Raw genomic sequence first — 72,089 nt, 5'->3', positions numbered from 1 at the left:
CCAAAAGGAACTACTGTGTTACCAATAATTTTTCATTATGTCATTTGTGGAGGAAAAAAAGAGACACAGCTTTTTCCTGGCCTTTCCCAAAAAGTCTGTTGATGAAATACTTGAGATACACTGTTATCATTCCTGTGGAAAATGGAATACCCTGAAATTGTGCTTTCGAATTTGCTTCCAATTAGTAGTGATTGATTGTATGCATATTTGATAAATCGTTTTTGGGTTAGAGACAAAATAAACATTGATGTTTCTAAACCAAAGCACAGATGGGAAATAAAGCCAGAAAAGACAGCTTCCAAAGCTTTCGTATAGCACTTGAATTATGTTTTAAAAGATTTTTATCATCCTGCTTTCAAAGTTTTGTAGGGATGGGATGCATTTTCCTTTTCTTAGTTTACACAAGGGGTTACCTGTCTTTTCAGTTATAGAGTCTAAGAAAATCTCAGAAAATTCTTGTGCAAAGATGTTCCATTTTGGTCTACTGCATTTTTCTTTGGCAAACTTTTGCAGCTCGTCAGCATTACAAAATATGACAGTCTCCACAGCACTGGCTGCCTGCAGGACAACAGGAAATACCCACCACAATAAAAAAGTTTATAGTGTTTAAAAACTTATTTCCTGGGAGCAGAAAAACTGATCTTCTCAACAGGCAAATTTAAAACACTTCACGGTTAGAAAAAACTATGCTTCACTTTTTCTCATAATTATTTCAAACAGCTCTAACTGAAAGATATTCCATACATTGAAAGAAAATCAGCAAACAGTCATGGTAAGCCACATGACTTTGTTTCTTCGAAGCATGAAAGCACTTCAGAATGAAAAACCAGAAAAGCAGATGACTAAAAATAAATTTACATACATATTTCTTTGATAAAATAGAGCTTTTGTAGTTATAAATTACTCCTGTGTGCGGTCTCACCATTAAAATATCATCATTATTTTTTTTTTCTTATTCTCTCCAGGGTATATTTAAGATAACTCAATTGCAGGTGTACATTGAAAAACTCTATTTTTTATTTCCTCTAATTTCCAAATTTATAGACATCTACAAGATGAATTTGAACAGCCAGATAAATAAAAGTATTCTTTTAAGTAAGTTTAATAGTTACATCCAATAGAAAGCAGGAACTGCCAGGAAGAGAGGCCCTTAATCTGTTTCCCAGCCAAAGGAAAACATCACCAGTGAAAAGTATTCCCAGACCACCGAGAACAAAGTTCTTCATTCACAAAGCGAAAGACGCCAAGGACAACCAGAATGTTTATTGAAATCCAAGGAATAGCTTTGATTACAAAATGTTCAATCTCTCTAAGTGGAACTAAAATGTACTTTGTGGATAGTTGCAATTTATTGAAATCAGGAAGAGACGCATATACTCATTATCCTTTCATGAAGTTTCTTTGTATACCTCCATATTTGTTTTAATTTTAAAGTAGACTATGTTCTATATAACAAGCTCCTGTTTTTGTGTTGTTTTTATTCATAAAATCACACCCTTTGGCAAACCACTTCAGAAATATGTTACATTAAAACTCTGTTCTAATCCAACACTTGTTTCTTTTTGTTAAAACTTTCTTGTTTCTAAAGCCTACTTAATGGATATTAAAGTATATATTTTCTCACCAAAAATCTAAGTATGCTCAAATGAACAAGCGAAGTGTAACTCTATCAGTTAAGTATGATGCACAGATGAAAAGATGATCAGAATCTGTTGAGAGCTTTAAATTCCTTTTCAAGAAGCTTGGGTTTGTCCCACAGGTGATACAATAGCATTTTGGAGCTTTTATGTTTTTTTATTGTGGGTGGAGTGTTGGGAAAGTGTTGGGTAGGAGATAGCATGATCAGGTCTAACTTTAGCAAGATCATATATATGATAACAAAGTGATGAAAGTGCAGGAGGGCAAAAAGTCTAGAATCGTGGATAATGGTTTAAAAAATTACTTTTACTACAATACCCAAGTTAAAAACTGCTGAAATCAAGAGGATGGAAATTGATAAGGTATTGTGATTTCTTGGAGGTAGGGTTTAAGGCAAAAGAGATGAGAAGGATTTTAACTCAGGAATTTGGAGGAGATGTTAAACTAATAATTGATACAGGAAACATGGGAAGACAAACTGGTGTAGAGAAAATTTACAAATTCTGAGAAGTACATTTCAGTCAATATGATCAGTAGTAAGTATCTGTTGAAAGAAAAACATAGAGCAACTTATAAGTTGTTATCACCTTCTTGTTACTTCTGCCACAATGAGAGACTAACCTACCACAACGGGCACAAAAGGCAAAGCAATGAAATCTCAGAGATTTTCAGTCACAGGAACTTGAAGACAGACTTACACAGGAAGCCTAATGCACCCTTGTGAATAGACCCAGTTTGGAAATAATTTTTAAGATTAAATATGTGTCTTCGAAGGAGCCAGTTATAAACTATATATTTCAGTTTAGCATAAAGAAAATAAAAGTTTTATGACAAAATACTAAGAGGTAGAAAACATTCAAAATGAGACAGAAACTGTTAAAACAATAAATCATTACTATTAACAGGTGACACTGATAGACCAGGGTATGTTATTTGTATTTTGATGCATAGAATGACTGACTAAATTAATGCATATTATATTCTCATTTCATTGTGTTGCAAAACGTCTTCTTAGCCAGTCCTAAAAACGTCCAGATATGTATTGCAACTGAAGTAGAACAAAACTAATCCATGCTACTTCATGTTGGTTCGAATGGGGGCAAGTAAGAGTCAACCTCCGGATGAACATTAAAGTGCTTGGTATAGCATCACCTACTGGTGATTTATTAGCTATGACAAGCATAACTGAGATGAAAAACTCTGAATCCATTATGGCCACAGATTTCCCATTCCAGACACTCAAGAAAGATACAGGCAAATCAGACGAGACCAGTAGCTGCATTACAGTTCTTCAGTTAGTCCTCTCTGATCACCTGAGATAGTCCATGTGTGAACTGCAACAGCTCCTTTTTATAAACTATGAGCCTAGGTCTCTGGCATCTTTTCCTGCTGGCTCCCCTCCACCTCTTGTTTGGCCTCTCAAGTTTGAAGCCAGTCTGCTTAAAGAAAATTTGATTTAAGAGGAGTACAAAGAACTGACTTCAAAAAAAATGAATTTCTTGAAGAAATCCCAAGACTTTGGCAAATGGATGCGAAAATCTTTAGCTTCTCCTACATGGCTGAAAACGAACTCTCAACTAACTCTTCACCCTGCCAGGTTGTTCCTTAACACATCCCACCATCATGACATAATAATATCCTTAGCTTTGACTTTGAATATCTGTACTTCTCTTTATTATTTTTACGAATTGGGATAGGGTTGAAAAGGCAAGCTTCCTATTGTAAGGTAATATGCCTTTGTTGACTGACACTCATTAAATTTATTTTAATTTGCAACTTTTTAACAAATTGATGAGCAACCTGGGAAAGTCATTTTACTATGAATTTTAACATCATTGCTAGAACTCAGAAGATTATCTTAAACATACAAACCATTGGAAAAGGCCCCGATGATTCAAGATACCTGGTCTGTGTTTCTACCTTTTTTAAAGCAATATGATATTTTCTGAAGCTCTACTATATCATATGTATACAATCCATATCTCTTTTGGAATTTTATCTCTACCTTACAATTGCTGGACCTCAAACTCCTGCAAAGTTCTCATTTCGAAGATGCTTCTAAAGAATTCTCATATGACTTCATGAAAAAGTCTGATGATGTTTTTTCCCCCACCTGTCGGTCCCCTGTGCTACCATTTATACTCTCTCATCACACACTGAGAAGTACAATGTCTTGCGGTCACTGCCACCATACTTCTGCAGGTTGCTTCTGTCTTCTGCCTTTAACTATCATCTCTCATAATTTTCTACTGAAAACTATTTTTATCCAATTATCTTTGCTTTCTAGCAGGTATCACCATCTCCTGTTGAACACCACTGCTAATCCTACTCTGATCTTGAGGAGCCGTTATGATAGAATGTCCTGGGGCGAAGCGATCAGTTACTCTCTCCATTTGTTCTTGAGATGCTCTTTCAAAGTGGCTCTAAGGCTGCATATCTTGTTCTTTAATAACATCAGGTGTGTCGATGAAACCACCATTTTAACCCTGTGCAAAAATTTTATGATTTCCTCTCTTCCTTTCTCATCATTCTCTTAAGATAAGAGTACCTGGGATATTGGGCCAAGAAACAAGTCTGAGTGAAGCCCCCCCTAGCCCAGCAGCATCTGTCCATTACAATAATAAATGCTTTATGACAAGGTCAAGCTTATCTACCCAACATTGTAACTTGTTTCTTCTTAGCTTCTTACGCCAACAGACTTCTGATGAAACATATGTTTCTCTGAATGACAATATTAAGCAAGTTTCAGATGAAGGTTCATGACACGCAAAGCAGGGCAATTGGACATGATGAGCCTAAGGGTTTATGGAAACATGGCTCTCTACACTCATCTGCTCCTACACTCGTTTGTATTGAGTGATGCCTTTATATCACTCACATTTAGCTTAGTCTTATTTCCTTAAAAAAATAACAATACATTTGAAATTTATGACATTTTTATTTGGGACTATTTCATATTTTGAAGGTCACAGAAGGACCTCTGCAGCAAGATTATATTCTGCACTTATTGTGTATGTATATGTTGAAAGAAGTACTCTTTTCAAATATGAGGTAGCATTAGTTACATTATTTCAAGTAGTGAGTTCATCTAAAAGTATAATCATCTCCGGAAATATATCATTTACCGTAAAAGAATACGTGCTTATCCACAGAATTTCCTCCAATTAATATGCTTCTCTTTCATTTCAGAAATGTAATTTTTAAATTTTTAATTAAGGAAATATTAAGCAAATCATTATTTCACCAAAACCAAAATATGTAATTTCATTCAACTGACTCAAGTTAAAATTGGTAAAAGCATAAGCTTATTTTCAGCAATTATGGTGATATTCTTTATCAGGTACATGTAATAAACTAAATTCTTCAAACTTTTGTTCTGTTTGCTCTTGATAACATAACATCAAAAAAGGAGAAAGTTTGCAGCCACTGTGGAAAACAGTACGGAGGTTCCTCAAAAAATTAAAAATAGAATTATCATATGATTCAGTAATTCTTCTACTAAGAATTTACACAAAGAATATGAAAACACTAATTCAAAAAGATTTATGTACCCCCTATATTTATGGCAGCATTATTTACAATAGCCAAATTATGGAAGCAGCCCAAGTGTCCATCAATCGATGAATGGAAAAAGAAGATGGTATATATACAATGGAATATTATTTAGTCATAAAAAAGAATGAAATCTTACCTTTTGCAACAACATGGATGGATCTAAAGAGTATAATTTCAACTGAAATAAGTCATTCAGAGAAAGACAAATGCCATGATTTCACAAATATGTGAAATTTAAGAAACAACAAAGGAGCAAAGAAAAAAAGACAGAGAGACAACTGTAACTCTTAACTATAGAGAACAAACTGATGTTACCAAAGGGAAGGTGGGTGGGAATGGATGAAATAGGTGAAAGGGATTAAGAGTACACTTATCATAATGAGCACTGAGTAATGTATACTGGATCATATCATAATTGTTGAATCACTTTATTGTACACCTGAAATTAATTTTACACTGTATATTGACTATATTGGAATTATTTTTTCAAAAATGAGAGAGGCATGTAGAAGAGTTAACATTATTGAATATGCTGTGACAAGCAAGTAGTTGATTATTCAATTTTTATTCTGTAATTTTTTTATATAAATGTTGTATTTCACATTTTCTGATAGTGTATTTGACTTCCACTAATGTCTGTGCATACACTAACATATCTCAGAATAGTGTTGTTATGATACACTTAAAATAAATAAGATGGAGTCAACTTGGGAGTATAAGGTGGGCAGGAATCAGAAATGAGACCTATTTAATGCATTCAGTTAGGGTCTCTAGATCAATGGTCCTAAAACTTTTGGATTAATGAAAATCTAATTAAAGTTATGTTCTCTGTAGAAACACACACACACACACACACACACATTGAATATGTATTTTTAAAGTTGTCACCAACTTTCTATCCATGAAACAAAAAATTCAGTTTGATTTAAGAAAAACTTAGAGCATGCCAACTTTGATGGAACAACCAAGCTCCAAATACTCTGAGATGACCAGGTTGGCAAACTAGCATTTTGAATGAATAAAACAGTCAGAATGACTAGGGATTTTTCTACCCAAATAGGATCTGGGAAACTACTCAAGGAATTAGTAGTAGTAGTAGTAGTAATAGTAGTAGTAGCAGCAGTAATTATTAACTATGTGTCAGTTGCCATCCAAAGTACTTTATACGTGATAAAAAATTAATCTTCACAACTCTATTGGGAAGATACCATTTTAGATGGTACAGATGAGGAAAGTAAGACTAAAAAAAGTTAACTCCCCAAATAATCCAACGTTTAACTGATAGATCCTGGATTTAAATCCAGTCAGTCCTGTTGCTGACTGAAAGCTTTAACTATCATGATATATCACCCTAGTATCTGCTGCCCTGTACAAAAAGTCCCAGCAAGAGCAGGTAAAATTGGAAAATGCAGAAGAATAATTGAATAACAGTAGGTTACTCTGTCCTCACGAGAAAGACCCATAGCTCTGAGAACAGATAGGAGGCTTTATGTCAGTCACAAATGAGAGAAAATTGTCACTTAGGAGACAGGATTGATAGCCACGTGGTTTTGGATATTAGACAGGGAAGAAGAGAGACTTAATTAGTGGTGTAGATGGAAGATATTAGATCTCAGAACAGAAGAGTAGTTTTGTTAAAAAAAATGACAGAGCAATTAAAAATATACATATTATTACTTCCCTAAAGCACGTAATTTCCTTCTTCCTATAATTTGCCTTGGATTAGTCAATAATTCCAATTTTTTAATTCAGAGAGATGTACAAGATGAAAACCACAGTTTTGTACTTCTATGTGGAAATATTTGTCAATAAAATGTCATATGGTCACTATTAACTGAAGTCTATCTCCTGACTATATAATTGTTCATAAGGGAGAGTCTGTTTCATTCAAATAATTGCTTAAGAGAAACAATTGAAAGAATGGCTGATAAATCTGAGTAGTGAACTAGGAGATGTTGAATCTCATTTGCCAACTTTGAGAGAAAAAGCTAAGTTACTGTTACCTACATATATTCACTTCTTAGATAACAAATCTTCATGTCTAGAATCTGTTAAATATCACAGCTCTTTTTTTAATAACCATTACAAATGTAGAAGGGACATAGATGTGTAGACACTGTTATTATTTTAGAAGGTGAAGCTCATATTCAAAATACTCCTGCCCCTAAGTAATACATGGCATGTACAAGACAGTAAAGTGGCCAGAGACTATATCATAAGGGGCAGATAAAATCAATCTTTTTAAAAATTTTATTTTATACCTGGAAAGATGAATATATTTTCATGGGTATTCAATGGAAAGAAACAAGAAGAGCAGAAGTTCTGGTGCTGGCAACCAACACAATTTAGAAATTTGTTCCAATTATTTGTAACTTGAAAATCAGATTTAATTAAAACACTATTCTGAGGGGAAATATAAATATGTCTGTTGGAACGAATAAGTGAAAAAAAGACTGTAGTCATGTGCAATAAAATGTCATACTCCACAGTGAACAAAATCAGGGAGTATTAAATGTCGATGTTAAAGCTGAAGACAAGGACAGAAATAAATTTTCTTTAATCAAAAAAAAGGCATAAGTTATTTTCTTATAACTAAGTTAATTCAAATGATAGGCTAAAATTAATTAAATTTAAAACTGAAATAATACAGAAGGAATAATAGCCTTAATCTGAAATAAAGAATTTCTAAATATCCTTCCATATTGACATATCATTTGTCTTTTGTTATAGTTGGAGCTGAAAATTATCTGGCTATCAATGCATTTATTTATTCATTATGTAAAGAAATACATAATGAGATATGTTAAAGGGACTCTACCAGGCACTAGAGATAAAATATTGGAAAAGTCTACACCCCATTTGCAATAAGATTATGGTTTAATAGCAGATTCAAAATCTGTGTTGTATATAGAACTAATTCTGAGAAAAATTAATGACAAATATTTTGAGAATATAGTGTTCAAATAAATTTGGGAATTATTGCTTTTACTCCCTCTTGAGGTATATTTTCTGATATTTCAGTTAGCATCTTCTTTAGGAGTTAGGTTTTAAAAAGCAAAAATAAGTATACTCAAAATGATCCTTAAAAGTCCCCTAAATCTTCTACAGGATACAACATACATGGCTAAATTTATAGCTCATGTTGGAGGGAAATATATAGTCTAACTCTATTTCATTGTTTTCTTGGTAAAGGATCACATGAAATGTTTGGCTTGAATTTAGAAGCCAAATTGTGTTGAAAATGTGTATCTTTAAACATTAGTTTCATATGCAACATGGCCAGATGCTCTCATGAAAAATGAGTAGCTATTTAAACCAGTTCAGCCAAAAGCAAATCCTATCTCCTACCTCAATTTTATTCTGGATAAATGGAGAGGCTCAGTAGGCAGAATCACTTACAATATTTATGTCTTTTATTTCTTATATTTGTTTTTATGGTTATTGTTTTACTTTCTTGTTTATCTACTTTAAATGGTTGAAATCTTGCAAGTTGCGTGTTTAATGAGACTTCCCTTTAATGGGAATCTATTTCTGCTTGCTTAACGTGATGTTTTAAATTTTACTTGACCATGGAATTCGTGTATGTGTGTGTAGCACTTACTATTCTTAAAAATGGTGGCCCACAGAACTCAGTTACCTGAATGAACAAAGTCAATGTATTTAATGAGCAACATGAATTTGCTGAAAAATAGTGGGAGAGAAAAAGAAAAGCTGGCAATACTAGGTTTTGTATTTATTCCTAATTATAAATAATTTTAATACTCTTTGTGTTAAAGTCCACAATTGACTGATACAAATATAGCCAACTGATTTCGACAAAGGTGTAAAAGCAATTCAATGTAGAAAAAATTATCTTTACCATAAATGGTGCTAGAAAAATTGGACAATCACTTGAGAGGGTTGAACTGCAACATATACCTTATATAAAAAATTAACTCATCAAGGATCATAAACCTAAATATAAAATGTAGAACTCCTTAAGTTTTAGAATAAAACATGGGAGAAAAATCTCTATGAACTTAGATTTGGCAATGAGTTTTAGATATAACACCAAACGTGTGATCCATAAAAGACAAAAAATGATAAAACATTACATTATAAAAATGTAAGATTTTTGGTCTTTAAAAGCTACTGTTAAGAAAATGAAAAGATAATGCACAGACTGGGAGAAAATATTTACAACTCATATAAACTCATATAAAAAAATATTTACAACTCATAAAGAGTTTTTTATCCAGAATAAGTATAAAAGAGTTTTTTATCCAGAATAAGTATAAAAAATAACACTTAAAACTCAAGAACACAAATAATATATTTTATTTTTTATTTTTTTATTCATTTGGTTTTTTCTGTTTTTTTAAATTATAATAATATTTTTTTATTATATTATGTTAGTCTCCATACAGTACATCCCTGGTTTTTTATGTAAAGTTCGATGATTCATTAGTTGCGTATAACACCCAGTGCACCATGCAATACGTGCCCTCCTTACTACCCATCACCAGCGTATCCCATTCCCCCATCCCCCTCCCCTCTGAGGCCCTCAGTTTGTTTCTCAGAGTCCATAGTCTCTCATGCTTCATTCCCCCTTCTGATTACCCCCCTTTCTTTATCCCTTTCTTCTCCTACCAATCTTCCTAGTTCTTATGTTCCATAGATGAGAGAAACCATATGATAAAAGGAAAATACCAAAATCTAAAAGATCTTTTACCAAAAAATATGGAGATAGTAAAAAAATGTATTAAAATATACCCAATATTAGGTAAATGTCAGTAGCTAAATCCTAATTAAGACCATGAAGACGGAATACTACATACTTATTAAAATCATTAAAATTAAAATCATTAAAAATTTTTTAGAAGTTACAATATGTCCTATAGATACAGAGGAGTAAAAAGGTCTCATTCATCAATGGCAGAAATGCAAAATGCTAAAGCTATTTTGGAAACAGTAAGGCAGTTTATTATAAATTAAACATACAGTGATTGTATGACCTAGCCATTCAAATTCCTTGTATTTACTCAAATGAACTGAAATTTTATGTTCACACAAAACCCTGTATGCAAATGGTCCTAACTGCTTTATTTATGATTGTCAAAAACTGGAAACAACCAAGAAATTCTTAAACAAGTTAATAGAAAAACAAACTGTGGTACATCCATACCCAGAAAAATACTCAGCAATAAAAAGGAATAGTTATTTACTCATGCAAGAACATGAGTGAATCTCGAACGCATTTTGGTAAAAGAAAGATGCCAGGCCGTTAGCTAATGACTGGACTGACTGGTATAGAAAAATGAAAGCTGGGCTTCCATGCTATCATTTGGGACAACTGTGGAAGCAAAATTTTCACTCTGGAGTTCTCCTGAGGGATTAATCTGTGGCTAGGACTTTGCCCAAAATCTTGTTCTTGCTTGGATTTTCCCCCTTCCTTTTCCTGCCTCCTTTTGTTCATTTCTAGATTTGCTCCTAAGAAAACGTCTTTAATAAATCATATGCATGCAAATCCTTGTCTCAGTATCTGCTTCTAAGATAATGTAAATGTAAAAGTAAAATGAACTGAATTTAGAAGCTTTCTGTAGAAGTTCCTTACTGTTATACTTACTGAAATTTAAGTCCACAGGACATTCGTTGTTTGTAGCTCGTACCTATAGTGTAACAATTAAGAGACTTTATCTAATGTACTTAGCATATTTCTTGAAAAAATGTAACTTAAAGATTGTTAGTAAATAGAGACTAAAAGTAATTTTTAAGTTTTAAAAGAACTAAATCTGTCCCATAATTCCAAGTATGTAATTAATGACCCTTCAAACTTGAAAATGGGAAAAAAATTATAAAGAAGTTTTTGCAATATAAACTTCAATATAAACTCCTAGATTCCAAAGCAGTAGATATCCTTTCTGATTTTCATATAGGATAATGAGGTTATAAACAACGATGGAAAATACATGAAACTTAGGCAAGAAGCAGTGAAAATAAGAGTAAATATGCCCAACCTGTCCACTTATTTTCCTTAAGACTGCTTTAAATGACCATGCATAATTTATATTAACTTATTTTAATACTTACTGGTTTGTATTTATTTAAATTACAAAATAACTTGTATATGTAAATTGGTTTGACAAATATTCAGGTAGTTTTAATACAGAATGGAGTGGAATAAGATATAAAAAATCTTATTTTATTTTATTTTTATTTACTTGAGAAAGAGGGAGCTCACACAAGCAGGGGGAGGAACAGAGGCAGAGGGAGAAGCAGATTCCCCACTGAGCAGGGAGCCCCATATGGGGCTCGATCCCAGGACCCTGAGATCATGACCTCAGCCAAAGGCAGACGCTTCACCAACAGAGCCACCCGGGTGCCCCTAAAATAGCAAAACTAGCAATAACTGCTGTTTGACAAACCTTAGCAAATAATTATTGGTGTGCAATCTAGGCCCATTGTTTCTCAACATGTCATCATGGGAAAAAAGTATGAATCTGGTGTTTGAACAGAGATTCTGATTCTGTTTATCTCGTGTGGAGCTGTGGTGTCCGAATTCATATCAAGTACCATGGCTGATTTTTGTGCATTCTACTGGTGAAAATCCAAATACATCTGTGCTGACAATTTAATTCTTCTTCAGTTAAGACCATTGTCATACCAAGCAAAAGAATCCTTATGGTTATCTGCATGAGTTAAGAAAAACTTGTTCCTTATTATATGTGGAAGAGATGAAATCATGACATTATTTTCTACCTAAAAATACAGAACCCTAAGTTATTGCAAATTTGGAGTGACTAATATGCTCCACTTTCTGTTTTATAAAAACTATCCAGTTGTACTGCAATTGGTTTAAATTATAGTATCTTATGTCCTTGAACCATGATTACTACTTTTAGAACATAATTTAGCAATATTATTATACTAAAATTCAATATCTTTACAGGTACAATTAATTTAGTATGTGTGATTTAATAATTTATACAATTAGAATAACTTCATTTATGTTGTTAAAAGTGCTATACAGACACTTCGTTATAGTATATTGTGTTCAAAGTACTGATTTATGACCTCTGAGTGGTTTGTCCAAATTAATGTGAAATTTGCACTGGGTCATTAATGTTTTTCTCTGTTACTTGGTAACCAAAAAAAAAAAAAAAAGTTTTAATATTGCACATCATAAATCATTCACTTTCTAATAAAAAAAAAAAAAACAAAAAAACCCTAAACTCTTTGTGGCTCCAAATACAGCAGTTGTGATCTTCATAAGGTTTGAGTGTCAGTGGAGAGAGCTGAACGCAAAACAAAGCCAGGGCTAGCCAGAAAAACAAGCGTGAGATTTCCAGACAGATTTTTAAGAGGTATTTTGTTTCCCAGAGGAAGAAAAGTGTGTCAGCCGGAAATGGGACGCTTTCAGGGATTAAGAATTAAAAGAAGCTAGGCAGAGCACTCCTACAAGAGTAAAAAAAGGATAGAAAATAAATGATTATTAGTAACACAACGTGAAGTTCTTTGCTTTTCTGTTTTGCTTGGCTCCTCACTCTTCCTATCCAGGAATGTCTCCAGCTGGGCTGCCTTTGCTCTATTTGCTACAATAAAACAGTTGTTCAATGAAATTATTCCAATACCCTGGGAGGGTTTCATTATAACTGTATCTGACCAGTACAAGGTACTATGAGGACTGAAACTTATGATTTAATCTTTAGAAGTCTCCGTACCCTAATGTGAGATAGAATTTTGACAGCTCAAACCCTCTTTCTCAAAATAATCCAAACAATCCGTGAACCGAAGTTTTCCCTGTTGTAGTCCCCTTGAGGTACAATTATCACAAAGTCCAGTTTTAGTCCTTGATTAAATAGTGGAACAGAAGGGGAAAAAAGTGAAATTGGATCACAACCTAATAATCAGGAAATAGAGCTGAAGAGAAACTCCTGTCCCACTGACAATGTGATGATTAGTTGTATGTGTCAGTTTGAAAGGGCAATAGTACTGGTTATTTAATTAAACAGTAATCTAAGTGTGGCTGTGAAAGTAGTTTGTGGATGTGTTAATTAACATCTGCAATCGGTGAATTTTAAGTCACGATTACCCTCAATAAACCAGGTGGGCCTCAAACAATCAGTTGAAAGGCCTTAAAAGCAAAAAGCTGATATTTTCCAGAGAAGAAGTTCTGCCATGATGCTGTATCAAATACTGGGGGTGTTTCCAATCTCCTGATGTGCCCTATAAATTTCAGACTTGCCAACCGCCACAATCATGTGAACCAATTTTTTAAAATCTCTCTTTTCTTCTCTCTCTGTATACATACATATAAATGTATGTGTATACATATGTGTGCAATCGGCTATTGGTTATGTTTCTCTGGAAAACCAGGACTCATATAAGTAGTTACTTAAAATGTCAAATAATTATATATAGTAACCAGAAAAAAGTAGATGTGTAAAAATAAAATCACTAAACATCCTCCTTCTTACTTCCGTAAGTAAACTAAGCACTATAGATACAAGTAACAGGTAAACAGATATAACGTGGGCAGAAGCCTGGTGGACTGGTCTCCACACACAAGCACATATGTGTGTGTGGTGAGTATGCACATTTACTCGGCCAAGTTGCTTTGTGTAACTAGACTTACTTAATGTTAGTGGTCATCGTGAGCTCTCCGAACACATCTTAATGTCACTGAGTATTTTGGTCAATATAAGGAATAGCGTTGAAAAGGATCAACAACTGACACGTTTGAAAGGACCGGCAAGAAGGATAATATTAAAGAGACGATAAGGGAGCTGTGGCTAAGATGTGCAAATAGGTTTTCCATGTATCTTTGACAGTAATGAATGGTACATAATATCAGTTCTAGGTAAGGAATGCTCAGTACATTCAAAAGAAAAGAGAAGTCAGAGAAGCATGGCAACATTTGGAATTACTAAATGTCATAAAAGCAAGACGATAGAATAAACACACAGAGTATATCATCATTGAACTGTTTTATTTTCATTTTCAAAAAGCTGTTAGCTTTTATCTTTACATTTAAACAACAATCTCAGTCTTGAAAGCACCTAGTAAAGTCATGTTTTCTATTACAGGCCCTTCAGATAAGTTTTCACCTAGATATTATCTCTTTATTTTATTCTGTATATAAAGAGCAAAAGACATTCACGTTTCTTTGGTTCCTTCTGTTTGTGTTTAATATTCTCATCTTGTCTAGATTATATTTCAGTAGTTTTCATAGTGTAGTTAGTAAATTCCTGTGTGTCTCTGAGATGTATTCAGGGTTCCATAAGGTCAAAACTATTTTCATCACAATACTAGGATGTTATTGCCTTTTTTCACTGGTTGTACTGATGGTGGAAAAGGAATCGGTGAGAGAAAAGCATGAATTGAAATTATGTTACTAAAGTATAGTAGTCCTTTTATGTTTCACTTCCACACACTCACATGAAAAAAACATTTTACTTAGGAATGTCCTGATGAAGCAGTAAAACATTAATTATACTAAATCTCTATTCCTGCCTATGTGCTTTTTAAAAATTTTTGTGATGAAATGAAAAGTACACATAAAGTGTTTCTGTCATGTACTGAAATATAAGAGTTGTCTTGAGGAAAAAGCACCTGTGCACTTGAGTTGCTAGCTGAACTAGCTGCTTCTTTTGTAAGGGTAAATCATTCTTACATGAAAGAATGACCAGCAATCAATGGTTATTCAGACGGGGGTACAGGACAGCCTTTTCTCGCAAAAGAACAAAGTATGCCTATCATTTTAAGGAAAGCAACTGACAGAATTTATGGCTAATGATAGAATTTGATCTGTTAAGTGAAAGTTAGAGTTTTGACAAAGATATCTGCCACTCTGAGACTTGCCAATGCTTAAAGAATTTTCTGGTAAAATTGGTAGCGATATCAGCAAAAATAATTTTCCACATTCTATAGTAAAATGTGACGTTTGGAAGATATGCATAACAATGAACCTTTGCTTTTCAAATGATCAGTGATGATGTAACAAAATCAACCAAGGGTAAATAACACAATGAGAGTGCAAGAAAGACCAAAGGTTTTATTATAATACTCCCTTGGTACAATGCGAGATTCTACTATAACTTGTTGATATGATATCAAATAAGAAATATTCACACTTATCTGAAAAAGCTTTCATGTATTTCTCACTTTTTCAATGACATTCAAGTTCCCTGTCGATCTTTTTTCAACAATATAAGTCTTTTTCAACTATATAGTTCTTCATTAACTTCAACAACACAACATATAGTCACATATTGAATGTAGACACAGATATTACCAGCCAGATATCTTCTAAAAGCTAAACATTAAAGAAATTTAAAAAATACAAAACAATTCCAGTGTTTTTACTATTTGTTTTTATTTTTCAAAATAGTTATATTATAAAAATATTATTTATGTTACCATAGCATAGGTTTATTGTGTCACTTTAAATGAATTTAGAAATATATTTAAAATTACTGTTTTAATATTTAATATGGTTAATATAAGTAGTGAGTACCAAAAAAAAAGAGCTCTTCTAAGCAGTAAAAATTAATTGTATTAAAGCTCCAGCGCTCTGTATATGTCTTTTTAAAATGCTGTGTGATGAAATGGAAAGCACCTATAAAACACTTCTGTTATGTGCTAAGCAATGATTTTTAGGTTCTAATTGGATCCTGAGACCTCGAAGTTTGAAAATATTTTTTTCCAAATTTTTTTTTGAATTTTTTTTTCAAAATATATAGATTTGTGCTGGTTTCCATATTGGTGTCAGTATTTATATATAGGAATCCCTTGCCTCTCCACTGTTACCTGGTTAAATTTGAGTAAATTCCAAAATCCCTTGCTATCTAGATTTTTCCTCTTTCTCACCAAAAACTCAAACATCAGATTTATTTGGATGACAAAGTCGTCTTTACTGTCTATACTCAGTCTTCAAATCCTTGCTATCTGAAATAAAGAACAAAATAGATTTGGTGATTAAAGTAGTTGGGTCTTAACAACATTTCATTGCCGATTATCCTTTCACTACTTTACGATCATGGTCATCTGCAGGTTTGTCTGCCCAGGCACTCAAGTTTTCCAGGAATATTGCTTTGCCCTTCCCTTCTATCGGGAGGCCTGTTTGGAAGGAGTATCTGTGTTCATACACAACGATGACCTCCCTCTGGCATTTTTGATGAGGCTACAGCAGGCCCTTGCTGTCAGGTGAATTTGTGAGCCCATCTGTTGTTATATTTCGACGAAATTTTCTCAATCACTTTGATGCCCTTAAACAAAGGAAGCTATTAACTCTAGAGCTGCAGTTGATCACTAAGGGAATTGGAAGTCAAACAAATCAGAGTCAGAAGAGTAAAGTAGATGCTCAGGAAGCAAGACAAGCAGGAATGAGAAATGGAAAAAAAAATTTGTTTCTCCTACTTTTTTATTTGTTTCTGGTCTTATTTTTAAGAGAGTCTTTTTCTTAAGAGGTTGCCTATGTCTTTTTAAGATCTCCAGTAGAAATCACATTGTCATAACAAATTAGCTGCCAAAATTATCCATTGTACCTTCTGGTCTGATTGTTACTTCAAAGTACATCTTCTGCTCACAGATCCTTGCGTAGAGAGTGTATGTGAACATGTGATGTAAGAATAAGTTTGTTAGAACTTCAAGTTTCTTTCTCTTCTGGTTTTCTTGTTTTCTGCTTCCATCCCTGACAATTACTTCTAACAGGTTCCTCTTTGTTCACGTTCTTGTTCTTCAAGTTCTGTCCTTGGCTTTATTTATGTTTAGCATATATAATTTTCCCTATCAGCCTTCTGCTGCACCCATGATTTTAATTTCTGTTGTGCACTGGTAATTCCCAAATGGGCATGTCTTACTCGGACTGCTCTTCTGAGACAGAGATTCATTTAATTAACTGCTTACTGAACGTCTCCTATTGTTGCCATATAAAAAGTCACAAACCTTGCAAACTCAACATTAATTTTGACAGCTTCTCCCCAAGACCAGCTCTTTCCCTTCTACCCAGTTGAGTGGCTTCTCCACCTGCCTATTTACTGAAGAGGAAAACAATTGAATCCCTCTTTGAAATTAACAATCCCTCTCTGTAAAACTTCACCTACCCCATACTTTTATTTCTTAACAACTGTTAAATCTGTCTCATAAATATATTCTGGATAACCGTCTCTCCAACTCCACAGATTTTCATTATTTCTCACCTGGACAATCAAATGGAGACTAAGTGATCCCCCTGAGTTTAGTTTCCTACTTCTCTACTCCAGTTTTTTGTATTGCCGCCAAACTGATTCTCAAACCAATCTGATCATGTCACCTCCTTGATCATATTTCTCCAGTGGCCTTGCATCCCCACTATAGACAGATATTTCAATCTAATGTTGTAGGGTCTTTGTTTTTTTTTTTAATTATTCAAGTATAATTTTCAAGTATAATTCATAATAGCTTTCTTCATTATTCAAGTAAAATTTATTATTCAAGTATAATTCAAAATCTTTTAAAAAAAATTTGAAAATAACACAGGGCCCAAAAAACCATGGTATGAGGTAGTCCACATGTAGCTTACATGCACATCACCCTATCTCATCCTTCCCAGAGGTAAGGTCAGGTTATCATGGCCAAAGAGTCCAAGGTGGAACAGCAACCTAAACCAAAACCAAACCAGATTGTTCTATCCAAAGGAAGCCCAAACATCTTCTGCAATGGAATTTCTGTGTAAGTCAGCTCCAGACCCCAGGATGGTATAGAATATATAGTATATTCAAGTATTATATTAGTTTCAACAATTCTATAAATTTCTCAGTGCTCCTCAACAAGTGTACTCTTATTTCCCTTTATCTAGTTCATCCATTCCCCCCACTGACCTCCCCTCCGCAACCACCAGTTTGTTCTTTGTATTTGAGTCCTGGTTTTTGTTTGTTTGTCTCTTTTTTTCTTCTTTTGCTCATTTGTTTCTTAAATTCCACATATGAGTGAAATCATACAGTATTTGTCTCTCTCCGGCTGACTTATTTAACTTAGTATTAAACCCTGTAAGTCCATCCATGTTTTTGCAAATGGCAAGATTTTATTCTTTATTAATCCCAAGTAATATTACATTGTAGATATACCATATCTTGTAGTCTTGATGTTGCAGTCTTTCATCAGAGCAAATTTCCGAAGCTAATGTATCAGATGCAGTCCACTGAATTCATCATGAGAAAAGTAAAACAAACAAAAGAACAGCCAGGTACAAAAGAAGAAAAAGCAAACCATATACCGAAGAGCTTTTATACCTACTGCACACTCTATAGTATGTATATGCTTACACTGGAAGCCGTATAATGTCATAACCTAGAAAATGCTGGCTAAAGAGGTAACACCGTATCCTTCATGAATGAAGTTGTGAGAGTTGTCTTCTTGCTCTGGAATCTGAATTTTGTTAATTGTGACACAGAACAGCAAATATTGGTGTGATCTGCTTTTGCGGTCAGCCAAATCACAGAACTTATAACTTATATACGTTATAGATACTGCTGGCTACATATTGCTCCTTCAGTAAGCCTCCAGTTTAGGAAAACAAAAAGCAAAAAAAAAACCCAACACCATGACATGCTTATGATTTGTAAAGAAATCTTAACATATCTCCGCACAAAATATACTCCCACCACTGGGCAATATTAAAAACTCTGCATGAGAAGGGAGTGTCAATTACCCTATTCCCAATACATGCCACAGCGCCTGTCATAATTCCGAGGATCAATATATCTTGTATAATAAATAAATGAATAAATTAATTCAAACAATGCATTCCTGAAGGACTTGAAATGTTTCTAAACCACTTTCTATGGCAACTACACTCTTCATCCTTTGTCACAAATACAAGATACATTGAAACAAAGTATCTCTAACACCAAATTATCCTTTAGTTTCCTTTCTGTTTTTTTGTTTTGTTTTGTTTTCTGGGAGGCTCTTTTTTGGCTTGGGTAGCAGCAGTGTACTTTCTGAGATGATATTAAGTTTCTAGTATTGTGAAAGCATATTTATCAGATGCAGAACAAGACATTTCAAGAAACTATGGTAATCTAACTATGTACAGACATTAAACTTAAGAGAACACAGAGAATGAACTACAGAAGAAATGAGGCTTAAGAACAGTGGTCCTTAGAGAGTTCTTTTATTGTTTATTTATTTGTTTGCTGGTTGTTTGGTTTTAAATCACAGACCTTTAAAGTCAGACTTCTACCCAGGGAAACTCTGAATCATTAGGCCAGTGGTGGAAATCTGAATAGGTATTTTTTAAAAATGATAGATCTGAAGTGCAATGAAGTTTGGGCAGTGTTACTTTCTAAGAATATTTTTAACTAAAACAAATAAACAAAAAAATTATAAATTTATTTCACTTATAAATATTTCCATCTCTATAATTGATCAATTTTCCTACAATACTGTATCACCTCTAACGTGCCACTAGAGAAGGAATGGTTATTGCTTTAATCATGCAAGTCCTTATTAGGCTTATGATGGTAACATCAAATACCATTTTTGCCAGGTTTTTCTACTAGTTTGCTCTTCTGTTGCTGACATATTTCTTCTGTGTGACAACAATTCATTCCAAGGGGCTATGATTTCTTCATTCTAACTTGCATGGCCACTCTGCATCTTGCTAAGAAACTTCTGTGTGATTTCTTTTTTCCGTTTGAATGATCTGGTCTTAGCATCCCCTGCTATATAATTTTATAACCAACTTAGATCTTACTGAATTAGTATTCTGCATCCTTACTTTACTTACTTTTTTTTTAGAACAAAAACAAACAAAAAAGACTGGCAAAAGATTTTTTAGACATGACTAGAATATTCCAAAGTACCTCAAAGATGAAAACATATTTTCTTTATTAACGATATCTGTCCCTTATTTTTCCTGGTGAAGTATCAAGGCATTTTCTTCAGGATGAACCATTAAAGGTTAAATCTAGAAAACAAAATTTTAAATATTTTTGGAGAAATGTTAATGTAAATTATAATTAGGTATTTTAAAAATAATTTGCAACCTTCTTACTTCAATGGCACTGTCTACTTACCTTCAAATTAATTGATTTCCCTAAATAAGATAAAATATTTCAGAATACTACGAATTTGCTTGGGATTCACTTTTACATTTTGATCTGAATTTAATTAGTGCAACTGGCCATGAGGAGTCTGACATCTTGCGTGCTATTCCTTTTCCCTCAGCAAGGTGAACTTTTCCTCAGCACTTAGAACAATGTAGGAAAACTGTCAGGAGCGTCATGACTTAGCATTATTTCAACCTTGTGATTTGGAGGTATTCTCATCAAATGTCATATACAAAGTTCTTTCTTTTTTGTTTGTTTCCTTAAGCTGTGAGAATATTAGATCTTTTTCAGGCATTTACTGCCCCGTTGCTTAATAAGAAAAATGCAGAGAGATGATGCTACGCACCATTCCTCAATATATTTGTAAGTCTTCAGCCCATCTCCAATGCAAAAACCATAGACATGTTAAGCTAATTCATTTACTCCCATATCAGCTTGAAAATATCTTTTCATCATCTTGTTGTGGAAAAATAATCAGACCGGCAAGGAAACAAGTGACACTCGGAGAAGTAGGAGAACTAGGGTTTATTTTACGCTGGCGGACCCAGGCGAGCTCGTACTTGAAATTCTGGGCCCCAGGCAGAGGGGTTATAGAGCTTTTTATAGGGGAGTGCAGGGGTCAAGTTCCAAGGGCTATGCTGACTGCTGGTAGGTGGGTTTAAAGTGGGGAAGCAGGGGGAGGGCTGCTTTAGGCAGAAACAGTAGTGCAGGGAGCCTGTGGCGGGAAGCCTGTTTACAGGAGCAGAAAGGGCTGGTTATTTCTTGCTCCCATTGGGGCTTCTGGTTACCTCTTGCTCTACTGACTGAGCTAGTAACTTTCTATCTTTCTATCTACTGGGCCCTACCGGCCTGGGCCTGCTCTGGGTAATTTTCCTCTTCGATCTGACATAGGCCTATATTCAACATAGGCCTTCTCTTCATGGCCACACCTCATTCTTGCTAATCAAAAGAGGTAAGCAAAGATCCATTCAAATAGTTTCTTCTTCAAGTTTGGGAAGACAAACTAACATTTCATTTACTATGCCTTTTTGTAAGCACTGCATATGTATTTAAATATTTTCTCCACAAATAAATCTAATTCCATTGCCCCCTAGAATATTATCTACTAACTCAACCCCATAGTCCTAGATTCACCCCCAAATCCTCAGTTCTCCAGAAAGTGACCAAGTAGAAGAGGCATTAAAATGAAATCTTAAACCTTAAATTAATGTATGTATCTTAAGCCTTAAATTAATTAATGTATGAATTTTATACTTGCTATTCCATAGGTTGTAGGAAAAGGCAATTAGCCAAAACCTAGCCTCTAACCTAGGAATGAAGACACCCGAGTGACCGCCATATCTGTCATGTCACATCCATTTTTGAATGAATCCTATTTCCTAAGACAGCCTTTAATAAAATAATACACCAAAGTGAAAATAATTTCAACATGTGACCCACCATGACTGCAAAATATAACAATTCTGGAACTTGTACAGTGATATTTGAGTTGTCCAGATGAGATTGGTGTGTGTTCAATAATTTGTATATTTGAGTCCTGGAACCAAGACTGACTATAAGAGAGTTTGTTTGGTTCCTTAAATATTTCCTTCTAATACTTCTACCATTTGCCATTTTCATCAGTTTGTGAAATTGCCCCCGGTGAAAAGTATTCTTCCTGTATAATCAGTTTTTCCTCTGATTTAAGGAACTCATTCTTTATATAAATCATTCCTGGCCCCTAATTACATGATCCAAACATGTGAAGCACTTCTATTCTCCCAGTAATGACGAATATTTTATCCAGTATTACCTGCATTTAAATGCCGTTATAGTATAATTTTCTCTAATGGTCTGTCAGAGTGACTCAAAACAAGGGCTCCATTCATTTTAAAAAGAAATTACAATCTATATAATAATAAAAACTTCATATATTCATGTAATTTATTATCACTCTTCCTAGTAACATTTTGTATACAGAGTAATTTATTTTGGACCAATAACTTGGCATTCAAGACCCTGAACTCCTTATGCTATGTTTGTGGAGTTTTGCTCCAAGCAAATAGTCCCTCCATGTAAATGGCTGGAAGGCATGACTTCCTAAGTGGTGTAATAGTTACGCCAGGATCTACATCTTCAAGCATTTGCTTATTCCCCATAAACACCATTTGAGATTTTCTTTTAATTTTCCTCCTTTTTTTCTACTAATACAGATACTCTTATTTGGAAAACAACAATTAGAAAATGGCCCAAGGTTGTGTTGTCCAGTTCACAGCAGTGGTGTTGGAAAGGAAATAGAGGGAAGACAGGAAAATCTTCCCAGTCACTCATGGTCATTCCTCCCCCAAATACTGCTCCCTCAATGTACATTTCTTTCTTTTTTTCCTTTTCTTTTTTCTTTTTTTTTTTTCTCTTTTCTTTTCTTTCTCTCTTTCTTTCTTTTTCTTTCTTTCGAGAGAGAGTGCACATGAGGGGGGGAGGGGCAGAAGGAGAGAGAGAATCTTAAGCAAGCTCCATGCCCCGCACAGAGGCCTACTGGGGGCTTGATCTCAGGATGCTGAGATCATGACCTGAGCCAAAATCAAGAGTTGGATGCTTAACTGACTGAGCCACCCAGACTCCCCTCAATGTAAATGTCTAAGTTTCCTTGACTGTGTTTACTATTTTACTTCTGTCTACACACCTGACTCAAGAAAACATCCCTGCTCAAACATCATAAGGAAAATAAAATAGGAACAGGTTGATTAATTCTTTGTGTTCTCAAGATGGAGAATTTAAAAAGAAAGATGTTAAACAGTGAAGTATGGCCAAAGATTGTCCTGGACTACATTCTGTATTCAGATACTTTATTAAGTAATAACAATTTCCCCCCACTTGAAATAAGTTTTTCTATGTTGCTAGAAATTTTGCCATAATTTAAAATACTCCTTTATCCTAAACTAACAATTTAGAGAACTTTTAAAGCAAAGACTTTGCAAATAAGGAATTGACTGCTTTCTTTTATGTTTGCAGTCCAAACCATTTTAATCTATATCTAACAGTAAGGGAGAAATGTACAATTTTCCTAAGATTATTATCATGAAAAAAGCTATTCCATTGTTCAGTTTATTACCCTCCTCACTCTCCTTCCCTATCCCTTCACATCCATACTAATCTATAAGACATTATTCACCATTACCTGATTGGAGAAAATTTCCCAGTTTGGCAAACATAAGTTCATGAAGTCTCTAGAGATACGTAGAAAAGACCTCTCACAAAGAATGAATTGTCAGTTGCTCTTATAAATTCAAAATTGAAGAAAGAAACACTTGTAATCATCCAACAATTATGTATCAGGGAAGAAACTATTTCCTAAAAATCACATACCACTCAACCCTCTTGAGATACTATTCTTCATCTTGAAATACATTCAAGGAGATCAAACTACAATGTGATCATTACCAGAATGCCCACATTTTAAAATGCTCTATCCATTCCTGATTCCCTTCCTGCAGATCAGTCTTTTCTGGCAGCTGCTAGATTGCAGCAGTCTCTTTGTTTGACATCATTTTTCCATGTGGTAATTTACTATCTCAGACTTTATACTTATATTTGACTAAATCCTAAGTGTATCAGATGCTAAACAGTTCCTAGGGGATATTATGCATGTCACCTATAAACCATTCTTTAGAATGCAGTGATTACACAGTATCACCAAAGATTAGGCACATTGCCAAACTACTATCATTTAAAAAAAAATTGAGAGTTCTTGCATTAAGTGCAGTGATTATAAGCAAGATGTATATATAAAATACTAGAAAATTTATAATAATAATCAAGAACCACTTGGGATTAAAGCAAGTCTTTCCCAAAAGAAAGTCTCAGGGAAACATTTTTTTTTTCAAGATTTTATTTGTTTTTATTTTGAGAGAGAGAGAGCACGAGCGGGGGTGGGGAGCAGAGGGAGAGGGAGAGAATCTGCAGCAGACTCCATGCTGAGCCCATAGCCCGATGTGGGGCTCGCTTTCACGACCCAACTGAACCACCCAGGCACCCCTCAGGGAAACTTTTAAGAATTAACCCTTAGGTCCCTGCTTTACAGAGAGGTAGATTATATTAATCTTATTTTCACAGTAGGTTTTGGACTCTCAGTATGGAAATGCAGGAGAGCTGTTTTTTACTTATACCACACTTAGGTGGTGGCCCAGATCCACCTAGACCATCACTTTTTCACTTTTTATCTGTATGTGGAATACCCACACCACATCCTGCATAATCTCTAGAATGACATAGCAATGAGGTTACTTGCCAAATGACTGATTTCCAAGGACAATGAATCAGATGCTCTCCTTGCCTCTGTAAAATGTGGGATGCTGTTTGGACTATATATCAGTGGAAATGCTGTCCAGAAATATGTATCTGAGAATGTAAAGGAGATAATCAAAATACTTCATGAGCAAAGCTTACTTTGCTACTTCCACCTGTATTAAATCTCTTTCATAACATAGCAGAGATTTGGAGCATGTCTATGTCCATTTTGTATCTTATCAAGTGAAATAGTCAAACTTTCTGTTTAAGATTTAGAATAACCAGATTATTTTGTGTTTAATTTTCATTTCCATCCTTACTTTTGATTCCTGCTTCCCTTTTACCCTAGTGTTATGCTTTCTTCCCTGTCTCAGTGTGACTTGGTATTAGAGAGAAAAGTTTGTGGGAGTGAAATGAACTTGAAAGCCTTTCTTCATACATTTTCAACACAGACTAAAAAATTTTTTTAAGGGAAAACTCATTTTTTTCTCAAGAGACTAAAAAGAGCAAAATCAAAATATATCCCTATGTCAAACTGTATTTGAGTTTCATAATATCAGCAGTAATATAAAAATGAAATCTGGGGGCACCTGGGTGGCGCAGTCATTAAGTGTCTGCCTTCAGCTCAGGGCATGATCCCAGTGTTCTGGGATCGAGCCCCACATTAGGCTCTTCTGATGGGAGCCTGCTTCTTCCTCTCCCACTCCCCCTGCTTGTGTTCCCTCTCTCGCTGGCTGTCTCTCTCTGTCAAAAATAAATAAAATCTTTTTAAAAAATGAAATCTGTTCATTGTTCTAGTTTTTCTTATTTTCCCCATATTTGCAGTCTCCTGCAACAACTTTGGAACTTCTCAGTAAATGTACAAGTTGTAAAGGTTTTACTATTTCCCACGCCTCTGGAATGTAAAAGTTAGATTTTAAATATTCAATGCTTGAAATGCCAAAATGTGTTACTGGAAGAGGATACACAATCTTTTTCGCTGGAGATCTTTAAGACAGGACGGACACCTCTCCTCGTGTGTTAGTTTAAATGTAGCTGGGCCTAGAGGCAAGGGAAGACAGTAACTGACCTCTGGGGATACTTTTAAGCTCTATGATTTATGAAATGGGTGTGCAGGATTTCAGAGTAGTGTGGACCTTCATGCAGTTAGAAATTTATGAATATTGCCTAATTTATATAGTACATTTAAGGAATGTATTCTAATGAATTGTAAAAGCCTGAGCCTCAATTTGTTAACTTGATTTAATAATCAAATAATAACCATTGAATATCATAATTATTTGTGATCAGGTGAAGAATGTCCCCACAAAAGATATGCAAACAAATCCCTGGAACCTGTGACTGTTAATCTTATTTAGAAAAATGGTCTTTGCAGATGTGATTAAGGATTTTTAACTGAAGACATAATCCTGGATTATCAGGGTGAGCTCTAAATCCAGTGACAAATGTCCTTATAACAGGTAGAGGGAGACTGGAGATAGATAGAAGAAGGGTAGAAGGCAGTGTGAAGACCAAGGCAGAGATTGGAGTGATGCAGCCAAATGCCAAGGAAGACCCAAGAATACCACATCAACAGAACTGGAAGAGGCCAAGAATGAATTCTCCCCTATTCCCCCCAGAGGCCCTGACAGATTTAGGACGCCTGCCTGCAGAATCGTGAGAATAAATTTCTGTTGGCTTAAACCACTAAGGTTGTGGTAATGTTTTACAAAAACCACAGGAAACTACTATCATGCTTTAGTAAAATGTTAAATCTGAATCTAAATTAATATGAGACAATCACATTGAGTCATTTGCTTTTACATAAATTTTATTATTCTTATTACTTATCTACTTAACAATATTTGATAGGTAAAATGTATATATGTATATATATAAACTTTACCATGCTTATTCACATATCTCTGAATTACAGTTTTTATCTGTGTATGGGACTACATCTGGGCTCTCTAATCTGTTCTACAGCTAATTCAACTATTCTAACACCAGTATTATGTGGGCTTAAATGACATTGCTTTATGATAATTCTTGACAGTTGATAGGATATGTCCTATAAGCTTATTATTCTTTTTCAAGAGTATCTTTGCTTTAATTGGCCTTTTGCTGACCCAGAAATTTTAGATAAAGTAATCAAATTTTATCCACTGCTAAGAGGATTTTTGGAGGTTTTTCTTTATAATTACATTGTATCTTTTCATCAATTTTAGGACTATTGACAGTGTTGTCCTATAAAATACTCTTCTCTGTGGTTTTGATATATATCCCTAATTATTTAACAACATCCAAAAAAATGTTTTCAATAAATCTTGAATTGTTCATCTATTAATCCAATTATATCATGATATATTCTTTATACTTTACTGAGATCTGCTAGTATTTTGCTTAAGATTTTATGTATTTAGGAATGAGATTGGCCTATAATTTTTTCTCATACTTTTTTTTTCTAGTTTTGATATCAAGGATAAGTATTATGATGTAAATATGAATTGTGATTTGATTAGGTTTCTATATTTCCTGAAAGAGTTTAAGTAAGTTTGAAATATTTTTTTTTTTTTTTAATTTAGGTAGAAATTTTCTGATAGAAAACACCCGGCCTGGTCTTTATAAGAACTATTTCTTTATATGGCCTTAAGACATTGTTCAAATTATAATAAATAAAAATCAGACAGCAAAAGACAAAAAAAAAAAGCAGAAGTCATTTAATTAGCAAATAGAAAAAATAATTAAAGAACTCAGACTATTCTTACCAAGAAAATAGAGATACATCATCACATACGAAGAAAATGTTTTTTAAGAAAATAGTGGCTTCTTACAATTGTTAAATTCCCAGTTAGATAAACAATCTTCTGGGAAAATGTATGTTTCACAATTTGAGTCAAGTAGAAAACATAAGTGGAAAAATAACCTGAGAAAAGACCTGGGATATTATTTATAATGCCAGCATTTGGTATCACTGAATTCAGAGCAGGAAACGTAGAGCTTAGCCTCATCAGGAACTGGAACAAAAAAACAAAACAAAACGTGAAGCTCAAAGGCTCTCAGAGATTGTCCATTATTCCCTCCATTTCTCCAGTGCCACAGACTCTTCCATTTCTCTTTTCTCTGCACACAAGCTTCACCCTTTTCTGTCTACAGCCACACTGTTCAGTACAATAGTCTTTAGTATTTGGTTATTTATTTAAATTTGGATTAATTAAAATGAATGAAATTAGATATACAGTTCCTCAGTCACACTAGTCACATTTCAAATAATCAGGAGCCACACGTGGATAGCAGCTATCGTACTGATCAATGAAGATATAGCACATTTTGAATATGTTACATATGTAACTCCATCATCTGCTTCATCATGAGTGGAAGTGGCTGCTCAAACCCAGCGTTATAGCGGTTTCTAGTTAAAGATACTAATGGAGCCTGAATTCTATGGTTTTCCAATGTAAAGTGCTGAGGAAGGGAATTTGATGGCTCCGGTTGGGTCTAGTAACTGAATTATATCTAATCAATTGAAGCAAAGGAACGGGTAGATTACATAATATAAATATAACCAAGATATGATCCTTCATTGGGAAAAATTTCAAAAAGAAACAGCTCAATGCATATTGCAAAAGCTAATTAAAAAAGAGTAAATATTAATGACCCATAAATTTATTTAATGTTTAAAGAAATGTAAATTAACTGCTAGATTTAACTAACAATATAACTGCCAAATTGCTAGTTTTGTTTTATGTTTTGTTTTTTAATATAATATCCAGTTTTGGTAGGGTTGGGCCAAATGAACACTCATAATTTTCTAAATGCACTGTAATTTAATATAATATTGTTGAAGTGCAACTTTGTAATATTTGCCAAAAGCATTTTAAATGGTTGTATAAAGAGACCCAGGAATTTACACAAAAGCAATATTCAGAGAAGCATAAAAATGTTTATATAATTAAAATCTCTAAGTTTTCAGTTTTAACAGATAAAAGTAAAAACAAATATAATGCTTATGTCAATCAAAGTATAGGCTGAATCCATAATATTCTGGCAGAGAATGGGTGCCCAATTAATATTGCTTAGAATGGCTAACATTTTTTTGCTATTATTATTTAATGACAATTATTATTTAATTCCAATTATTGATTGGAAACATTGATAATGCATTTCTAATAAGATTATAGAAGTCTACCTAAAAATAGAAAAAATTTGAATGGCTAACATTTTTTTGCTATTATTATTTAATGACAATTATTATTTAATTCCAATTATTAATTGGAAACATTGATAATGCATTTCTAATAAGATTATAGAAGTCTACCTAAAAGTAGAAAAAAAAATGGTTGGATGGGAATAATATTTATCTCTGGGAACCAATATCATGGGACATTTTTTATTGTGCCTTCATATATATGTTAGGTAGAAGCTAGATGTAAGCAGTGGAAGGAACCCCTGAGGAGCCTTCATCCCTTGACCTCAAAGATTTGAGAGTCCCCAGTCTTTGGTGGGGGTGGAATGATAGAGTGGCAGTTAGACAGGAGCTGAAGGCAAGGATGGTGATAAATAGGTTACACATTAGAAGCTCAGGGGCAGGACATCCTGACTTTGTGGCTTCTGAGGCCCTGGGGCTAACAGACCAAGAGCCACAGATACAGAGCATGGGCTCTCCTCTTCCACCTGTGACCCAGGGTAACCCCGAGACTCATTATAATGCATTCACAATGCAGTTACAGCCACCTCCCCACACCCGCATGGGGAAAGGCTGCCATGACCAGTCTGGTGCAAACCTTGTAGGGGCAAAAACTCCTCCTTACAACGTGTGGGAGAAGTCCCCCCAAAGACTGGAAGCAGCCTCCATTAGAGACCACCCTACTGGACATCACAGCTCCTCCCAGCCCAGAACGACCAACTAAAAATCCAATTCCAAAACAACCTAGGGTTGGATTCCACCTCAGGGAACCTGCCCGCTGTCCCCTAGAGAGTGTACTGTTGCTTTAATCATACTATTTTCTGCTCTCACTTGGGGTGTGGATCTCTCTTTATTGCATCCGTGACAAGAGCTGGGACACAATGTTCTTCAGGCTGTCATGTATACTTTCATTTTATTTCAAGTTTTAACACAGAATGTGTACTGTTTTTACAGGAAAAAATTACAATCTATGCTGTTTAAACATCTAAACATTTTTAGATTTGTGGTCTAAAATGATAACATTTTTGTTCACCTGATCAAGTCTGAATTTCTCATTAAAAAAAACTCATGAATGGGGACACTATGGGGGGCTCAGTCCATTAAGCGTCTACCTCTGGCTCAGGTCATGATCCCAGGAACCATGGATCAAGCCCGTCAGCTCCCTGCTCAGCCGGGAGTCTGCTTCTCCCTCTCCTCCCTGCTCCTGCTCTCTCTCCTTATCTGTCACTCTGTCATTCTCTCTTAAATAAATAAATAAAATCTTTTTAAAAAATAAAAATAAAAAATTCATGAATGTTCATAATTCCAGGAAATTTTTCATCATTGGAAACAAAATATATCCTTAAAAAAATTATCTTACGTCTAATAAAACTGACAGAAGCTGACTGTAATGATCTCTAAACACTTTGTTATCTGAAACGGAATACATGACCAATTTGAGCATATTATGTTGACCTTAAAAACACAGAAGAGCCAGCTATTTTACCAGAAAAATGAGCTTATTCGGGAACAAAGAGAATTACAATTCCGGAAGAGCGAGCTACGGAGAACCATATAGCCAAGTCTGGAGAAGAGAGAAGGACTTGCTTTTTTTATACAGGCAGGAAGGAAGCTGGAGGGGCTGTTGCAGCTCCTTACTGGCCAGCTATGACAGTGTCTCATTGGCTGGGCTCTTGGGGGGCAAGAAGTTTTTTTCTTCCTACGATTGAGGTGTGTACTTCTTCCAGTTGGAGAATTCCAGATACGCTTCTTAGGGGTGGGTGGTAGTGCGTGAGAGCTCCCAGACGTGGAACTCCAGTTTTTTTCCAACTCCGGTTTTAATGAGGTTGCCTTTATTTTCACAACTAGTTTGTTAGAGCTTCTGTTACAAAGTACCACTAAATTGTGTGGCTTCAACTACAGGAATGTGTCATCCCACAGCTAGAAGTCCAAGGTCAAGGTGTCAATGGGCTGGTACCTGAGAAGCTTGAGGAAGAATCAGTTCCATGACTCTCTCCTAGTTTTTGGTTATTTGTGGACAATCTGTGGCATTTCTTGGCAAAGGGTGCATCACGCTGGTCTGCCTTCAACTTCACGTAATGGTCTCTGTGTCCAAATTTCCCCTTTTTATAAGGACATATTTGTACTGGATTAGGGCTGCTCTAATGACCGCAGCTGAACTTTGTCAACTGCAAATACTCTTCCAAATAAAGTCACATTTACAGGCACTGATGGTTAGAATTCAGCATCTTTTTGAGAGACAAAATTCAACCCATAACGGGAAGTAAATCAGAAGAATTAGCCCACTACTCCCTGCTTCTACATTGGACATATAAAGCCATTCTATCTAGAATCCTGAGCAGCTACCACCATCATTACTCCCCAAATTCATAAGTGCTGTTTCCTGAGGAAATTTGCTTGGTTTCCCCACTCTTCCAATAGCTGTCCCCAACTCTCTCACTATAATCATTAAGGGACAAGCGCATACCCAGAGGGAAAGGGGAAGAGACAGTAGAGCTTTGCTCAGAATAAACATGTAATCCCTTTGAGAAGCAATTCCGATGAGACTGGGGAATTTCCATAGGAGTTCCCAGAGTGGGGAAGATTGACACCAAATTTCAGTAGGTAAAACAGGTAAATGGGAGGTAAGGGAGTGGAGAATATAACCTGTGGAGGCTACCATGTCAGAAATCTTGCCTATGAAAGAATAGGTAATATTGAGGAAGTTGTTATGGAAGGTCAAGGTTTTTACTTTGTTTCGTTAGTTAATTTTAAGTAGAAGAGAATTCAGTTGAAGGCAAGGATATAATATAATGAGAGAAATGGAGAACAGATTTTTAAAAAGGAGAAAATACATGATAGAATGTCTAGGTAGAATGGGATTTACAGAAGTAGAACTATTAGTTGTGGACATAGGCTGAAGGTCTTTTGCCCTGCATTACAAAAAGGGCTCCCAAGATTGCAAATGACAGAAAATAAACGAGTTTTTCATTACAGAATTATTATTGCATACTTTTGTACTATTATGTTTTGTATACTTTTTGTATCGAGTGCTATTTATCCCATGTCTTTGTAATCCGTATGATAGCAAGATCACATGTGAGAATCTGATCAAAGACGGTAAATCAAAGCCTGAATGATTAGTGCTGTTAACTCTGGATTTAGTTGTGATGATGATTTACAGCTCTGAAAGTTTAGTAAATAAATGATAATAAATGAAAAAGACTTTCGTGGCCTTATTCAGAAGCAAAGAGACAGAATTTCATTATTAAAGAACGCTATTTTGTGTTTCTAAAGTTCCATTTCCTCAGTGATAAGAATTTTAAGTTACTTTCTAGCATGTGTTGTATCGATAATAAAATATAGAAAATAGGGCTAGCAAACTTTTTTTCGCATTTATCAAGTTTTATCTCTATCTTTAAATTGCATTTATTTTTTACAAACATCTTTCTCTACCATAGTACATTTCCATATGAATTCCAATATAAAAATTAGTATGCCCATGCAGCCATTGATTGAAAGGTAATTTCTAGAACACCTATAACTGCTACAGGCTGCTCTATTATCCTAAGCTGTCACTCAAACAGTATTTTCTGGTGTACTTAAGAGTCAGCTCTATTCTCCCTGATGACTGACAGTGCAATAGTGCTTGTTAAATACAGCATTTTGAATTTCACCTCAGGTTTTGAATAATTATTTTATTTAATAGTTGACTAATCAGAACCCAAAAGAGAATTTCTGAAAATGAACTGACCGGAACCTCCCTAGCTTGCTCTTCCAAAGTGCCTCTGTAAATGTAGCAAGCTAGACATTCATTTGTAAGTTGCTATTATTATAGGTAGCATTAGCCATGAGCCAAAAATGTGAATTCATTTATTAGAAGAACATATAATATCATTGCTACTAGAACTCCCCCAGAGGAGTATGAGATAATTCAACATTTTTCTGGCAGCAAGGTATTTTTAATATTTTATTATTAAATTTAATATATTAATATTTTAATATAAGAGTTTTTGAAATATATTAATCACATTAATGTTTATCTTAGGGGTTTTTTTTTTTTGGTGAGATAGCCAATATACCCATTTTATTATATTTTTCTTTCTCTATTGCCTTTGATAATAATTTAACTTTAACTTGTTACTGATTTTTTCCTATTTGCATATTTATATGAAACAAAGAGTCCTACACATACTTATTTAGAAATTAACTAGTTATCATTAATTAGTTGCCACATAGTATGTCACTACCTTCACAATGTGAAAATAATGTTTTGAGAAAATGTGAAGAAATAATGTTAAAAGACTTTACTTTGTCAGAAATATTTCAAAAAAAATAAAATAATCTTTTCAAGAAAACATAAGTAGCTGCAAATAAATGTGTCAAAATTATGATAATTCGTAGCCAACCAAAATTGGGTAATGCTAACCACCATTACTGAAAAAGGCACTATTCTTCATTTGCAGTACAAATCCTATGTTTGATATTCTTGATTAAAAGTGAAACTATACATTTTTAAGAACACTCTAGCAATATTTGAAGTTATCTCTGAATGTTTTAAGTGCAACCAAAAGGATTAATTTAGAATGAATAAACGTAAATTTAAAAATGTATTGTTTACTAAATATTTCATATAAACATATATTCCTGTTTGTATATTCTTGCATATGTATATTATATATAAATATGTATATTATATATTTATTATATTTGTGCATCATAGTTATATATTGCATATACATATATATGCATTTTACATATATATGTAAATATGTGTTTGTGTACAAATATGAATATAAATAATGTATGTAGTATGGTTATGTATATAAAATATGTAATCCATATTATAATATACATATTTATGTACCTATATATAGTCGTTGTGCCAATCAGCTTCTTTTTTTTTAAGATTTAATTATTTCGGGGAGAGAGCGAGAGAGAAAGAGCGCAAACAGGAAGGGGTAGAGGGAGAGAGAGAAAGAATCTGAAGCCCACTCCCATTGAGCGTGGAGCCCTATACTCAATCCTACAACCGTGAGATCAGGACCTGAGCCGAAGTCTGAGACTCAACCCACTGAGCCACCCAGGAGCCCCATGGGAGTCAGCTTCTGAGATGGCTCCCAGCGACCCTCACCTTCTAGAATTTTAGTATTATACATAATCCATACTCCTTAGTGTGGGCTGGACCTACTAACTTACTTCTGATGAAGAGAATATGATGAAAAGCTCAAAGATTATGCAACAAGAAGACCTTGGCTTCTTTCTTGCGCACCTTCTCTTGCTCTCTCACTTGCCTTGATGTAAGTCAGCTTTCATATTGTGAACTGCCCTATAGAGAGACTCCCATGGCAAGTAACTGAGCAAGGCCTCTGGCCAACAGCCAATGAGAAACTGAGTCCCTCACTTCAACTACCCCTAAGGAAATGAACCCTGTGAATGTTAATGACTGAGCTGGGAAGCAGATCCTTTCCGGCCTCCAAGCCATCCAGCCTGTTGAGCTTTCAATTAAGATCACGTTCTTGGCCATTACCTTGATTGCAGTCTTGTAAAAGACCCTGAACCAGAGAACCTAGCCAAGATGTGGCTGAGTTCCCGAGCAATGGAAACTGTGAGATACTAGATTGTTGTTTTAAGCCATGCATTTTGGGATGATTTGTTATGAAGCAAAAGCTAACTAATGCATCTATGTATTTATCTACAAATGCACATAAAATGATATAAATATTATTTATTGGAGTATTCGCTACTGATGCTCCTACTTACTAAGGTAGTGGTAAAAATCTTGAGTTAAGTATCATAAAATTACTCTGGTTATTTCCGTTCCTATTAATTATTGCATAGAGAAATTTAAATTCTAGGTATTAGAAAATGTATGTTTTTCAGATATGAACTATGGAAAATATTGTCATGAAATCCTGTAGACACCTTGTGGTGACTCCTCCTCTCTGCTGTTTCAACAATAACATAAATATTTTTAACCTTCTCTGACTTTGCAGGCTGAGCGTTATTTCAACATCTTTATTTTTTTTTTCTTAAAAAAAAAGTTTAACTTGCTTCCTCCTGCTTCCCACCATGAAATGACATTCCTACTTCTTTTTTCATACTCTGCTTCTGATGTAACAGCATGATCTTTCCTTTTTAATTATATCATGTGTTCTTATTTGTGTCTGTGCTGACTTTTGAAAATTAATTCCTGGAGTTCATAGCTATATGCTTCAAAGATAACCTTCTCAGAAATGAAATAAAAAAGAAAATGCTGAAATTTATTTCTCAATCCACGTAGCGATTCAATATTTTAAGGAAACTCATTTTATGAATGCTTACAAATTGAAATATTTTGCTTTAATTTTGGATAGTAATAATAGTAATGGTAAAAGTAGTATTTATGAGCTCTGAACAACATTTATTGACTTTCATGTATTTTATTTTCTCCTAATCACAACTCCCATACTAGCTAGTAGTATTCTCATTCTTCATATGAATAAACTAATGCTCAGAGATGTTAATTAACTTATATAAGGTCACAAATATGGCAAACAAGTGTGTTAGAAATTGAGTTGGCATACTTTGAATTCAAAGTTCTGTTTTTTATAACAATTAAGAATATGTAGCCCAAACAACCAATATCCACAATGAAGTTACTGTCAATTCAAAATTACATAACTATGCTTTCCTTTTCTTCATAGTCTTATTGGTATTCTTATCAATAGAATAATGGATTAGACTAGGTAATTTCTAACGACTGTAAAAACTCTAATATACCATGATTCTACTCAGGTGCCCATTCACACCTAATGGCAAAATCTATCACAGTGTGTTGAAATAACAATCTTAAGTACATTGATTTTGCCTTACACCTGTCAGAATAGCTAAAATAAAGAAGAAATAACAAGTGTTGAAAAGGATGTGAGAAAAACAGAACCTACATGCACTATTGGTGGGAATGTAAATTGGTATAGCCAAAGTGGAAAACAATATGGAAGTTCCTCAAAAAATTAAAAATACAAATAACATATGATCCAATAATTCCACTGCTGGGTATCTATCAAAAAACAAAAACAAAAAGAAATAAATTCCACTGCTGGCTATTTACCCAAAGAAAACAAAATAAAAAAGATATAGGCACCCTTATATTTATTGCAGCATTGTTTATAATAGAAAGGATATGAGAGAAACCTGTGTCCATCGATAGATGAATGGATAAGGAAAATGGGGTATATATATACAATGAAATATTACACAGCCATAAAAAAGGATGAGATTGTGCCATTTGTGACAATATAGATGAACCTAGAGGGTATTATGCTAAGCCAAATAAGTCAGACTGAGAAAGACAAATATATGATTTCACTCATATGTAGAATCTAAAAGACAAAAAAATGAATATACAAACAAAAAGCAAACTGATGGCTGCCAGTGGGAGGAGGTGGAAGGATGCACAAAATGGGTGAAGGAGAGTGGGAGAAACAGGCTTTCAGTTATGGAATGAATAAGTCATGGGAATAAAAGGCATAAGGCATACAGTCAATGTTAGTGTAATAGCATTGCCTGTGACAGATGGTAGCTACACCAGTGGTGAGCACAGCCTAATGCAGAGAGAAGTCATAGGCTGCCTTTTAGCTTTGTTAGTTTGTTTCCTGGGCTGTGCAGAAGCTTTTTATCTTGATGAAGTCCCAATATTCACTTTTCTTTTGTTTCCTTGCCTGTGGTAAATTGTCTGTAAGAAGTTGCTTTGGCCAAGGTCAAAGAGGTTTCTGCCTGTGTTCTGCTATAAAATTTTGATGGTTTTCTGACTCACATTAAGATCTTTCATCCATTTTGAATTGATTTTTGTGTATGGTGTAAGAAAGTGGTCCAGTTTCATTCTTCTGCATGTGGCTGTCCAGTTTTTCCAAGAGCACTTATTGAAGAGACTGTCTTTTCCATTGGATATTCTTTCTTGCTTTGTCAGTGATTAGTTGTCCATATAGTTGTGGGTCCGTTTCTGGGTTCTCTATTCTGTTCCATTGACTTATGTGTCTGTTTTTGTGCCAGTACCATGCTGTCTTGATGATTACAGCTTTGTTATGTAGCTTGAAATCTGGAATCATGATGCCTCCAGTTTTGTTTCTGTTTTTCAAAATTGCTTTGGCTATTTGGGGTCTTTTGTGGTCCCACGCAAATTTTAGAATTGTTTGTTCTAGCTCTGTGATTAATGCTAGTGGTATTTTATGGGGATTGCATTAAATGTGTAGATTGTTTGGGTAATATGGACATTTTAACAATGTTCTTTCAATCTATGAGCATGGGATGCTTTTCCATTTCTTTGTGTCATCTTCAATTTCTTTCATAAGTGTTCACAGTTTTCAGAGTATAGATCTTTTTACTTCTTTAGTTGGATTTATTCCTAAGTATCTTACTGTCTTTGGTGCAGTTGCAAATGGGATCAATTCCTTGCTTTCTTTCTCTGCTGCCTCATTATTGGTGGATAGAAATGCAACAGATTTCTGCACATTGATTTTATATCCTACAACTTTGCTGAATTCGTATATGAGTTCTAGCAATTTTTTTGTGGACTCTTTGGAATCACTATGTTGTACACCTGAAACTAACAAAACATTGGATGTCAACTATACTCAAATAAGCAAGTACATGAAACAAATCACCTAGTGTTACAACAACAGAAAGAATATTTACTTTATAAAATAGATTCTATTCGAAGGTGAGAGGATACTTTCCAAACCAAAGTTACTGAAATTTGAATATAATATGCTAAATAGCTTATATTTCGTATTTTAGCAAGAAATCTACTCATCTCTTTTTTTGAAAGAGGCATGATATAAGTTATGAAATAAAATAACCTAAATGTAATAGAAGATTGAATTTCAGAAAACAAAATTATTGGAGATGTTCTAGAGTAAAAGTTATAGACTGATAAAAAATAAAAAGAATTAAAAGAGACTTGAGGTTGATTGCTGGTTATTCTCCTGTTGTCTCCTGGCCACGGACTCCCTCTTCTGTGCTTCTTTCTTACAGATATCTCGTTCTTCATTTACAAATTGTGACTATAAATCTTATTGTTGAAGTTTTGTTTTTGTTTTTGTTTTAATGTCATTTTGCTTGGTCTCCACACAAATATTCAAACATCTTGATTGTTCCATTCATTTTCTTTCTCTGGTGATTCCAATATATGGTCCTTTTGAGGATATGATTTTGTTGTCATGTGTTGGCTTTTAACCATTTTAATCATTTGGCTTTCAAGAAATTTGGTGTGTGTGTGTGTGTGTGTGTGTGTTCAATGAATTTGTGTTTTTTCAGTTGCATGGATTTTTTTTTTCTATAAAAAGTTGAGACCTGCATATAAATAATTCCTTAGGAGAGAATTTTACTTTTGCTTCAGTGAAGTTCCTGGCTTTACTACCAGACAGGAGCCACCTTAGATAAACGTTGTTCTTTTTTTTTTTTTCTTTAAACCATACAAGTCTTGTGAATTTTGTCTGCAAATATGCTTGATGGTCTACAAATCCTCAGAGAAGTTTTTTGGAGTTTTTTTTTGGGGGGGGTTGTTGTTGTTGTTTTCCTCCCTTGTGCTCATAATAGTGAAGGAGAAATGAGGTAGAGGTGTGTGTAGGTGTGGTGATAGGTGTACGGGTTTATTATTTGCTCATTTTTGTTTTTGTGATGATGCTATAAAGCCCATCCTTTCACAGGCTCATACATTAGCCTCCCCTGCATGAGCTGATCCTTCCTTTACCTTTGCTTCCCCCAGCTTCACAAGACCACGAACAGTGATACTTAAATTCACCAAGTTTGATAAATGCCCTCAAGGCAACTGGTCTCAATGCTGATTCTAGTCCATGTGTATTCCCTTCTCCATAAAAACCCAGCACTGAATATCATGTGATCAAATTATGTTATTTACTAATACCTCACATTTGTGTTCATTCACTGGCTTTCAGGCCATTTCCTTTTACTTCGAAACTCATTTAGCCCCTGGCTCTTTGTAATGATCTCCAACATCATTCATAATTTAATGACTGATTACTTCAGTAGTGACAAGATGATTCTGCTGAAATCCTCGCTCTTAGTTCCTTAACTTCTCTCTTATGATTCAGTCTCAACCATTCACTTTAAAGTGTCATGCCCTCCTGGAACTTGTCAGTACCAGGAATGTCAACTCCTCATTTTTTCCTTTCCCATTTTGTAAAAAACATCAAAAAACACTTATTTTTCTGGCTCACTTCCTCAATTTGTTAGTCCAGCTCTGACAATACCTAGGACCCTTTAGGATCTTACTCCAGTATACTTTCACTTTTCAATGCACCTTTCCCCCTCAATGTCTTTCTTCTCTCATCCAACCCAAAGGTCAGTCTTTATAGTTTCCTTGAATGCATTCTTTTTTTTTTTTTTAAGATTTTATTTATTTAACAGAGATAGAGACAGCCAGTGAGAGAGGGAACACAAGCAGGGGGAGTGGGAGAGGAAGAAGCAGGCCCATAGCAGAAGAACCTGATGAGGGGCTCGATCCCAGATCGCCGGGATCACGCCCTGAGCCGAAGGCAGACACTTAACCGCTGTGCCACCCAGGCGCCCCACCTTGAATGCATTCTTAACTCTCTTGTTCCTTCTGTGCTTCTTCAAACTCAAATGGAAGGAACAGAATCCCAGTTAACTGCTTATCATTGCCTTCACCTATCTAGCAGATTAACCCTCACTTACACCTTGAAAATGTATTTAGAATCTAGTTACTTTTCAGCACCTCCACTGCCATCGCCCTGTTCAGAGCCACCATCTTTTCTCACCCAGATAACTGCAGAAGACTTCTAACTTGTCTCCTTGTTCTCACCCTGGTTTTTCTACCATCTGGGTTCAACACAGTAACAGTGGTCATCCCTTTAAAACTTAATTCAGATCATGTCACTCACCTGCGCGTGTGCACCCACTATCTCTCCACTTCACTCAAAGAAACATGAAATGTATTAAAATTATGTACAATTAAGGTGAACATATGTCTTAGTTTGCCCAAGAAAACTTCAGATTATGCTTATTTTCTTGCATAATTATTATTAGTTCATATTTTCATTCTTAAAAGGGTCTTAGTTTAGCAATTAACTATATTATTATTGCCTACCCTTAAGGCCCTATAAAATCTACCTTACTTCCATTATTTCACCTCTGCCTGCAGCTCCTACCTTCCACGTATTTGATCACTTACATCTGATTCCTCTCTTGTTCATTACCATCCCATGCTTACTCCCTTGAACAATGTAGCATGTTGCTGTATGGGATCTTTGTGGTGACTGTTCCTTTTTCCTGGAAAATTTTACCCAGATAATCAAATAACTATTTCCTTCATTTAATTTCATGTCTCTTTTTTCCCCCCAATTTCTCTTTCCCAGGACAGCCCATCCTAACCACCCTATTAAAAATTGCAGTCTGCCTCTGTAAGTCAAGACCTCCAATTTCCCTTATGCTGTTTTATTTTTCCCCTTGATCATTGATCACCTTTTGAAATATATATATATATAATATATATATATATATATATATATATATTATATATATATATATATAAATCCATCTACTTCCATTAGAATATAAACTACTTAAGGGCACAGATTTTGTTTTATTTTCTCTGTGTTCCAACTATCCAAAACACCCTGCAACAAAGTAGTTTCTTAAACTATGAAATGAAATAAATAATACAAATAAGTTACCATAACCAAAAACCATTATTTTCCAGATTAAAAGGATCAACCCATCAATGATCATCCCAATACACAAAAAAATCCTCATACCAAGCACAAATATTCAAAACATGTGGATAAAGAAACAGTCTTAGAGCTTACACAGAAGGAAAGAGAGACAATTACAATCAAAGTTCATAAATTTAAGAATTATATAAGAATCTTTTGTAGCCACATTTGAAGCAGAAGAAAATGGAGAAAAGCCTTAAATGTTATTAGGTAAATGCCCAATCTAATATTCTATCCCAAGACAATTCTTCCATCAAGGATTCATGTTGGATAAGGTATTGTGAGGTATCTAAGGTCTCAAAACTTCACCTTTTATTCATCTTTTCTTCCTTTCTTTGGGAGCTAGTGCAGACTGTGCTTCACTAAAAGAGTAAACCAAGAAAGAAGAACCATCAATAGAAGGTCCACAAGATATAAGTGAACAGACGTCTCAAAGGAATGGAGGATGAAAATCCAAAGATAGCAAATTTGAAACAGAGCGGGAGGACAACCAGACCAGGTTGGAGCATGGAGGTCTGTGGTTTTGATTGTCATTCAAGGAGAGTTGAGGCAGTAAGCTACATATTTTTAAGGAGCTGGACCTGGTCTTTCTGAAGAAAATGTGGAGTCTTGAGAGGTTATGCCATCACGAGAAAAAGAACTAGTAAAATTCTGTCCATAAGACTGATCGAGAGAGCTTGACAACATTTCAAGACAATCGCTCAAAAATAATTAGCTGATGAGAAACTGAAACCACGGATCTCATACACATGTAGTAGTAGGGTGCTAATTCTTACAACTGATTTTATGTGAATCTTTAAGCTGAGGAATTACTATCAAACTGTTCCATAGCCTTAAGGCTTTTATCTGTAGAAACCATGAAAGGAATAGAAATGCATCTCAAAAATGGAACAGACTGTGACAAAAGGTGAGTTTTATGAATGTTAAGTCAAGGGAGTTTTATGAATACAGAATAGACTTCAACCTATATAAAGGCAGAGAAATTATGTTATAAATAGGGAACGGCTAAGTATACAGGTGAGTTAGGACTCAATAATGAGGTGAGAATTCTCTTCGAGTGGGAGAAGAGGGAACCAGAAAACAAGAAAACAATCCTTCCTTTGTGACAGAAGAGGCAGAGTATCAATGAAGATAATGGGCAATAACATATTTGTGATACTGAAGTATATTTAAAAACGTTTAGTCACTCAGACACTGTTATGGAAGGTAATTAGTACAAGACTAATGTGCTTGAAATTTATTTTATAACCACTTCTTAAAATTATCTTTAAAAAAGGAGATTGAACTTTTTCTTCTAAAATTAAAGTCAACTGTAGAAAAAAAGAAACTACCATAGGCAAGATCAATTTATTCAATAAGTATTTACAAAGGACCCTACTGTATGCCAGATACTCAATTAAATGTTAATTGAATAAAGATAAAATGGTTGATAATTTGATTTCTATCTTTTTTCATACTCCAGTGCTAGTTTTTCTTGAATAATATTTAATTCACGGAGGTAGGGAAATTGCACAGAGACTTCATGAGAAAATATATTTAGTTTGAGGATAAGATCAAGATACTTTATTTTGGAAAAATATCAAACTATATTAATGGAGAATGGCAGTTCCCACTTTCTATAATGATACTATCTTAATTTACATAATCTGAAATTGTAGAAATTACATTCAAATATGTTGACATTTATTTTTTGAAATGAGGTGAAGCTCAGTACTATTTTTCATTTTGTGGTTTTTTTTTTTTTTTTTTTTGAAGAAATCAGCCATTGTATAAACAACTGTTTGTTAAGATGTTGTCTGGTACATTATATAATTATATTGTCACCAATCTCCCTTTAGCAATTATTCTCCCCACAAACATAAGAGAAGTCTTACTTATGCAGCTTTATAAAAGGGTAACAGCATATTATTAAGAGAAAATACACAACCTACACCTTTCGTTTAGTCTTACAAAAGATACTTCACTTAAATTATACAAGATATTTTCTTAAGACAAAGATTGTTTCAACAAATCATATTTCAAATAGAATGTGTATGTAACTCATGATTACATTTCAAGATTCAGTGTTTTAATTCTAAGCCCTTACTGGGTTCAAAGTCATTATTGTATTGTAAGGAACCAAGATTTAAAACAATAATAATAATAAGCACACTTATCATGATGGAAAAATAAAATAAAATGGAAAAAACAAAAAATATATAAAAATAAAAAAGAAACAATCAAATGAATTTTTCAAAGTACTGCATCTTGAAGATAATTATATATATATATATATATATATATATATATATATATATATATATTTCAAAGCTGCAATTCAAAGGTATCCTTTATATGAAAATAAAAACCAGACAGAACTTCCTGTCAAACCACTAAAGACTTAGAAGAATCAAATAATTTTTCAAAGTGGAATTTCAAAGCAAAGTATTGATTTGCACAATATTTATTAGAATTTTTGTACCATATATGAGATACTATGGAAGGTAGGACGGTGGGAATAGAGATATCTATAAAGTATTATCACTTTTCCTCAATGGACAGACTAGGAAGTAAAATAGATTACTGAATTACTGTATACAATAGAATAACTATATACAATAGAAAGTGATAGATAAGAAATGTATAAAAAGTACTATGGAAGGGGGTAACATTACTTTTTGAGGGTGAGACTAAACCATTGCAAGATGAATAGAATTTGGTAATTTGGTCAATGTATTAGATTTTTATGGCTGTATAACAAACTTCTACAAATTTGGCTGCTCTTAAAACAAACAGAAATTTATTCCCTTATAATTGTAGAGGCCAGAAGTCCAATGGCAAAACTATGGCTGGGCCACACTCTTTCTGAAGGCCCTGAGGAAGAATCCTTTCTTGCTTCTTCCAACTTTTGGTGGTTTCAGGTGTTCCTTGGCTTGTGGCTGGATACAGCTAATTTCTTCCTTTGTCCTCATGTGGCCTTCTCTATAGCTGCCTTCCCCTTCTCTGTCTCTTATGAGGACATTGCCATTGGATATAGTGTCCATCCAGGATGATCTCATATTAAGATTCTTAACTTAAATATGTGTGCAATGACTCTGCAAAGCCACATTCATTGGTTTCATGGGATGGGATATGAATTTTTGTTTTTTGGCCATTATTTAACTGGCTAGTCAGAAATTGGTGTGATGGATTCTGGGGGAGGGATAATGTGAACTGATTTATAGGGAAAAAAAAAAAGAAAGTAGCATGCTTTAAAATGAAAAGTGATCAATGTAGAAAAATAATATAATGTATAAATATATGGAGGGGCGCCTGGGTAGCGCAGTCGTTAAAGCGTCTGCCTTCGGCTCAGGGCGTGGTCCTGGCGTTCCGGGATCGAGTCCCACATCGGGTTCTTCCACTATGAGCCTGCTTCTTCCTCTCCCACTCCCCCTGCTGTGTTCCCTCTCTCGCTGGCTGTCTCTGTCAAATAAATAAATAAAATCTTAAAAAAAAAAAAAAGAAATTAAAAAAAAAATGTATAAATATATGGAAAGTCAATTGAGACCAGGTCAGAGAAGACTGAACATAAGACCAGGAATGTTGGAAATTATCTGGTAGGCAATGAGGAAGTATTGAGTTACATTTAGGAGGGAGATCACATGTTGAGAGTTTTGTTTTTAAAAAAACTATTAGGTATGAAGAGAAAAGAGAGTAATGAGAGTAAAGAACGAAGACTGAATGTTCTAGCCAGTCAGCCATAAGAAAGAAGGAAATCCTGCCATTTCAAGAATACGGAAGGACATTATTATGCTGAGTGAGACAAGTCACATGGACAAATAGTGCTCTCTCTTATATGTGGAATCTAAGAAAGCCAAGCTCATGGAAACAGAGTTGAGTTGTGGATATCAGGGACTAGGGGGTGGGGCAATTGAGAGATGTTGATCGAAGGATTCAAACTCGCAGTTACAAGGCGAATGAGTTCTAGAGATCCAATGCACAGCGTGGTGATCGTAGTCAACAGTACTGTATTATATGTTCCGAGTTGCTAGGAGACTAAATCTTAAATGTTCTCACCACAAAAAAGAAATGGTAATTATATGACCTGATAGAGGAGCTAACTAATTCTAGGTGGTAATAATAGAGCAATATAGAAATGTATCAAATCAACATGCTCTACACTTTAATCTTACACAATGTTATATGTCAATTATATCTCAATTAAAAAAAAACAGAAATTTAAGCTAGTAGGAGGAATATTGGAACTGCCTTTTCCTGGCCATGATATTTCAGCCTATAAATGACTTTCACTAATGAGAGTTGAGAGGAAGAAGGGACCTCTTGCCTTCTGCGGCATGAATACTTTCACCTTCACATGTCCTTTTCTTCAACACCTCTCTAAACCCTCTGGGCAGCACCCCCAGGTACCTCTTCTTTCTTTAACACCACTACACAGTAGAAATGCAATGAGAGCTACATATAGACTTTTACATTTTCCAATAGCCACATAAAAAGTAAAATGGAACAGACAAAATTAATTGTAATAGTATTTTAAACCAATACACTTAAAATAGCATTTCAGTATGTAATCAATATAAAAAATTATGAATAAGATCTTGCTACAGATTGAATGTTTGTGTCCTCCCCAAATTTATATACTGAAACCTCTGTAATGATATTTGGAGGTAGGACCTTTGGCAGGTGATTAGGTCATGAGGATGAAGCACTCATGAATAGGACTCAAGCCTTTACAAGAGAGACCCTAAAAATCTCCCTCACTCTGGGCCACGTGAGGGCAGAGCAAAAAGACAGCCAATCTATGGACAGGATGCAGGCTCCCACCAGACACGCTACAGATCAATGCCTCATCTTGCACTTCCCAGCCTCCAGAATTGTGAGAAATAAATTTCTGTTGTTTAGAAGCCACCCAAGTCTATGGTACTCTGTTATAATAGCCCAACAGACTAAGACAGATCTTTTACTTTTTTTTTTTTCCAAGGCTTTGAATCTGGTGTGTATTTCATATTATACCACATCTCAATTCAGATTAGTCACATTTCCAGTGCAAAGTGGACATACGAGGTTGACAGCCATCCTATTGATCATCCCAGCTCTGTAAAGTATCCTTGTCTATGTGTTTGTCTCAGTAAGATAATTTGAAATCTAGCAGTCACATCTCATAGAATGAAAGGAGCGTATAGAGAAACAAGTAACAATGTGTTTCTATGCATGCCAGTATTTCTTTTCTCTGTATATTTCCTTCTCTTGCTTTTTCCTCTCTCCTTTTAAGCAGAAACTTACATCCATCTCGCTTGGGAACTAGTCTTCCTTATTTTATGTTTGCACCCCTCCCCCTGGTATTTTCCATATTACCCCATGCCCTGCCCACTAATGACAACTTGTTTGAGCATGCCTATTTAATGTTGCATTACAACAATAATTATGATTTATTTTGTTCACATCATGATCCTAAAATGCTGAAGAGTTGGCATTAACACTTACATTCTCCAGATATTCCCAGAGGCAACTGTACTTTGCAATTTGATGTGAAGTGCAGGTGTTAGAAATAAAAGTGGGCCTGAAAACAGAGCTGCTGGGCACCACTGTTATTTTGTATCCTCTTCTGGCTTGAAATGTGATGCTTTGATGGAACTACTATATGTACTAGCCTGACAGATCTCCCTGTAGGCACACTTAATGGATGAAAAGGCTAAGGCAAAGAGGAAAGATTAATTAGCTCGTCTGAGGTCACTTAATGATACAGTGGCAGAGACAATAGCAGAGATATGTACGCAGAAACATGAATTTGTAGGAATTTACACAAAGTACTTGGCAACTTAATTTTCCTGGATGAGAACCACAACTGCAGTGTCAAGAACAGTAACTTCTGGATACCAACCACTCTAAATGAATTTAAACTCAGTCATGAGTGTCATGTAAATGCCTTTGTATTAATTTCATATTTGCTGTCAATCTTTCTTACATGAAAACTGATCTGATTCTTTATCTTGAGCTATCTAAGGGCTGTTATTTGTTATGCAATCTAATGAAAGCATGTGTTTGTTGTTCCCCAAAAGGACCTCACATTTCTACTTCATACAAAAATATTTCTCTTTGAATCCTCATAACTTACATCAAAGAGTTCATAAAAACCTACCCATTAGCTACCAGTTACATACATTTTCAATTACATTTTTGAAGCCAGAAAGACGACAGTTTGATCATGTAAATTTGATGATAGAGCAGATGATGTATATTATAAATAAGTATCACATGAGAAGATAATGTAAATATCAGTTACCAAATTATAACACTACAATGCCTAAAGTTTGAAGTGCGAGGGATAGAAGAAAGTAACCTGAGCTAATGGTGATGGTGACACAGTACCTGAAAATATAAGTCATCTCAGCATAGTCTTGGTTTACTGATTGATTGACTGATTGATTTATATTCCAAGATGGTCTTAATGTTCTCCTCAGCTTGACTAAATTTTAGACAGATTTCTTCCTGATTATAGGCCTCAATCTCCCTTTTTTTTAGAACACTTACTTTAGAAAACTTGCTATATAAATTCTTTGTCGCTTTGAGATGTAAATAATTATATATATATATATGTATATATATATATATACATATATATATAATGGTTTATATGTAATATTATATATACAGTTTTAAATGTAAATGTATGTATAATATTATATATACAGTTTTGTCACCAGTTAGACCCCCAAACCTGACCTCTGCTGCCCACCTGCTTATACTCACTGACCTTTGTCCCACATTTTTCCTTAAGCTCTTCTTTCCAGCTTGTCTCTTAATTCAGACAAATGGAAACCAAAACCACCCCTCAAGTGATAGTAACTGCCCTAGCAAGACCTCCCACCAGCCCAGACCACCCAGACCAGTTTGATTGTAACCCCTAGCTCACACCTGTGCAGAGAGACCATGAAGTGACCTCTAGAATGACCAACAGCTCTCTTTACCTCATTATAAGACTAAAATTTCTGCCCAAGGAGGAGCACAGCCTCCTCTACATAATGTACAATGTACGTATAGGCATGTTTCCTTAAGGCACCTGCACAGCCTTATGCCCGCCTCTTCATATGATGACAAGGTTTCTCTACCTAAATATTCATCTTCACCCTAAATAAAAGGAACCCATTCACCTTTGCTTGGGGAGACATGGCTTTGGAAGTTATTCCCTGTGAGCTCCTTATTTACTGCAAATAAAGTTTATTTTATGTGACTACTCCACGTGGTGTATCTGTGACTCACCAAGGAGTGAACTCACATTGGTTTGGTTACAGTTCTAGGTACATATACTTTTAGATATGCATATAGTTTTAGGTATATATATATATATATATATATATATATATATATATATATATGATTTTAGGTATTATATAGTTTTAGATATATGTATTTTAGCAATGCATTTAAAAGCAATAATCATAGATTTATGAATAAAGATATTTAAAAAATAATATTATTTATATATTTTTTAAAAAGATTTTATTTACTTATTTGACAGAGAGGGAGAGTAGCAAAGGGAGAAGGAGAAGCAGACTCCCCAAGGAGTAGGGAGCCTGATGTACAGACTCCATCCCAGATCCGTGGGATCAAGACTTGAGCTGAAGGCAGAGGCTTAACTGACTGAGCCACCCAGGCTCCTGAAAAACAATATTATTTAGAATAATAAAACATTTATAGCAATTAAAAGTTTCAATGATAAGGAATCATAATATGTACTACTACAGAAACCTTAAATTCATGATTTGAGACTTACTGTTTTTAACATGCAAATACTCATGTTGTTTTTGCAGTTTAAAGACTATAGTACAGGTGAGCCAGGGTGACTCAGTCAGTTAGGCAGCTGCCTTGGGCTCAGGTCATGGTCAGTCCTGGGATCGAGCCCACCTAAGGCTCCCCAGCCCACGGGGAGCCTGCTTCTCCCTTTCCCTCTGCCTGTTGCTCCTCCTGCCTGTGCTTGCTCTCTCAGTCAAATAAATATATAAGAGCTTTAATTTTTTTTTAAAAAAAGAGTATAGTACATGTATCATTACCCCATTTTTAATTTGAATAAATTTGTATAGAATATAATTTTGAATAGATTTGTATATACTAAAATCCAGACTTTAAAATAGTAATTGCTGGGTTTGAACAACTTTAATTTTCTTCTTTAAAAATACTATATCACTTAACTTCTCTGCAATTAATAAATATGGTAGAAACAAGAACTTATACGATATTTTCCTTAAATTAAAAAAAAAAATGTTCAAACTTCCTTGTGTGAATTTACGATTATTTACAAATTCAGGTCAAAATTCACTGAATAGACGGTGCTAGGGGAAAATTGACTTGTGCATATTTTATTATTCACACAGCTGTCTTAATTACTAGTAAATTTGAAATAGTGAAGTTTTTTTTTCTGTCCTACACCCTTCAGCTATTTTTTAACTTCTTTATCTTTTATGCCTTATGATCAACTGAAATAAAAGGAAGTAGTTTTAATTTAATACAAAAGTTAATTGTTCACATTCTGCCAGTTAGTCTGGTCTTAGGTCTGCAAGTACTTTGCCTGAAGCAATACAATTGCGGTTACTCAAAATACATACCATTCAGAGGATGTATGTATTTTAAGACCCACTTTGCACAGGCTGGCCACAGAGTTCCCTTCTGTTACCAGTATGTAATGATCGCTTCATTGAGCTAAGTATTATTTTTAGCAGAGTTGGTCTTCCATAGCCTGTAGCAAAGAAGATAGAAAAAAACGACAAAAACACTAGACTTCCATTTTGTAACATGTGTTACTATTAGGCACTATACTGTGTAGACTATACCACCTGGAGAACACAGGAAGAAATGGGGAGAGGGTTATTTTCCTTGTATATGTAGTGGGAATGTAATTTCTTAAGCCGGGTGAGGGAAAAAGATACTCCTTCAGTTGTGTTGTATCCAATATGCAGAACAATTATCAAGCCATCCTTTCAGAATTAAGTATCAAAGTTCAGGGGACTGAATGGGTAAAATAAAAATCAATTTGAGACATTTTTTTTCTCCTTTATCTGGGCCAAACTAAATTTCTTTCATAGATTTAGATTAGCTCTGATTAATATTTCTGATTTTTATATTCTCCTGATCTCAAAATTTCTTTGGTGCAGTCTACCAATCCTTAAGATTTTTTAAAAAATTGTAATGCAAAATTTAATTTTAACAGAGAATATGTCCATACTAGATTACTAATATTTTCTTTTATACCTTATTTCCTAAAAGCTCTTCTTATATTTATTTGTTTGAGAAAGAGAGAATGAGAGAGGACCCTCATGAGTGGGGGGGGGGGGCAGAGGGAGAGCATCTTCAAGCAGACTCCCCCACCCCTGAGCATGAAGTCTGATGCAGGTCTCCATCCCACGACCCAAGAGATGGTGACCTGAGCTGAAATCAAGAGTTGGACGCTTAATTGACTGAGCCACCTAGGTGCCCCTAAAAGCTCTTATAATTTCTCCTAGTCTTCAACCAATATTTATGAAAGATATTAAAGATAACGTGACATAAGTAATAAATATGCTTTCCTTTCTTAGGGAAAGAAAAAAATTGTTTCAAATTTCATAAATGTGAAGACAATATAATTATGTAATTTATGCATCATTCATAGGAATCTATTTAAATTTTTTTTTAAGATTTTATTTATTTATTTGACAGAGAGAGACAGCCAGCGAGAGAGGGAACACAAGCAGGGGGAGTGGGAGAGGAAGAAGCAGGCTCCCAGTGGAGGAGCCTGATGTGGGACTCGATCCCGGAGCGCCGGGATCATGCCCTGAGCCGAAGGCAGACACTTAACGACTGTGCTACCCAGGCACCCCATAAATTTTCTAAAATAATAAAATGACAACAAGTGTGTTGCCAAAACGTCATGAAAACCACCACTAAACCTAAACCAAAACAGGAAAGGAAAAGACCCATATCAACATTTTGGTCATCGACACATAGCTTCAGGCAAGTCTACCATTACTGGTCATCTGGTCTACAGATGAGGTGGGATCAACAAAGGAACTATCAAAAAATTTGAGAAGGAGGCTGCTGAGATGGGAAAGGACTCCTTAAAGGATGCCTGGGTCTTGGATAAACTGAAGGCTGAACGTGAGCATGGTATCACCATTGATATCTCCCTGTGGAAATTTGAGACCACTAGGTATTATGTGACCATCATTGATGCCCCAGGACACAGAAGCTTCATTAAAACATGATGGCAGGCACATCTCAGGCTGACTGTGCTGTCCTTATTGTGGCTGCTGGTGTTGGTGAATTTTAAGCAGTTATCTCCAAGAACGAACAGACCCATGAGCATGCCCTTCTGGCTTACACACTGGATGTGAAACAACTAATTGTTAGTGTTAACAAAATGGATTCTCCTGGGCCACCCTACAGCCAGAAGAGATGCAAGGAAATTGTTAAGGAAATCAGCACTTACATGAAGAAAATTGGCTACAAGTCCAACATAGTAGCATCTGTGCCAGTTTCTGACCGGAATGGTGACAACAGGCTGGAGCCAAGTGCAAACAAGCCTTGGTTCAAGGTGGCCGTTTACAAAGATGGCAACGCCAGTGGAACCAAACTGCTTGAAGCTTTGGATTGCATTCTGCCACCATGTCATCCAACTGACAAGCCCTTGTGTCTGCACCTCCAGGACATCCACAAAATTGGTGGTGTGGTACCGTCCCTGTGGGCCCGGTGAAGATTGGTGTTCTCAAACACAGCATGGTGGTCACCTTTGTTCCAGTCAATATCACAACTGAAGTAAAATCTGTTGAAATGCACCATGAAACTTCGCATGAGTTTCTTCCTGGAGACAATGTGGCCTTCAATGTCAAGAACATAGCTGTCAAAGATATTTGTTGTGGCAATGTGGCTGGTGACCGCAAAAATAACCCAACAATGGAAGCAGCTGGCTTGATGGCTCAGGTGATTATCCTGAACCATCCAAATCAGAGCTGGATATGCACCTGTGCTGGATTGTCACACCGCTCACATTGCTTGCAAGTTTGCCGAGCTGAAGGAGAAGACTGATCGTCATTCTGGGAAAAAGCTGGAAGACGGCCCTAAGTCCTTAAAATCTCATGACGATTCGGTTCCTGGCAAGCCTGTGTGTTCAGAGCATATCTCCTCTGGGCCGTTTTACTGTTCATGACATGAGACATACAGTTGTTGTAAGTGTCATCAGAGCAATAGATAAAAAGGCAGTTGGAGCTGTCGAGGTCACCAAATCTGCCCAGAAAGCTCAGAAGTTTAAATAAATATTATCTCCAATTTCTGCCACCCAAGTCTTAATTAGTGGTGGAAGAGTGGTCTCAGGACTGTTTGTGTCAATTGGCCATTTAAATTTAAGAGTAAAAGATGGGTTAATGATAACCATGGATCGTAAAACCTCAGAAGGAAAGGAGAAGGTTTTGTGGACCATCTGGTTTTGTGAGTGTGTGTGTGGCAGTTTTAAGTTTTTAGTTTTTAAAATCAGTACTTTTTAATGGGAACACCTTGACCAAAAATCTGTTACAGAATTTTGAGACCCATTAAAACAAAAGTTTAATGAGAAAAAAATAATAATCAAATGAAATTTTTTAGTTAAGAAATTCTGTTTTAAGTAACAGTAATTTAATACTTCATGCTAATTAGTAACTTGTTTGTTTCCCATTCCTTTTCTGGAACAGTTAATGCTCTCGGGTTTCTCCACATAGACGGGAAGCAAATGGAGCTTTACTGACTTGTTCCCAACATTCTTTTGTCACTAAATCGGCTGCCTAGTCAGAACTCCTAAATAAAACATCACCATGGTTCAGAATTGGAAGCTCAGAGGAATTCCCAGGAAAGGTTTCTTTGTCCTGTGCTTCTCCAACAGAATTTCAGGAACCATGCCCAGCTCAGTTCCTACCTGCCCCTAAGGTTTGCTGCAGGATACAACTCTGTTTTGGAAACCAAAGATGTAGGTGTTAGAAGCCAGGTCATATCAGAGTCGGGAGGCAGCCTTACTGGGACTCAAGTGACAACATTTCTTCTAGTTATAAGGAATTCACTCAGTGTGTTTCAACTCAACCTAAGTGAGAAAAAAATGTGTGATATTATTTGCCTAACATATAACACTTTCTCCAAGAAGGTTTAGGTCATCAAAGTAAATGTATTAAAACTATAAAAGTCATGATTTCACCAAATGTGCTTTAGTGAATCTGATTTATATGCTGCAGGCACCACTGTACGTGAGAAGAACGCAATGTGAACAGGTCAGTATGGTCCTTATGTTCATGAAGCTCAGGGGCTGTTGGGGATTACAGGTGTCGAATGATGACACAGCGGGATAAGCTGTTCATGGAAGAAACATTCCCACACTAAACTTTGAGCTGTCAGGAGAGGCTGCAAGTATGCAGTACACAGGCTGGGTGACCTTCAGGAGCAGGTCAGCTGAGTTATGGTCCAGTGAGTGATAGAAAGCAGCATGGCAGTGTCCCAAGATATGAGAGAAGTAAACTGAAGTAATTTTATCCTAAGATGACTGGGGAGGGATAGAAGACAAAGACTGGAGAGATAAGTGAGACACCATCATGAAGGTCCTCATAAACTATGTGAAGAAAGCATTTACACTTTTTTTTTTTTTTACAACAATAGGAGCTAATGAGGAGCAAGTGAAGGATGGGCTAAGATTTACATTTTAGGAAGACCACTTTAATGAGATCAGGATGACAGAGCTATAGAGAAGACTATTGAAGGAAAGTAGGTAAGGAATGAAAGAGGTTCTGATTTAGGGGCATGGCAGGGGAGGTGAGAGAAGAGGACAGCAAACTTGAGAAATATTTGTGGGATAGAATTGATACAATTTGGTGATTAGCTTGGAGTGAGAGGGAAGAAAGAAACTCATGTTCAGTTTTCTGTCTTAAGTAATTGAGTGATATATTTACTAAGAGAGTGGTCAAGAGAATGGCAATTCTGGGGAGCAAGATTGGATCAGAAAGAGTGGTGAATTTACATTTGGAAGTTTCATTTCAAACTAAATATTTCACTCAAGTGCAGTGATTTTCTTTTTCTCTCTCATAAAGTTTTACTTTTTAAATAAATTCTATTTGCAAGGTGGCTGGCCCACTTTAGGAATGTCACTTGTAGAAATAAAATCACAGGTCCCCAAATGTATTGAACTCAAAAATTTGGCAAGATAGTTACTAAATCAAATGAAATTTATATAATCAATGAAAGGTTTATTTGTTAATTTAACTTGTTTTACATAATATACATTTGTTCTTATATATGTAAACACACGTATCTTTATTCCAGGACTCATTGCTGGTTAACAATAAGTCTTTCTCTTTCACACCCATGCACATACACATACGCACACACATGCCCACAAACACATATATCAGTATTCAATACTGTTAACAATAATAGCTATCATTTATGTAGAATGTAGATAGAATTTATATGGAATTTACAGAGATTTATTAGCTTGTTTCAGCTTACTAATTGTTAAATGGCAGAGCTGGAATTCAATCCCTATTCTTCCAGATCTATATAATTTATTTTATTATATCATAAATGATGCTATTATAATATTGGGAGAAAAAAATGAATAAGAAATCTTATTCAGAATTTGTTTGGAAAAATTTTAGATATTTAATTTTGTTTCATGAAATGCTGTGATTCTAATGAATGTTTTCTGACTTCCCACTGTACTAAGAGACTTCTAGTAGTTTATATTCTAAAAACTAAACATTTCCTTTTGCTTTTCTTTTAGAAATTGCAAAATAAAAAACAAAATGTCTTTTTACTTCCTAAATATTAAAGTATCGGAATAAATGCAACTCAACAGGCTCAACTAGCATATGGTCATTGTATTCTTTTGAATATTGCACTGGAAGATTGATCACCAACTGTAACCCACGTGAACTGATTTGATGATCAAGATAGTCATATATAAAATGCTTGGTTGCATAATTTAGAAAACTAAAGTGTTTTAGCAACGAGTAAATCAGATTTTTCATAAATCACACAGATAAATATTCATTCTAGTAACCTATCCCATTTTATTCTAAGAGCAAATGCATCTTCTTATTTCTTTATCCTGTATCATGATGCTTGTGCGCTTTCTCTTGCTTTCTCTCTGTTTACCTATCTGCCTACCTACGTCTATCTATGTTATTTAGAATATGGGTCAGAGCCAACAAAGAAAATTCACCCTGTTTAAATAATAAAGGGACTTTATAGGCTCACAAGCTGGAAAGTCTAGAGCAGAATATTCTGCTTGATCCACAGGTTGATATCTTTAAGGTTGCATATCCATTTGTTTGTAATTTCAATTCTGTCTTCCTTACTATGTTGGCTTTATCTTTAGCCTGTTTTTCCTCATAGTTGTCAGAGAGGGCTATCCATACGGGCTACATGTATGCATTTATTTATTTACTTATTTACATCTAAGAGAAGAGCATTGCATCAAGTTTACAATTACAACAAGCCCAAGATATGGGTTTCCCTCCATTTGAACTATATCCCCAAACCAATCTCTAGGGCCAGAGGAACAGCATCTGTTAGTTTATCTTAGTTTTAAACCATTGGCAAGTTTGGAACAATCACCTTGACAAACATCGAGAACAAGAGCAACAAGAGAATTACTAAGATTGGCTTTAGCCAATCAGGGGTTTAAGATTAGCTTAAGCCAATCCTTGAAGTTTAGGATGGAATCAAAACTCAATAGCTGTCTGAAGCGTAGAAAGTATGACTTGGTTCTCCAAAGTAAAATCTAGGTGCTTGTTGTAACGAGAAAGTATGGGATATGGCTATGTATCAACAAATGTCCATCATTAATTGTAAATCTATTCATTTATTCACTCATTCATCCTTTCAATTCTGTGCATCTATCAATAATCTCGATTTACTAGTCTATATCTTCCTCTGTCTTTCTACATATGTAACATGCTTTACATATATGTAGTATGTCCATAGGAAAAAAAGGAATATTTAGAAGATGCCAAGCAAAACTAAAGGTTCAAAGTGATGAAAGCTATCGAGAATTGTATTAATGCTAAATCTTTATTCAAATGAAAAAATGACTTTTGAATTGAGCATTACTTAAATATGCTTGTTTAATTATTCATATATTTACTGTTTGTATTTATTTTTGCTTAATATATGAGAAATAAAAATAAAACATTCCATTATGTTTAAGAAGTTACTCTTGGGTTACCAGAATGATGATACTTACATTGTAAGCTCTATTAAATTTTACCATTACATGAACTGTCATGGAAGTACAGGAATCATGGGCATATACTGAGGTACTAGTATTCAGATTAGATATTCTTATTGGAGAAGAAAAGCTGTCAACAGAGGATCATACTGAAACATGAAGGAGACACCATGTCAGTTTTTCAATTCTTATATTTTTTAAGAGTTCTCTAAAATCTTAAAAATAATATTTATTATTTATAATTATTATACATAGTTATTTGCATTGTATTAAATTTTACCTATAGAAGATAAAAAGAAATTTAGTGTCATGCTTTCATATTTAAGGAGGTTAAAGATCGAAGCATAGCCACTTAATTATTAATAAATTCGATGATTTGGTTAGTTCGCTAAAAAATAGGGGAAAAAATGACCTAGTTGTTGAGAGAAGAACCAAATAAATAGGTATTTCAGATTGGAGGAGGTTTACACACATTTTGCTTTCACAATATATTAGATAAATAAAGGTTTAGTTTTGAGGAATGCACAGTTTGAGAGAGTTTGGGTTGTTTGTTACTTAGGTGGAGAAGTGTGTGTGTGTTTGTAGATCAAAAAACAGAAATGATAACGTTAAAGATAGAAAATAGAATGATTGGTGACAGGAAGTTGTAGAGGAAGAATTGTTTCTTCAGTTGACCTGGTGGAGAAGTAAGCTTTCAAAGCAAAAAGACGTGTCTTTGAAACACGAGATGAAAGAGAAAACGTGGACTTTGTAAGCAATTTCAGGTTCAGAAAAGAGGAGAACAAAATGAAGAAATTCATCAGAATAGCCACAGAATTTCAGAAAGTAGGATGCAGAATTTTCTGCTAATTGTCCTAATATTAGAGATTGAAAGTTCCATATTGTGAAGTATTGGAAAAACTCTTGAGCAATAAGGAATCAATTAACAATAAAACTGATAGCCATCAGGTCCAAGTTAAAGGCAGGGCAAGCGGACAGGAAATTACTGATAAACTGAGGAAGTTGGAAAAGATTCAAATAGCTTATGGAGGCACTCACAGGCATAATTCTCCTGTAAAGAGAGCAAAAGAGGAGAGAAAAGAAAAAAAGAAAAGGAAAAATAAAAGATAAAAGAATTCATTAGTCCTCAAAGGGAGTTGAGCCTCTTATAAATTTCATAATGAAGATATAATAATTCTACAATTCAAGTCAAATATGTATTTTCAGATATTTACATGTTCTGATAGCCCAAATAATCAAACTATTGACTTGTGCAAATTTTTCTTTTCTATTAAATGGATTCAATGCTATAAGTATATTAAAACTATTTCTACTCCTAGCTTGTATTCCTTCCTTCTTTCCCTCCTTCCTTCTTTCCCTCCTTCCTTCTTTCCCTCCTTCCCTCCTTCCTTCCTATCTTTCTTTTTCCCTCTTTCCATGCACAAATATTTTGAGTGCCAAATATATGCCATTTATCAAAGTACATAGTACAGATTTGTAATCACCTCCAAGCTAATGGGAAAGAAACAGACACAGATGTTTTGATTACAGAGTCACAGGTATGATAATGGCAAGCAGACTGTGTTATGGTACAGCATTAACTCTTGAAGGATGATATGACAGACCTAATACTGTTTACAAATGGCCTTTGTCTCCTCAACTAGCCCTTTCCTGAGACCCCTCCTTTACACAATAGCCTTGGCTATGTGACTTGTTTTTGCAATAAAATGTTGATGAAAGTGAAAAGCAGACGTTTTATAAACCACCGCAATCTCACTTTTTTTTTTCCTTCTGAATCTCACTTTTTTTTTTTTTTTTTTCTGTCACAGGACCCACAGTGTCCTAGAGAAAAAAACCATTCCTTAAGCCTGGATCCCAGAACGTAGGGTACATGAAGCAGGACCACAGCCTCCCCACAATGGACATGCCCATGAGACAAAAAGAAACTTTGGTAAGCTACTAACACCCAGCTATTAAGAAGGCATGGTTTACTTTGGAGCTGAAAGTTCAATGCATATGTTAACAAATGTTGAGAAATGGAAGGAGAGGTGAAGATAGATGTGGTTGGATGGGGGTTGACAGGAAACTGATTAATTTATGCGTCAAGTCAAAGAGGCTTTTATTCTAAAAGCTATAGTTGCTGGGGTCACCTGGGTGGCTCAAGCGGTTAAGCATCTAAATCTTGATTTCAGGTCATGATCTCAAGGCCCTGAGAAGGGCTCCAAGCTCAGCATGGAGTCTGCTTCTCTCTCTCTCCCTCTCTCTCTCTTTCTCTCTCTCTCTTTCTCTCTCATAAATAAATAAATAAATAAATAAATAAGCTATAGTCATTGAAAGAAGGAGTCATACATGATCAGGTTAGATTTTTAGATGTGAAACTCTAGTAGCAGTGTTTTGGTAAGCAGATTGAAGGGGAAATGAGACTGGAAACAGAAACTAAGTAAGAGGCTTTGTAACGATTTTATTCTGTGAGGGTTTTCCAGGTTCGGTCCCTTTGATCACCACTCCTCCCACATACCTGCCCCCTTGCTCTGGACAGTTCTTTGTTCATTTGCTGATCACTGATATTCTTCGGTCTTCTTAAGGTGGCTAGGGTAACTCAGTCCCAAAATATGAATTCTGAGTTATATCTCATCCTTAGACGTTTTCTTGAATAAATTAAGGGAGTGATTCTCCTCCACAAAAACCAATTGACAAAGTACTTTCCTTATGGTTTTTGCCAGATCAGGTCCCGGAAGGAATGTCTATGTGATAAAGTGCAGAGTGATAGAGGAAACATTGTATCAGCATCCAACAATCAAGGAGGGGGGGAAGCAAAGCCTGAGCTTCCAGAATTCTGTCTTTGCTTCTGCAGCTGCCTTGGCATCACACTGCATGTGTCAGTTTTGCATTTCACTTGCAACACGAACTCTGCGGTCTGCGCAGGGACCTCCACAAGCAGCTCTCGGCGTTACGGAAATTCACTTTTTGTTGCTGCCTGAGGGTGATCCAGGGGCTTGGAATCTGGGAACTGCCTTTTGTCCTGCTGCAGGGCCCGGCCTTTTTCATCTCATTTTGGTTGTAACCTGCTTGAAGGCAGAGAACACGGGATTCTGTTACCTTCCTGAGGAACTGGGCCTGTTAAGGTATTTTCTTATACCATAAGAAGAACAAGCAGAGAAAAAGATAATGAAATTAAGTGTACGTTGGCTCAAATTTCAAAGATCTTCTGGAACAGAATTTCTTAAACTGTTTGTGGAAAAAGACCAAGTTTATTTCCACCATCATCTTCGTATCACGGAGCTATGCTTTAGTAAAATTTAACAAAACGAATTGCTAGAAAAATAATAATGAAATGACATACAGGACACCTGGGTCACTCAGTCGGTTAAGAGGCTGCCTTTGGCTCAGCTCATGATCCTGGAGTCCTGGGATCCAGCCTCACTTCAAGCTCCCTGCTCAGTGGGGAGTCAGCTCCTCCCTCTGCTCCTCACCTAGCTTGTGCTCTCCCTCTCTCTCTCTAATAAGTAAAAGATCTTAAAAAAAGACATACAAAATACAAGTCTAGATTTTTTAGATTCAGTAGGCATAAAATTGCTCTGTGAAATTTCTATAGTTGTTTCTAAATATTTAATTTTCATTTTTGTACTGATATTTTGTATTGATATAAAAAAAGTTTGCACACAAGAACTGCTTTAAAACCACCTTTTGATTCAAATAATAAAAGAATAATAGAATCATATAATGTAACATATTTTGTAACAGAAAATTTACAGATTAAAATATCAAATAAAGAGGTAAATTGTAAAACCAACCATCTAAAGAGAGTTGTCCTGACAGCATTATTAATTATCTCTCATTAAAATAAAGCTCTCTATACTGAAGTCCCTACTCCCATATGGCCATCTAATTTGGAATGAGTCACCAGCCATATTTTATCAAAATAATGTTTCAAAAACAATATTTCAATTTAATTTCTCAATTCCTGAAAGTTTCATACTCATTCATATGTATTTTGTTCAGACTGAATAAATCCAGCAAAATGAAGAAACCATGAAATGGTTAGAAAATTCCAGATTATGAAATAGGATCAGAAAACCAAACTCCAAACTCTATCTTTCTTTTTTTTTTTTGTAATGAAAGTGGCTAAGTTCCTTAAAGCAAAGAGCTGAATAGCTAAAATTGCAAAGATCTAAGCTCTTCCCCAAATTCATATATTGCTTCTATTCGGATTGGCTACTGATCTTGAATAATGAAAAATGTTGTACTACATTGTGCTCCTACTAATCCTCAAAGAGAATCAATAAGCCACGGTGATTAGCAGCGTTTCAGTCGGTGGCATATAAAAGCGCATTGTGACCTTTACTAATATTAAAATATTAATGATAATAATTGAAACGTTATGTTTATTTTTCTCCAGGATTCTGTCTACACCAGCAGCAGCAGCAGCAGTTAACGCACCGGAGGAAATATAATTAAATTTCTCCATTAAGAAACCTCCCCAGGAATGCTAATAATACGTTTCAACATGTTATTTATCCTACATAATAATTCCTCATGAAGTTTAATGATAGTTGCCTTTATAAATAACAACTGATAAATATGCTTTTAAGATACAAAGAGTTATGAAGCTGACTACTTGCAAAAAGACTGGAGGATGTTAACATATACTTCAATATTTCCGTTTAAAAAGGACTTACTTTGTATGGTCATAGAATAAGAATGGGATGGGATAAGGATAAGCAGTGGTCCTCTGTGTTGCATTAGGGAGAGATAATCTGCAAACTTTTATCTAGTAATAAACAATGCCATAGTGAGAGCGAATTTGATATTTTGGGCTGCAGAAAGCTTTTCACTTCACTACAGGAGCTACTACTGAGCGAGGGGACGCTCAATTCTCTCAATTTTATCATAAGAAAATAAATTTAAAATAGATAAGAAAATAACAGCAACATGAACAAGAGAAAACCTGTGGAGTGAAAATTTGTTAACTCCCTAGGAGGAATTCAATAACGCGTAAGTTAGTCTTTTTGTAAAAAGGCTGCTTCACACTGGGCCTCCGGGGGCTGTTTGTTCATATGCCAGAGCACCTGCTATTAATTTCTTACATCTCATTTCAGGAAGAACAATTCCTCTCTCTGTCTTCCTCACCTCTTACATCATGTTCTAGTAGGAGCATCTAAAAATAAACCAAGACAGATAGTCAAGACACAGGGGTTTTTGAACAAAAATTCTGCATTAGTAACCCCTCAATTTTATATTAGAAAAGGCTCAGAAGTAACTTCAGTAAAATAAAAGATTTTTAATTTGATTAAGCCGTAAAGCTAGCAGGTGGTTGGGCTGGAACACAATTTCAATCTGTCTGATTTCAGAGCTCATTCGTGTAACCAACACTCTATAACCATATAGAAAATATGCTTACAAAGACTCTTCACGCATGTTTCTTTAATTAAGCTATTTGCTAATTGCTGGTTATAACAGTAAACATAATTTTGTTTGGCCCTTCTTTTTACAGGCTAAATATGCCATTTTCTTTAGCCTTCTTTTGAAGAATTGTTACCTCGGAAAATGGGTTTGACACTTTATCTCAAACATCTGACAACATCGCTAACATTCATCTCTGGATGGAATTCTTTTCATACAAAAACATATCCTCTGTGAGATACTTTCTCAAAATGTTCATTTCTAATTCTGCTTGTTAGAGGGAAGGTTTCTGACCAGTGCATTTTTTTTCTTATATGGAGACACATCAGAATTAATAGTGGGAAAGCTGAAGGAACCCTCCCGTGAGAGGATCTCCCATTTTGCAGGACACACACGTGGTTCTAAAGGAATAAAATATGAGAGGCAACCTCACGGCACTTGAAGTGAAAGCCAAAAGCCATACGCCAAGGAAAGGATCTTCATGCTGCCTGAAAATCATCCCCCCGGACTGATTACACCCTTGAGTCAGTCCTTCCTATCATTACTTACGCCATTTGCTACTACATCTATTTTACCCAACTTTGACGAAAGTTGAAAGGAAATGCAAGATTTTTTTTTCCAATCAGATATATTAGGAAGAGTCTCTTTATTATCAGAAAATTGGTACAGATAACCTATTTTGCTATAAAACATTTTCCTAACAGTGGCCAAGCTTAAATATTTATAAAAGTTTGATTTGCTTTGTTTTTCACAAAGTAATTTCACAATGTTCATAAGCAAATTTGTTGCATATTTTGCCCCCTCAAAAATTTGAGTCATAACACATTTGCTCCTGAAAATTAAGAATTTTTTTTTTTTTTGGAAAGATCATGTTTTTGGAATTTAACTTAGCTGGAAAAATTGCAAATGTCAATTTTACTGTGATTTCTGCCTCCTAGGAAAGTCTAAAAGAAATACTTTCTGTGCGTATTTAATGCCCTCAAATGGTATAGCAACCTTATTATTGATTCCTTCTGATTTAGGGTTAAATAAGCCCTTTAACAATTCTGTCTTGACCTAGAATTCAAACAGAAGACAAGAAGCTGCAGAGGAGAGAGAACCAAATACCCGATTGTGTAATGTGGCTTTCTAACGTGCTCTGGGAAGTTCCTTCCCCTAGAAAAAGGAGGTGCTGCTGGTGGTGATTGAGAAAAAGAAAATGTTGGAGTCATAAGAGAGTCGTACAAGGATTTAGCATTCATCCTCTAATCCTTGGTTTGGTCATAGATATATGACTTAAGGGAAAATTGGTTAACTTCCCATTAATTTTCCCTGTGACAATATATTATAATGCTTATCTGAATTTATAGGGCCTGCCTCCTTTTTACCCATTTTCATACTTTAGCATCATATGCATTTATCTGTCTGATTATATATATATATATATTTCAAGGCATCAGGGGATCTTGGGCTTCGTTAACCTAGAGGAAATGGACAACTCTTTATAGTTATAAAAATTAATCTTGTCTATCACCCCTGATCATAAATGGAAGTATATTAAATTTTATAAAATGCAGGTAAAATAAATAAAACATTAATTATATACGTAGTTAATGCCCATGACAGTATAACCATCCATAAGAACAGTTTTTTATGTCTTCTATGAGAGTTGCCATTAAATAATATATAAATTCTTTATAAAACATAGATCACCTGGGAATAAATATTCTCTCATCTGATTTAGATAAAATGACAATTTTCTATGTCAGTAAGAAATACGGGTCTGTCTCATGCCTTGAGAAACTGGATATTATTTCAAGTCAGATTTTCTCATTAAATTCTGTGCACGGTTTTCTCTTCATTATAAAATGTGGTTATGCTAGGATATTATGAAATATGAGAGATTACAAATTTGTGTATTGGGACTTGTACTCAGACAAAATCAGTTGATTGTCTCAGAGATACAGTCTCCACAGTGATACAATGGAAAAATCTCCCAAATCCCTCCCACCCTCTCCTCTTTCCCAGACACACGCAGTTATCCATCCATGATGCTCTTAACTGTGTGAGGAAAGCTACACCAGAGGTACTGGTAGACAATAGGTCTTCTTTCCTCCCTTACAAGTCCCTTCTGCCTGCTCCATGCTACTTAGACGTAGCTACTGTGTCTGCAGCCTCTCTTCAATAACTTAGTGTTTTGAGAACACCAATATGCACTGCCTCTTACCTGTTACCGTGTCCCTTACCTATTTTCCTCTAGCCACACAGGCAGAAGTCCTCATCTCTAATTGCTTTAGAGAGTCGGTCCCTGTTTACACTCATTTCCTTTGAGTTTATTAATCGAAAGGAACCGCTTATTTATTTTGTGATGTTCTTCGTTCCCCTGACCCCCCATTCACTCTGGGGGCAGAGTAGTCAAGAGTTACAGCTGTGACTCATGATTTTTTGTTATTTGAACAATCCTAATAACACATACAGTTGATTTAACTTCTGCCCTCCCTTTCCAATACATAAATACTCATTTTCTGAAAAGTAGGCAGAAGATTCCTTCTAGGCTTTTTATTTATTTATTTGTTTATGGCTTGCAGGAGATACTATCCATGCAGCTCAAAGTACACATTGTCTAAGATTAAGTACAGATATTATACTTTACTCTTCAGGTACTGACTCCGTCTTGGAGAACACCTGAGTGAATAACAAATAGGAGGGCCACGGAGAGGTTAACAGTACAAAACAAGTAAGTCACTTGTTTAACAAAACATCATTTCGTTTAAGTATAAAAGTGTATTATTTGTCCACATTTTAGATTTATTGGTAAATCCATGTTGGTCTATGTAACATTTAATAAAAGTACAGATTACAGTTTTTCAAAGGTCTCGAATTTTGATGAGAGTCTTGGATTGGAATCTCAATTTTGATGTCAACTTGTCAACTTGCTGTATGACCCTTAGGTGAGTAGCTTAATCTTCTTAAGAATTTTTTTTTAATCTATCATATGAGGGTTTTATGTTTCATATTCCTGTGGTTTGAAATTTCATGACACTAAGGTCCCCTGGGAACTACAAGGACTAGAGTGTTGTGCGCAGGCAGGGAGAGGCACCCTGCCAATCATTTCAGTTCCTGTAGGCAAAGAAGAAATTCTCCCATCCCACATTAGTATACAGATGGTGTTGTGGAAGCTGCTTTAATACATAGTTTAACAGGATGGTTGTGATACCACGAAGATTTAAAATAAGGTTCCTGCCATGATGTTGTCTGAAGATGTTGCTACTGTTGTGTTTTTATCTAACATCTAGGGAAGGGAGCAGTTCAAGTGACTTCTCCACGTGCTCAATATAGCTCGATTGTATGTGTAAGCAATCACAAATTCTAGCCTTCAGTGGTGAATATTACACAGTGTTAATGGTTTATTTCTCAGATATATTCTAAGTTTATTCTAAGTTGTTTATTTCTAAGTTTATTTCTGTTTATTTCTAAGATAAATAGCTTTAACATTACCTATACACTTATGCAATACTTTATTTCAATACTTTATGAAATACTTTATACAAAAATTTGTTGTAATATCATAATGAGGACCATGTTCATTAATTTGTGATTACTTAAAAGACATCAACACTGGTACAAAGATGTTTTCAATCTGCATAATTTCTGGAGGATACTATTTTTTGGTTTGCATAAATTATTTCAGACATTATAAGTACCCCACATAAGTTTATTAAAATATTTTGTTTACAGAAGCTATGTTTTAGAAAGATGTGAGGAATTCAGTGATTTTGGCTTTCTTATTGCTCCGTTTGTTGGCTATTGTGTATATTTTTAATAGGAAAGTAACATATACAGTTTAACAAGAAGCTGCTGCCTCCCAGTGGGACCTCATGCTTTGCTACCACGTCTATCATGTGAGCAGTCAGCTGTAGCAATCCTAGACTACATTCATTCTTTGCAATGCACTACACTGTTTCACATTTTCCTACCTCACCCATGATTGTTTCTTCTATCTTCAATGCCTTTTACATCAAGTCCACCTAGAAAAATACTACTTTGAAAGTTAATCTTAAATCTAATTTTCTTAGTCAAATACTGAAAATCATCTAAGTAGTTTGGAATATTACAATAAAATATTATGGAATTGTAAAGAATCAGAGGCAGGAACATCTGTAGATGATGATATGGAAGATAAGCAGATTATACTATAAAAAGCAAATTATGGCTTGCAGATTCCGCTGCCCAGCCATCGTCAGCCCCACCATGTTCTTCTACGTCATGGTGGATGGACAGCCCTTGAGCCGCATCTCTTTCGAGATATTTGCAGACAAAGTTCCAAAGGCAGCAGACAAGGTCTGTACTCTGTACACTGGGGAGAAAGGATTGGTTGTAAAGTTTCCTGCTTTCACAGGATTATTCCGGGATTTATGTGCCAGAGTGGTGACTTCACAAGCCATAATGGCACTGGCAGCAAGTTCATCAATGTGGAGAAATTTGATGAGAATTTCATCCCGAAGCATATGGGTCCTGGCATCTTGTCCATGGCAAGTGCTGGACCCAACACAAATGGTTCCCAGTTTTACATCTGTACTGCCAAGACTGAGTGGTTGGATGGCAAGCATGTGGTCTTTGGCAAGGTGAAAGAGGGTATGAATATTGTGGAAGCCTGGAGGGCTTTGGGTCCAAGAATGGCAAGACCAGCAAGAAGATCACAGTTGCTGACTGTGGACAAATCTAATAAATTTCACTTGTGTTTTATCTTAACTACCAGACCATTCCTTCTGTAGCTCAGCAGAGCACCCCTTCACCCCTCTCTGCCGGAAATATCCTATAATCTTTGTGCTCTGGCTGCAGTTCTATGGGTTCTATATTTTCCTTACTCCCCTCCAGGTCTAGCTGGATTGCAGAGTTAAGTTTATGATGATGAAATAAAAATCTAACAAAAATAAATAAATTATGCTAATCTTTATAAAAAATAATAAATGTATCTACATTTTTATATGTAGAATACTAAAGAAAGCATTAACAGTACTTGGATCTGGGGTAAGATGGAAACATTTCTTTTCATATACTTTTTTACTTGAATATTTTACTATATTCTATATTACTTATCAACTAATAATGATTTAAAAATATCCTTCACACTGTTGTTTTCTTTTCCCACTCAAAAAATTAATCCTGACTTGCTTGTATCCTAAATTACTAGTCTTCAAATTCTTTGTGTCTAGTACTTTAATAAGAATTTCAAGGAACTTTATACCACTTGACATATTTTTGGAGGAACATCTAAAATTTCTCATTGAAAATGGAAAAAGTTGCAAAGACTTCGTGAATTGCTTCTTTCTTTTGATTGCAAAATTCTCTTTCTGTCTTTGGCTTTAGATAATTCGACTATGTATCTCGGTGTGAATTTCTTTGAGTTTTCTTTCTTGGAGTTTTTTAAGCTTCATAGATATGCAGACTAATATTCTAAAAAAAAAAAAAGATTTTATTTATTTATTTGACAGAGAGAGACAGCCAGCAAGAGAGCGAACACAAGCAGGGGGAGTGGGAGAGGAAGAAGCAGGCTCCCAGTGGAGGAGCCTTATATGGGGCTCGATCCCACAGCACCGGGATCACGCCCTGAGCCGAAGACAGAGGCTTAATGACTGCACCACCCAGGCACCCCTGCAGACTAATATTCTTCATCAAATCTAGCAAGTTTTCACCACTATCTCTTCAAATATTGCTCCTGTTTCCTTCCTCCTGGCCCCCTTTTTCTTATTCTCCTCCTCCTCTTTCTTCTTCTTTTTCTTCTTCTTCTTCTAGAAGTCCCTTTATGCATACATTTTTATGATTGATAGTGTCCTACAGGTCTATAAGGTTCCATTTATAGATCCTTTTTTTCTTCTTTTGGATCCTTAGATAAGACCATCTCAATTGACCTATATTCAAGTTCTAAATGATATATATTGGCAGCACTGGAAATCAGAGTCCTTCCCACCTGCCAGGATTTGTTGTTGTTTCTGTTTGTCTGCTTGTTAGTGACTTTCCTGAACTAATTCTGTAAAGTCGAAATTCCCCGTCATATGTGGCCACTGAATTCCATGCTTGGTTATCATGGTAATCTAATAATTTCACTGAGATATTCTTATCTTCTTTGAACTCATAAATCTCCATTCTTTGCTGAAAGGTACTGAGCCTGTGTTCATTTAAACTTTTAACATTATCTTAGGCATCATCTTCTGCTCAGACAGAAACCTCAAGATCAGCCAGAGGTAAGAGTTTAGGGTCTTTTTATATCTTTCCTGGATATGTGCATGTCCTTCTAGGTTTCCAGATATATGTAAGAGTTTGCAAAGGTCTCTATGACCATTTGATTCCTCAATTTTTTTTTTTTTTTTTTTCCTCTTAGGATTTCTTTTTTAGCCTTCTTTAACTCCAGTTGATAATCCCACCTCAGGCAGCTGTGATCTTCAACAATCACTGCTGATTTTTTGTTGTTGTTTTGTTTACAAATGCTCTGTAGGCTGTTCATACAGAGGAAGCTCTGAGTCAGGTTAAATAGAAACAAACCTGGAAAACTGAGCTTTTCCAGGGAATTTTCAGATAAGTCAAATAGTGACAATTTTTTTGGGTGATGCTTTTGGTGAACCCCAAATATAACTGTCCTGCCTCCTCCAAAGTCTAGCAGGTTCCTTGTTTTCCTAGTTCCTGTGGTTGTGAGAGTGTTGGCTTTCAAGGCTACAACAGAGCTGGGGTGGGGGAGGATATGATAAGGGCAAGGTAAAATACAAGACTTGTTCTTACAGAGATTCTGCTTTTTCTTTCTTTTTAAAATACATTATCATTGGGTTTCTTCAAGCTTTTCATTAATTTTAAGATTTCAGAAAAAGTTGAATTTGATCATATGTGCAAGTCTTATTATTTTTATAGGGGGCAGATTTTGAGAGATCCTTACTCCACCATTCTAGAAGTTGCATCTCTGAATATACTTCAATTTAATTTGTGCTTACATTGGAAATGGTAAATAAAGATCTCTACCAATGTGGCTGATGTAATACTCATCCATTAGATTGACTTTCTTTGCTCATATCCGTGTTGTGTGTGCCTTTTCTTCAACTAGGTTCATGATTTCTTTGAAGTAATAATAAGGGCCATGCCTTATTTATTTTTTACCGCCACAACACAGAGCATAGTTACTGCCCTGCAGATGTTAAATGAATGATTAAATAAACACACATTTCATATTCCCTTTATTTTTGTCATTCTGTATTTACAACCTCCCCTAGCAGTCTTCTCCAACATCATCTTGCATAATCTCTATTCAGGCTACACTGGCTTTCTTTTGTGTTCTTAAACGTATCTCTCCTCTCAAGACCTCTACAAATATTCTTCTTTTTTTCCTTCCTTAAATATTTTATCCTTGATTAAATTCTATTCATAATTCAAATTATAATTCATATTCCACTTCCTCAGGAACACTTATACTGATGCATTCTTCCAACATTGATAAGGTTCCCCTTGCCATGTGCCCTATGTGAGATATATATCTATATATAGATATATATATAGATCTATCTACCTATCTATCTATTTCACGGGGTTTGGGGAGCAAAGGAAAATTAACAAAGTTTTTGTTTCTAAAGCATTTATCTTAAATATATATGTGTGTATATGTGTATGTGCTAATTTAAAAGTTTAATATTCACTTCATATCCCATATCTTTCAGTTATACGGGTAATAGCCATATACTATTGATTCTTATTTAGCATTTAATGTACATTAACATTTTACAAATAGTAATGTCTCATTACAATTTCCAGTAGGTTGTCATTCATCCATTAATTTGAACCACTGAGAAAAGAGAATTTATGTGTCAAGGTTATAAGAAGCTAAAAGACAGCATTTAATTATCCTGTATTTGAATATGGAAGTTGAGAAAGAGCATGATATGGGGCTAATGGACCAGCAAAAATGCAAAGTACCATTCAGCACTAAAGTAATTGGGCAGAACAGTGGAAAAGACTATGATAAAAGATTACTTCATTAATTTTAAAATTAAAGGGCAAGATAAGGTGGTCACTATCATAGGGTTATTAAGGTAAAACAAGCTAATCAGCACATTTCAAATGTAAAGTTGTCAGCTAATCATCCAATGATTACCAATTTCTGAAGAGTACAAAAGAAAGCAATTTATTCTCATTTTATCAATCAAATCATGCAATCAAATGTTTTACTGAAGGAAAAAAAACCTTCTTAATTTATTTTTATCGTTCCTTAATATAATTTAACTATCATGCGTTAGTAGGCAAACTATAAGAATATGGTGATTTTTATTTCATCTGCATGAACATCAGCAAAAATGACTTTCTTATCAAAATAATGTTATATGTCAAAGTCTTTCAAGCTTGACTACACTAACATAGTGATTGTTACTGTGAACCAGACTCAATTATATCCTCAAATCTCTCTTACAAAAAAGCTTTACTAGTAGAAATCTTATAAGCATATTATATCATAAACACTTTACTAGCAAAAAGTCAGCATGCAGACTGCTAAATCTAGAAACTGGAGGGAAACCATAACAGAGAGAAATTAGTTTTCAAAAAGCTCAAAAACAAAGCTAAAAACATTTTTATGAAAAATTATCTTAAATTAAGTAGAAAGTAAGGGGAAAAAAACTCAGATGAGGAAAAGTCAGATGATTATACTGGGGACCTATATTTCTTCATTTTACCTAACAGAAGGGGGAAAAAAGAGAGAGAGTATTTAATGAACTCTGATGAACATGTAAGTGAAATAGTTGTGTATAAAACTGATAAATATCAGGTAGATGGATAGATAATGGATGGATAATAGAGGCACAGATAGATAAATGAAATTTTGCTCCTGGACATAATGGGGTATCAGAGAGTAGAGGACCCCATACCAAAAACAAACAAACAAACAAACAAACAAGAAACAAAAACAAACAATCAGAAAAGGAAGCAAATAAGATGAACCATTCAATTTCTCAAGCTTTCTCTCTGTATTCAATTTCTGGGCTATATAAGCAGGAAGGGGAAAACCAAGTAAGGCATAATAGTTTTAATGAATCAAGTAACTGAAAGAGGTGGGAATTGTGTGGCACGGTATGCAGAAGAGGGAGTATGCAATAAGAGAAGTCTCAGGAATCCTTTTAAGTCTGCTGAATACACACAAGTATATGCATAGGGTGAAACCACCGGTCTGAGCAGGAGTGATCAGAGAACTGGGAATGAAATGATTTCCAGAGCAACCATAGTTCTGGGAACTGTTCGACTTTCAATCAACCAGAGAGTATAGTTTTCAAAGATCACTTGGGGCACTGTTAGAGACCATAGAGACCAATGACCTAATCTTATCTCCTCCTAGGTCAAGGCTACTCTACACATAACACCATATATCTTAAAAACCGGCCTCTAAAGGATAAAATTAAACCAAAGTAACTTAACTGCCTGCCAACACAAGCTCCAGTTCTCTCTCTCTCTCTCTTTTTTTTTTAAAGATTTTATTTATTTGACAGAGAGAGAGAGACAGCCAGCGAGAGAGGGAACACAAGCAAAGGGAGTGGGAGAGGAAGAAGCAGGCTCCCAGTGGAGGAGCCTGATGTGGGGCTTGATCCCAGGACTCTGGGATCACACCCTGAGCCGAAGGCAGATGCTTAATGACTGAGCCACCCAGGCGCCCCTCCAGTTCTCTTTCAAGAAAGATAACAAAATCCAGACACACAAAAACATAAAATCCAAAATATTCAAGATCAAAGAAGCAATAAAATGTAATGAATTCCCAGGAGAAAAATTAGTCAACACACACACACACACACACACACACACACACACACACACCAGAAATAACAGCTAGAGATTAAAATAGCTCTTACAACAATGTACCACAATTTAAGGAAAAAAATATGAACGAAATATGCAGAGAAATGGAAATATAAAATGAACCCTGAAAGAACTTCTAGAGATGAATAATACAGTATGGAAAAGGGAAAACTACATGGAATTATAGGTGTCAAATCACTGTAGTATAGTAATCAATGAGCACTTTGGTAGAAACTAACTGAAAAGAAACACAAAAAAGCACTGAACAAAAAAAATGAGTTATGGTGACTTATAAATAGTATCTAGTTGTCTAACATAAATGTATCTGGAGTCCAGAAAGCAGTAGGTGAGAAGGGAGAAGAAGACAAAAACATTCTAGAAAAAAATAAAACAAAACAAAAAGTAGCTGATCCATTGTGGAAAATAGTATGTCAGTTCCTCAAAAAATTAAAAATAGAACTGCGTTATGATCCAGCAATCCACTTTTGTGGATATATCCAAAGGAAATGAAAGCAGGTTCTTGAAGAGACAGCTGCACCCCCATGTTTATTTCAGCATTATTCACAATCTTCAAGATAAGGGAACAACCTAAATATTCATCAACACATGAATGGATAAAGACAATGTGACATATACATACAATGGAATGTTTTCAGCCTTAAAAATAAGGAAATCATGCCATGTGTGACAATGTGGATGAACCTGGAAAACATGAGGCTAAGTGAAAAAAGTCAGATGCCAAAAGACAAGTATTGCATGATCTCACCTGTACAGAACCAGAGAGTCTAATGATGGTTTCCACTGGCTAGGAGGAGGAGGAAATGAGGATATGGGGATCAATGGAAACAAAATTTCTGTTATGCAAGATGAGTAAGTTCCAGAGATCTAATATGCAACAATGTGACCTCAGTTAATACTACTTCATTGTGTATCTGAAATCTGCTAAGAAGGTAGATCTTAAGTGTTCTCATCCCATACACAAAAAGCAAAAGGAAGGGAAGGGAAGGAGAGGGGAGAGGAGGAGGTGGAAGAGGAGAGGAGAGGGAAGGGAAGATTGTAACTATCTAAGGTGAGAGATGTGTTAATTAGCTTGATTGTGGTGACTAATTCACGAAGTATATCTGTATCACATCACCAAATTGTACAATTTAAATACATACAATTTTTAGGACTATTTTTTTTAACAGATTTATGCTCACAGCAAAATTGAGGGGAGGGTAGCAAGAGTTCTCATATACTCCCTGCCCTCACACAAGCACAGCCTCCTCTATTAGCAACATTTCTCACAAGAATGGTACATTTGTTAAAATTAAGGA

The 72,089-nt window shown here is 35.1% G+C and overlaps 2 pseudogenes; both read left to right on the top strand.

Moving 5' to 3' along the window:
• Positions 1–44,302: 44,302 nt before the first annotated feature.
• Positions 44,303–51,695, top strand: LOC123797963 (elongation factor 1-alpha 1 pseudogene; annotated as a pseudogene).
• Positions 51,696–64,429: 12,734 nt separating this feature from the next.
• On the top strand, positions 64,430–65,896 carry LOC123797775 (peptidyl-prolyl cis-trans isomerase A pseudogene; annotated as a pseudogene).
• The last annotated feature ends 6,193 nt before the right edge of the window (positions 65,897–72,089 follow it).

The sequence above is a fragment of the Ursus americanus genome, chromosome 9, assembly GCF_024610735.1.
Source record: "Ursus americanus isolate L20-20 chromosome 9, mUrsAme1.1.p, whole genome shotgun sequence".
NCBI lineage: Eukaryota > Metazoa > Chordata > Mammalia > Carnivora > Ursidae > Ursus > Ursus americanus.
This window is presented reverse-complemented; position numbering and strand designations above follow the sequence as displayed.